The sequence below is a fragment of the Oryctolagus cuniculus genome, chromosome 15 (genome assembly GCF_964237555.1).
Source record: "Oryctolagus cuniculus chromosome 15, mOryCun1.1, whole genome shotgun sequence".
Lineage (NCBI taxonomy): Eukaryota > Metazoa > Chordata > Mammalia > Lagomorpha > Leporidae > Oryctolagus > Oryctolagus cuniculus.
Window position 1 is genome coordinate 68,732,324 of NC_091446.1, and position 60,948 is coordinate 68,793,271.

General features: G+C 51.2%; 1 protein-coding gene and 1 long non-coding RNA gene across 2 annotated transcripts; both read right to left on the bottom strand.

The window, feature by feature from the left end:
- Positions 1-12,025: 12,025 nt before the first annotated feature.
- On the bottom strand, positions 12,026-37,314 carry LOC138845388 (uncharacterized). Its single transcript, XR_011382452.1, has 2 exons — positions 35,613-37,314; positions 12,026-16,250 (listed from the first exon to the last, which is right to left on the bottom strand). It is a non-coding gene; the product is annotated as an uncharacterized lncRNA (long non-coding RNA).
- A 19,857-nt stretch (positions 37,315-57,171) lies between these two features.
- On the bottom strand, positions 57,172-59,755 carry LOC108178468 (coiled-coil-helix-coiled-coil-helix domain-containing protein 5). Its single transcript, XM_051823774.2, has one exon. It carries the CDS (start codon positions 58,398-58,400, stop codon positions 58,182-58,184), a length of 219 nt encoding a protein of 72 aa, XP_051679734.2. The 5' UTR covers positions 58,401-59,755; the 3' UTR covers positions 57,172-58,181.
- Between the last annotated feature and the right edge of the window lie 1,193 nt (positions 59,756-60,948).

Genomic DNA, 60,948 nt, shown 5'->3' on the forward strand with positions numbered 1-60,948 from the left:
AGTTAACACAAAGGCAGAAGGAGAGAGGGAGAGAGGGAGAGAAGGAGAGAGGGAGAGGAGAGAGGGAGAGAAGGAGAGAGGGAGAGAAGGAGAGAGGGAGAGAAGGAGAGAGGGAGAAGGAGAGAGGGAGAGAGAGAGAGAGAGAGAGAAGAGAGAGAAATCTTCCATCCACTGAATGAGGTCCTCAAATGACCACAATGACAGGGGCTAGGCTGGGCTAAAGCCAGGATCCTGGAACTCATCAAAAGCCTGGCAATCCAAGCACTCGGGCCATCTTCCACCGCCTTCCCAGCCACATAAGCAAAGAACTGGGTCATCAGAAGTGGAGCAGCCAGGACTTGAACTGGCACTCACATGGGATGCTGGTGTTACAGGCAGTACCTTAACCCACTGTGCCATACCACAGGCGCCCGTCCATGAGTATTGATGCATCATTGTATCTGGAAGGCTATTTGCCAATGTATTTGTGATTGATTGCTATTTGCCAATGTATTTGTGATTGACCGCTGGATGGGGGTTTCAAGTTACTTTTATTTAGTTCTCTGCACTTTTCTATGTTGAATTTTTTTAAAAGATTTATTTACTGATCGGTTGGTTGGTTGGTTGATCAATTTTAAAGGCAGAGCAACAGAGAGAGAAACAGATATCTTCCATTCACTGGTCCTCTCTCCAGGACAGGGACAGGGACTCCATCTGCATCTCCCACAGGGGCGGCAGGGACTCAGGTATATGGGTCATCATCTACTGTCTCCTGGTGCATTAGCAGGATCAGAAGCAGAGTACCCAGGACTCAGACCAGCACCCCAATATGGAAAGGGGGTGTCCTGGGCTGCAGACACAGCACCTGCCCCTTGAATTTTTTTTTACAATAAACAAATCCATTCTTAGAAAAATATTGCAGATATTCTCATACGTGAAAAAAGAGGCAAACTGGAAAAAAAAATGAGAGACTTCAGAGCCAACAGATTTGAGTTTAAACTGCGCTCTGCAGCGTGATTCGGGCATCTCTGTCCCTGTGAGCCTCACTGCCCTTGGCTGTGGGAGGAGGACAGCTCGGGGATCTCCAGGACCTCCACGCACGGCTTCTCACGAGAAGTCATAGGCATTCTTGACTTCACTGTGCTAAGCCGTGTCTTTCTCTCTGGCTGCTTCTACCACCTTCTCTCTCTCACTGTCAGTTCAGCCATCCTCTGGGTGCCTGCGGTGGGGCTTTCTCTGCGCTCATTCTGCGTGGAGCGTACTGAGTTTCTCATATGTGTGTATTTATCCGTTTTGTCCCATTTGGAAATTTTTATTATTTCTTCAATTATTTGTGTCCTCACTGTCTACCGTCTTTCTAGTACGCCATTATATGTAGGTGGGATTAGTCTGTATTGTCCTACAGGAAAGTGAGTTGCCGCTCATTTTTTTTTCAAGCTTTTTTACTCTGTATGCTTTTGTTTGGATAGTTTATATTCCCTACCTTAAAATCCTGGGGCAGGCATCGTGGTGCAGCGAGTTAAGCTGCCGCCTACAATGCCAGGATCCCAAATGGGTGCTGATTAGAGTCAGGCTGCTCCACTTCTGGTCCTGCTCCCTGCTAATGCACCTGAAAAAGCAGCAGAAGATGGTCCGAGCCCTTGGGCCCCTGCACCTACATGGGAGACCCAGATGGAGCCCCAGGCTCCTGGTCTCAGCCTGGCCAGCCCCAGTGTTGTTGCCATTTGGGGAGTGAACCAGGCGATGGAAGATTCTCTCTCTCCCTCTCCTGCCCCACCCCGTCTCCTCTCCCTCTCCCTCTCCTCTCTCCCTCTCTCTCTCTCTCTCTCTCTCTCTCTCTGTAGCTTTGCCTTCCAAATAAACCAATCTTCTAGCCACTGATCCCTCCATCTGTAGCACCCCGTCTGCCACTGCACACAGCATGTGCCCACTAAGTGCAGGCTCTTGTTTTCACTTCTCTTGGGTCAGGGAGAATGCAGATGGGAAAACACTACAAAGAGAAGAAAAATTTTAATTGCGGGAGGGGTGGATGCACAGCCATGTCTCCGAACACTGCAAGCACAGTAGGTGGTCCCCAGGCCTAGGTCTGAGCAGGTGAGATATTTAATAGTGATTCCTGATTGGCTCTAAGGGCCCTTCCGGGGCTGTCACAGACCCTGGGCCTGGATTCTCCCTTTGTCGCTCCTGATACCTGCAGCTGACTCTGCAAAGCAGGTGGCCTCCCTGCGAGGTGGGGGGCGATGGCTCATTTGCAGAAGAGGCTGGGCGATCATGAGTCACGTCCAGCTAGGGCTGTCTGCCTCTCAAGGCTGAGTGACTGCCAAAGGTGATCCTTGGGACGTGGGTCCTTTAGAGCATCTGACCGTGGTCCCACCAGTCCCCGCTCCCCTCTCCCAGCCAGCTAGCCCTTCTGTCCCCTCCTAGTTCCCTGCCCAGAGCAGCCCTGACCAGCTCTCCCCCGACCACTGCACTGGGTGAAGGCTTCGGCGAAGCCTGGACCACGCCCCATCACTGACAAAGCACTGAAGACCAGAGAGGAGAGCAACTCCCCCAGGTGTGGAGCCCAGGATAGCACTCGGCCCTCACCACCCCCTTGCAGTAGCAACGCGCTCTTCAGTGCGTAGACAGCCGACAAAGGCTCACACACAGGTCCGGGGCAGGGTTCCCCGGGGGCAAAGCCCAGGGTGCGGAAGCCAGCACAGCAAACATCGGGAAGGGGCAGCTCTTATTACTGCGGCTGCGGCTGCTTCTCCCCAGTCCGTGGTGGGGAGCAGAGCCTTCATCTCGCAGGAGTTGAAACTCTGGGGCGTGGCTTACTGCAAAGCGCTTTTGCAAAACCCTGCAATAAACACAGAGCCCAGCAAGGCCCAGACTTCCCACCGAACACCTCCTGCAGGAGGTGCCCCCCACCTTCCTCTGGTCAGGGACACGGACCCTCAGAGGATGAAGTGCCTGCCTGCTGGTGGCCACTGGCCATCTCTGCCATTGAGGCCCTGGGCCGTCCTCAGAATTCCAGCAACAGACGAGCCTGCAGGCCCTGGATCGGACAGCAGGAGAGAGAGTAATGCAGTCCCATTGTGGCCCAAAGACGTGCGCCCGGGGAACCTGTACCTTCACTTCCTCCAGCCAGAGAGGCTGGTGGAACCCCCGACTCGGGGAGGCAGGTGGCGCATCCCACCAGTACAGCCTGCCCCACCGCGCCTGGGAAAACCGTCCCGTTTCACCCATCGTCCTGGGCTGGTTGCTGTGGGTCAGGAAACAGAAAGGCTCCTATGGGGAGCTAAGGGTCTGCCCAAGCTGAACCACCTTGGTGGGGAGCAAGGAGAAAACCCACAGCCCAGCCCACCCTGCTGGCACCTCCAGGTGCTCCCCAGCCTCTGGAGACACACTTGGAAGGGCCCCTCAGGGTCGGAGCTACCGGAGCAGCTCACAAAGGCAGGCTCTTGCCCAAGCAGAGCACGGCACCACGTCCCCTGCCTCTGATGCACAGCTTTGCCCCTGCGCTCCCCTGTACCCGAGCAGAACCCCAGGGTGTGGCATCACTGGGGTGGGCCCAGGTGAATACAGCACTCCCGAGATGGAGGATTTTCACCAGCTCCTTAGTGCTGCCGTGCAGGTCACCACCTTGCTCAGAAATGCCCTGATGCCCAGCCCAGGGTGGCCCAGCTCTGAGTCCTGCAGGGCTGGCACCTTCGTGGCCACCCTGGAGCCCCAGAAAGCAGGAACAATGAACCATAGGTATCCTTTGGGGCAGAACACACGAGCATCCACACCCTGGGCTCTGGTCTTGCCACGCTCTTGGCCTCTCTCCTTGCCCCTTGCCACACAGACAATGCCAATCCCCGCGGCAGGGAATACCTGGAGCTGCCAAACCCATTCCGACAGCTGCAGAGCCTGGTCAGGCCTGCAGACTGGCGCCACCTCCTGGTGCAGAGCAGGACTGACGGGCTCCATTCCTCGCTCTCCTCCCGCCCAGATCTGTACCTGGGCAGGCGGGGTTCCCAGGGCAGCGGCCGGGCTCCCTGTCTGGGTGCAGCGGGTGAGGGGGACAATGACTTCAAGCAGAATGCCCAGGACACAGAGCTCATGGTCTAGGTAGGGAAACGAGTCGGGTCAGGGGGCCATGGTGTGAACAAGGCAGCCTACGGACAAAGCTGCAGCCAGCAAGGCTGGGCACGCAGGGAGTGGCGAGCCAGAGGCAGACAGGAGCCCCGGGGCTTGCTTCCCCAGGAAACATCGTCCCCCTGCCCAATCCAGGCTCAGCTTCCCCAGAAGATGCCTCTAGGGCAAGGGCCAGGTGTAAGGGCTTCAGGACTGGACAGAGCTGGGTCTGAACCACGCTGCCTCCCCAAGGTGTGTCCCTCCAGCTGGCTAACGGTGCTCCTCCGAGGTACGCTTCCTTAGCCTGGGAGACAGGGGTGCGAACGCTTGCTTGCCCGGGTGGTGACCATGAGACGGAATCGTGAATGCTCTATGGAGCATCTGACACAGTGACCGGCTAGAATCTACTCCTAAAGGCAACCCACTCATGACAGGCAACCGAGGCCCTAGGGTGCGCTATTTAGAGGCATGAATGAGAAGACTCCTACAGGAACATCTCCTGAATCCCTATTCTCTTGCATTCTTTAAAAAAAGAAAACAGATTTGATTTATTTAAAAGGCAGAGTTAGAAAGAGAGAGGGAGGGAGAGAGAGATCTTCCATCTGCTTGTTTGTTCCCTAAATGGCCTAACAGCTAGGGCTGAACGAGGGAGAAGCCAGAAGCTTCATCCAAGTTTCTCCTGTGGGTGCAGGGACCCAAGCACTTGGGCCATCCTCTGCTGCCTCCCCAGGTGCATTAGCAGGGAGCTGGATCAGAAGTGGCGCAGCCGGGACTCCAGCCAGTGCTCCTATGGCATGTGACCCCGGGAGCAGGGAAAGGAGTGGAATGGGCCACCAGCTGAAGGGGCGTGGCCGGGGGGGCCCCCCAGCCTGGCTGGTTTAGCAGCAATTCTAACTCTTTAGAATTTAACTCTCTCTGGTCTGGAGCTGCAGAGACAGCAAGGAACGAACCTGTACCAACTGCTTGCCTCAGTCGCGTCCTGCCCCGCGTGGGAATGAGCTCACACACGCCTTGCACCAGCACTGCCAGCGATGCTGTTCTTCTCTCTCCAGCTCAGGGTCGTGGGGTCCCAGCTCCGTCTCCCGGCTTGCAAGAAGCAAGGCTGAGGCTGAAGGCTCCAGAGCCTCTGCTCCCCGCCTGTAGGAGACAACTGTCTCTCTGATACACCCCTTTCTCAGACGAGAAAACCGATGCTCAACAGGGTGACCTTTCGCAAGGTCACACCGCTGGTCCCGGGCAGAGCTAGAATCATCGCGACTATGTGCTGTGATTTTTTTTTCTTTTTTGGTCACTTGAGCTTTTTCTGTAATTCACCTTGAGACCCAGAGAGCCAAAGCCAGCAGGAATTGCAGGAGGTGGAGCCAAGGCCCTGGGGCAGCCAGGATCAGGAAGAAGAGCCAGAGAAGGCAGAAGGCACAGAAGTCACGAAGCTGCAGGGGGCCGCTGGCCTGGCCTCCCAACAGCCCGCACGGCCCAGCCCTGAGCTCGGTCCTCCTGTCCACAGCCCGCAGCCGCAGCCGAGACGCAGGAGAACAGGCGCATCTCCCCTCCCAGGTGCACGTAAACCTCACAGCCCCTCCGAGCGCCACCGCAGACACTTCCCCCGTCTGCCCTTACAACAGCCCCCTTTCCAACACATCTTCACGCCAGCTACAGGCACCCCCCAGCCCCGCCCATCCTCCCCCACCACCTACTCCCCCGAAATGCCTCTTCCCGCCCCCTCCTCCTCCGCGCACCACCCGAGCCGATGCTTCTGGGAAGGCAGATGGCACTGGCTCAGAGCTGACCCCAGCCCCGGGAGGCACTGCGGCTGAGTCGGCGGGGTCTGCGCGGAAGCATCTGGCCCCCGTCATCTAGGAGGGACCGCCGTCGCCAGACAGCTCACAGCCCAACAGGCCGCGCTCCACGCAGGCCGCCCCACGCAGCTGTTAGTCACGGGTGCGTTCAAGTTAGCTACGGAGAGGAGGAAGGGTCTCCTCTAGAGACGGGGAAATGGACTGCAGGCGGGCACGAGGCCTGCCGGGCGCCACCTGCTGGTCAGCACGGAGCATCTCACCCTGGCCGGGTTTCCTAAGCTCGGGGTCCACGCTCCGGTGAGAGGGGCCCTCCGTGGGTCATTTGTTGCCTCCCACATTCTGAGTGGCTGGGTTGGAAAGGGCCCCTTGGCCCAGCGGCCCAGATCCTCCCCACCGGCCTCACTGGGCCTCCTTGGTTCTAAGCATCAGAATTGGATTCGACAAGGAAAACAAATTCATTTGGAGAATGAGAAGCTCAAAGCAGTCGAAGAAAAGCCAAAGACTTGGGTCCCTGATCGGACAGGCGCCAGGATCTCAGAAGCTAGAACCCTTGCCAGGCAGGCTTGGGGGCCCTGTGGAGGATTGCTTCCAGTGTTGTAGTTGAATCAAGAGCCGCTTTTGAAGGACGCTGAGACCACTGCACCCTCTGAGCCTCCCCTCCCACCCCGCCCCGGGAGGGTTGGGGGTGCTCAGTCGCAGGTTGCAGAGCTGATTATAAGGACTCCAGGATTTTGCATTTTTTAATTAAATTTGTATAGTTATTTTTATTTATTTGAAAGGCAGACAGACAGACACAGAGACAGGGATGTTTTATCCCAAATGCCCACAGCAGCCAGGCTGGGCCAGGCCCAGGCTCCAGACTCCAGGAAACTCTGAGTGTCCCAAGTGAGTGGCAGGAATTGGACCACTTGAGTCATCACCTGTCACCTCCCAGGAAGCTGGAATCAGGGGTGGACCCGGGCCCTTTGCTATGGGATGCAGGTGCCTCCAGCGGTATCTGTAACCAGTATGCCAAACACTCACCCCCAGAAGTTTACATTTTTCTAAAGATTTATTTATGTATTTGAAAGGCTTTTGCTACACCTGCAGGGCCCCCAGTCTTGTGTTGTACATCATAGGTGTGCAAGGGAAGAGGCCTCATCTCAGCCTCTGAGAAGCCGCCATGAGTCGGCCGAAGTGCTGCTTTAGGGGGAGCTGGAGGAGAGCTCAGGGGTCCCAGAGTAGCCACTCCGAAGGTCATCATCACTACTCCACATCTGGGATCTGACTAGGAGCCTCGTGGACCTGCTGCCTCAGCAGAGCCCGTGCTTCGGGCAGAGCGCACAGGCTGAGCAGCCTGCCCATCCGATCTTGGGCCACCGCAGTTGTCGCAGATGGAGGTTCCCCGGCCACTCCCAAACAGTCAGCTCCAAGCCGGGAGTGGGGAGAAGAGCCGAGGCTTCAGACCCCCAGCTGGAAGGAGCCTCAGTGCTGTGATCCCATTTAACAGGAGGCCCGGGGCCCCGAGAGGGGAAGGGATGGCCCGAGGTCCCACAGTGGAGAAGTGACAGACAGGATCCCGAACCAGGGCGTCTCCTGCCACAAACGCTTGTGCCCTGCCCATGACACCACCCAGAAGCAGCTGTGGGCAAGGCAAGGGATAGAGAGAGAAGAAGGGATTCACTCTGCTTAGGGAGTAGCCCACTCGGGAGATGCTCACGGAGAAGAGTTAGAAAATGCACTCCGTAGGCCATTACTCGGTGGGTGCACCTTGAGCAGTGCATCCAGAGAACAAATCCTTTGCTGCCTAGAATGGAAGAGTCTAAGAGTGAACATTCTTCAGTGTAGCTGGGCAACAGAGACAGCAGGCGGTCTAGCTCAAAGCCCGGAAAGCTTTTGTTTTCCAACTCACATGCCAAGGGCGTGAGTTACTTCTGGGGGAGACAGGGCACTGGGAGCCACATGCATTCAAGTGATCTGTGGGTCAGGCGGCCCCTCACCCACTGCTGGGGAGCAGAGGTAGCCCGTTAGCCAGGCTAGGTGCCGACAGAGCTCTGCAGGGGGCGGGAGGGGGGACCATGTCTTTCCAAACCCCAGCTGCGCCACATGTGTGCAGAGGAAGCAGAGGCAGTACATGCAGAGGTGTGCAACCAGCGAAGATTGGCTTGCACCTGCCTGTTCAGCAACAAACCATTTGGAGGGGGCCAGCACTGTGGCATAGTGGGCAAAACCACCACCTGCAGCACCGGCATCCCATATGGGCACTGGCTCAAGTCCCGGCTGCTCCACTTCCGATCCAGCTCTCTGCTGTGGCCTGGGAAAGCAGTAGAAGATGGCCCAAGTCCTTGGGCCCCTGCACCCGCATGGGAGACCCGGAGGAAGCTCCTGGCTCCTGATTTCAGATTAGCACAGCTCCAGCCGTTGCAGCCATTGGGGGAGTGAAACAGCAGATGGAAGATCTCTCTCTCTCTCTCTCTCTCTCTGCCTCTCTGTAACTCTGCCTTTCAAATAAATAAATAAACTTTTTTTCTTTAAAAAAAAAAAAAAGAGGCTGAACGAACTTTGATAATTTACATTGAACTTGACAACACCAATAAATAATTTTTTCATAGAATGAGTGAAAATATGGACAATATGATTTTTTAAAATAGAAGCTGGATATAAAACTGTAATGCATTAGAATTGTTAAACACACAGATGAAAAGACTGACACGCATTAGCAAAAGGACCACCACATGAGCAAGAACTCATCCTTGGTAGGTCTAAGCTATGTACTTCCTCCTTTCTGTTTTTCTATTTTAGTTTTCACAATTCTGTTCAATGAAAATGTGTAAATTTTCTAAATAGAAAAATCAATGTCTCCTTAATGGAAAAACCTTTCTTCTAAATCTTTTTTTTAAGATTTATTTATTTATTTATTTGAAAGTCAGAGTTATATATAGAGAGAGGAGAGGCAGAGAGAGAGAGAGAGGTCTTCATCTGCTGGTTCATTTCCCCAATTGGCCGCAGGGGCTGGAGCTGCACCAATCCGAAGCTAGGAGTCAGGAGCCAAGAGCTTCCTCCGGGTCTTACCACGCTGCTACAGGGGCCCAAGGACTTGGGCCATCTTCTACTGCTTTCCCAGGCCATAGCAAAGAGCTGCTTAGGAAGTGGAGCAGCCAGATCTCGAACCAGTGCCCATATGGGATGCAGGTACTGTAGGCGGCGGCTTTACCCACTATGCCACAGCACTGGCCCCTAAAATTCTTCATTAATACTTAATGGCAGCAGGCACCATGGCTCACTAGGCTAATCCTCCACCTGCAGCGCCGGCACCCCGGGTTCTAGTCCTGGTTGGGGCGCCAGATTTTGTCCCGGTTGCTCCTCTTCCAGTCCAGCTCTCTGCTGTGGCCCAGGAGTGCAGAGGAGGATGGCCCAGGTCCTTGGGCCCTGCACCCACATGGGAGACCAGGAGGAAGCACCTGGCTCCTGGCTTCGGATCGGCGCAGCACACTGTGCCAGCCGTAGCAGCCATATGGGGGGTGAACCAACAGAAAAAAGAAGACCTTTCTCTCTGTCTCTCTCTCTTTGTCTAACTCTGCCTGTCAACAAAAATAAAATAAAAAATAAAAAAATACTTAATGGCAGACACAATAATTCAAAGTAAATTCTTATTGAAAACAGCTTAAAATTTTTTGGACAAAAGGTATCTCAGTGCTCAAAAGATAATAAAAGAAAAGAAATTATCTGGCCAGACTTCTAGAGACTTATGGAACCCAGAGAGGTTAGTGAGGTACTTCCTGCAGGCTGAGCTGTACTTCTGGGGCTTTGAATGGATTCTGAGGAGTATGGGGACAATGTTAGAGTCTAGGACCCCTCAAATATGGCCCCCAATATGTGACCTGACCTTGGGCCATGACCCCAAAAGGCTGCACACTAGAAATAAGAATAACCAGAAATAAACCAGCCCTCACATGAAAATCTAGCTTTGAATTATCTGGATGACTGAGAAAATAACAAGACCTGAACCTGGATTAAGGTCATCCTGGACCGGTGGGACTCTGGGTCAGCTAGCGCATCTCGTGCGAAAGCACCAGAAAAAAATCCACTTTCATACAAAGATGAGGAGCATACCTCCTGGCCCTTAGATCATTTTTTCCCCAATACAATGTCTGACATACAGCTAAAGATAACCAGGCACTCTTGAAGATAAGACTCTATGAATGAGAATAAGCAGAAACAACAGAGAAATAGTCCAGAGGGACTTCAAATAATGGAATTGTCAGCTGAGGTTATAAAATAGATAGGTTTACTATGTTCAAGGAGATAAAAGCCAGCCTACACTGTTGGGATGGAAAACCAGAAGCTATAAAAAGTGATGTGACTTATACAAGAGGGAACAAATGGTATTTTTAGAACTGAAAAATACAATAACGATAAAAACCAAAATGTTAATGGATGTTTCTATGCTATCTCCCTCTTTACTTCTAAAAAAATCTTTACCAAAATCTAAATTTACATACAATAAAATCAACCTACAAGTATTTAAAGTGCATCGTGTGACAAGTTACACTTATGCAACTACCACCATCATACAGAGATACAACATGTCCATCATCCCAAGATACTTCAACTGAAGGTTGAATGGAAGGTTACAAAGGCTGGAGAGAACCTGTGAACCACAACACAGGTCAGGGAAACTATCCAGGGAATAGTCGAGAAGGCAGGAAACACAGAAGCAAAGCTAAGTGCTGCGTTTCAGGTATCTGCATATATAATGTTGAATGGAAATGAAGTGGGCAATGGCTATACCAATTTTTAATCCAGGCGGAGACAGAGATGCTAAGTGGAGACTGGTATCGTGTGCAAATAGGGACAGAGTTTACTCGGCAGTGAGGGAATAAATGTACATGCACACGTGAGGGTGGAACACCCAACCCGAGTGGGCCAAAGAGTTGTCCGTGAAGCAGAGAGAAGAAAAGCTGAAAGCGGTGCCTGTGATGGGGACGGTCCGTCCGGGCTCTGCAGCGGAGGGCGCACAGGAGAGCAGTACACCCGGGAACGTCCCCCGCTGGAGAGGAAACCGAGCCGAGGGAGAGCTCTCGACCACCTCGCACCTAGGGGGTGGTAGCCCAATTGGATATGCAAATGGGGTGGGGTCTTAGCACGTGCACTGGTCCCAGGTACATCTTGGGCAGGTGGGCTGTTAAAGAGACAGCAACATTGCCCAGGGATACCCGAGTCCCAGCTCGCCTGAGCTTTAACCAACTGGTTCCACCTTCAGAGGGGCACAAGGAGGGCCCGAGGCTCAGTCTGCATGCACAAAGGGGTACTTGCACCACAGAAGAGAAATTCTAAAATGATGAGTCTGGCAGCTTCCATAGACTACACCATGCTCAGTCTTTCTCAAGGAAAAGAAAGAAAGAGGGGGAGACAGAGGGAAAGATTTGCTCTCCGATTTTTGGAATATTAGCAGCTGGCTCTGTGGTGCCAGACTCCACCCTCCCTTGAAATGTAAAAGAATTATCTCAGGAAGGAAGAAGGAAAACCCTTATTCCAGAATACCAGGGATTGATTTGAGAGGGGGCAGGGAGAGTCAGGAGAAGCTAACCTGATTAGCCCCTGAATGGGACAGATGGCTCCAGCCCCTCCACACTTTACCTCCCTTAACCTCGGGACTCAGGCAAGGTTTGTTCAGCAAACCCTAACTGTGCGGAGCCCTGAGAACGTTTCCTTCTGACCGGTATATGCAGGAGAGACCGGGAAGAGACCTCACACAACCATTGTGCTGGCGTCCCAGAAGAAAGACAACAAAAGAGACACTGTCAATGCAGGCAGATGTGAAGAAATAGTGACTGAGAATTTTCCAGAACTAATAAAAGATGCCAATCCTCCTGTCCCAGAAGCTAAATACACCCCGGGTAGAAATCCACATCTAGATACATCATAGTGAAATTGCAAAGAAAAAAAAAAAAAGACAAGGAGAAAACCTTTAGAGAAGTTTTCAGAGACCAGTTAGACTATTAGAATTTGCAAAAGAAACAATGGAGGCCAAAATGAAATCCGAAATTGGGGCGCCATACGATATCACCGTATGCTTACTAATAAATTCCCAATATTAATAAGCCCGTGTGGGTTCTTGCTTAATCAGAGAATTCTGAATACCGGCATAAATAAACGAGGCAGCATGGCACATTTGTAAGCTTTTATTCAGTGAGAGAGATGCATAGGAGAGTAGGAGAGTGAAGGCTTTATCTAAGGGAGAGAAATCCGGGTTCATACCGAGTGCCAGGAACCAGCCACGTGGAGGAGCATCTAGACCAGGAAGCACTGCCAGGAAGCACGGGGCTGTGTCCCAAAGGCGTGGAGGCGCAGGGGCAACAAACCCCACACTGGCAAAAGGCCAAAGAAAGAAGGGGCGGGCACACTGTGTTCCAGCCTTTTAATCCACTTTCAAAGGGGAGTGGTTAATTAGCCTGAGTGGCCGGTGAGTGCACAGGTGTGGCCAGGTGTGGCATGAGGTCACACAGGGGCGTGGTAAAGGCGCGGTCTTCCAGCTTACAAACCTAATCAATTTAACCTGTATACCTGCCTGCATCAGAAAGACAGTGGAATAACGTCCCTGATGTACTGAAAAAATAACTGCTGACATATAATTTTGTCCCTCAATATCCAAAAAAGCCGTTAACAATAAATATGAACCAAAGACGTAGTCAACAGGCAAGACTTGAAAATTCACCATTGGTATACCAGTACTGATTATGTATGTAGTGTGGAGCTTAGGAAATCTAAGCAGCTACTGATCGAATTAAACAATGCCGTCGTTTTCTTTCCTTTCTTGAAAATGCTTAAGCTGCCAGACAATGAGCTGTCCAGTACCCAGGCTTTGCCTCGGAAACAAAATCAGGTTGGAGAACAGGAAAGAGAAACAAAAGCACACTCCTTGCGAGGGGTGTGCCTCTGTCTCTGAACTGTGCTTAAGGAAGGTGGGGGGGGGGGGGTGCCTTCTAATACAAGGGAGGCATATTCATGCATTTTCTGGAAAGCAGGGGGAGACTCTAGCGTGCTAATGTATCACAGTGAGTGTACAATGAGCTGTAGGCCAACCTCTGTCAGCCTCGGCCTGCTGAACCAGTACCAACCTGTTCCAGTACACTGTACACTGTGGGTCGTATTATCACAAAAACTGAGGACTGCCAGCAACTGTGCCACAGCCCCTTCTGCCACACCCAAGTTCCACCCTCTTCCCTGCGTGCCCAGTGCCACTGGCTAGAAGTATCCAACGTGGCAGCAGGCTCGGCGCTCCCATCATGCACCTGACACCCTGACACCCCTGAGGTCTCCGGTCAAGCTCCATCCCAAACTGCACCTCCCTTGGGTGTTCAGTGACGCCTTCCTCTGAAAGGATGGCTAGCTTTTCTAGAAAAATCCTTTTTTTTTTTTTTTTGAAAGGACTTCTAGCTTTTCTAGAAAGCTACAGTAACCAGCCAGTGTTGCAGACCAGTGAGATCCTTGTGCACAAGCCCATTGCTCAGCTCCACCTGTGCTACAAACATTCCCTGAGCCAGGAACCAGACAGGGTGGCACAGTGAGGGGCACCTCAGGCATTCTGTCAGCACAGGGATAATGGATTTGGCAGCAGTACTGTGGGCAGAGAAAGCAAACCCATACCCAGAGTGAGTGGCTCTCCAGTGAGACCAAAATCCTGCCCCTTGCACGGTGGAGGAGGCTGGCTGGTCCCCGCCCCGGGAGTGACGCCACGCCCAGGGCTCAGTGTTGGTCTCCGCTGTCTGTCGGCAGGCTGGCCATGCGGTGGGGGTTGATGGCAGACCGGGGCTAGGAAGAGGGGAGTTGGTGTTGCTGGGCCTTTGCATGGTCTCATCAAGGCCGCCTTGCCCACCTAGGCCGTGAGCCCTGGGGTCAGGACAGAGGTGGCTGGGGAAAAGACACTGGGCAACCCAGAGGACGGAGCGCCTTGTCTCCTTGATTATTAAAATCTCCCTTTGCGGCAGTTACTGGAGGGGAGCCCGCACACGAGATGCCGACACCTCCTTCACTCCTGCAGCCTGCAGAGAGGTCTAGCCACGTGCCTCTTCCAGAATCATCTTCCTGCACGCCTGGAAGGACGGGCTCAGAGGCGCAAGCAGCCAGAATGGGAGAACGGACCCTCCCGGCTCTTAGGAGCCACCTGCTGTCCACCCAGAGCTTCCTATTTCTTTTTTTTCTTTTTTTCTTTTTTTCTTTTTTTTTTTTTTTTTTTGACAGGCAGAGTGGACAGTGAGAGAGAGAGAGAGAGAGAGAGAGAAAGGTCTTCCTTTTGCCGTTGGTTCACCCTCCAATGGCCGCCGCGGCCAGCGTGCTGCGGCCGGCGCACCGCACTGATCCGATGGCAGGAGCCAGGAGCCAGGTGCTTTTCCTGGTCTCCCATGGGGTGCAGGGCCCAAGCACCTTGGGCCATCCTCCACTGCACTCCCTGGCCACAGCAGAGAGCTGGCCTGGAAGAGGGGCAACCGGGACAGAATCCAGCGCCCCAACCGGGACTAGAACCCGGTGTGCCGGCGCCGCTAGGCGGAGGATTAGCCTAGTGAGCCGCGGCGCCAGCCCAGAGCTTCCTATTTCTGGCCCTCTCTGGCAGAGTCGGTTTCTGCAATTTGCAGCTAATGTCACTAATTGACACAAAAAAAAAAAAAAAAAAAAAAAAAAAAAAAGGCAGGCTCCTTAGGAGGTAGTGTCAGGGGCAGGCACACATCTGTACGCAAACTCCAGGCTCTCACTCTCCTAAAACTTCATGTCTTTGACTAACCGCTATCGGGTTGCCTGTGCTGTCAATTCCCACCCAGTAATAACAGCGCTGACCTCATGAAGCTGTTGGGAAGGTTAGGTAAGTCAAGGCAAGGAAGGTGTCTTCAGCAGGGCCTGGCCCACAAGAGCACTCAGTAATGTCACCTGCTGGGGCCAGTGCCATGGCTCAGCAGGCTAAGCCTCCCACATCCCGTATGGGTGCAGGTTTGAGCTCTGGCTGCTCCACTTCCGATCCAGCTCTCTGCTAACAGTCTGGGAAAGCAGTTGGAAGATGACCCAAGTGCTTGGGCCCCAGCACCCATGTGGGAGACCCAGCAGAAGCTCTTGGCTCCTGGCTTCAGATCAGCCCAGCTCTGGCCGTTGCGGCCTTTTGGGGAGTGACCCAGTGGATGGAAGATCTCTCCCTCTCTCTGCCTCTCAAATAAATAAAATCTTAAAAAAAAAAAAAAAAAAAAAAAAAAGTTGTCTGCTACTAATCCTCCCCAAAGCATCCAGCCCTCAGAGCTCTGGGGACAGAGTACAGGCAATGACTTGGCTGAGCACAGAGGGCTGGACAGAGGCAGGAGCTTAAAAGAAAATGAGCTTCTCCAGGCAGGCCCATGTGCTGAGCGCCGAGCCCACGGGAAGGGCCCTCCGGCTCTGGCGTGCCCATCCTCGCATGAGGGAGGGCGTCTCCTTGCTGGAGTCCGGACCAGCTTCTTCAATCCCAGCGTCAGGAGTCTGATTGCAGGCATGGGGGCAGGGCAGCAGCCTTCCAGCTCTGGGGTGGGGGTAGAGGTAGAGGTGGGCAAGATCCCCCACCCCCACCCGCCGCCCCATGTGAGAGAGCATCCTGGCCAACCCCTACCAGGCAGGGACCTCAGCTCAGGGAAGTGGCCCTTCTGAAATCCCAGGCCCAGGCCGAAGACCTTACTCAGAGTCCAAGGGCACGCGGCTCACCAGGGAGACAGGTCTTGTGCGCATGCTTTCCAAGCTTCTTGCTGGAACTCACACCCCTCGATTCGCCACCAACCTCTCCATGCTTACAGAGGAGCCCACGGAGCCCAGGCTTCCACCTGCTCACAGCGCTCCCTCTGCGACACAGAGGGGGAGAGGAAGCGGCTCTCCTGGGCGACAGCTGAGAGGTCCCTGGGTGACGAGGCCTCCCCTTGGAAGGGAAGGTGCCCATTCGGGTCAGAAACAGCACCGGGAAAGCCGCCGAGGAGCAGGCTGTCAGGCTGAGCCGTCTTTCTGGAGAAAGATTTCCCAACTATAAAGTCCAGGTGTCCTGTTTGAGCATCTCTCTCAAAGGATGGCATCCAAGTTCTTTGCAAAACAGCAATAGCTCACGGCAGAGAAACCGTGTGGGGGAAGGAAAGACAAGGCGCTCTGGACCTGGGCGCTGGGCGGCGTGGCCAGGGAGAGTGACCCAGAGGCTCGCCGGGCTGCGTCAGGACGTGGTCGGGCTCACCCCACCACGGGGCGCCAGGGGCTAGCGGCGGGAGTCGGGTTCTGACTGTCATCCTCCGTCACTTAGGGAGCCTCACTCCGTGTCAACCTCCTGAGCCTTGGTTTCCTTGCTCATCAGCTAGAGAGAAAATTCCTTGCCCTGTTTTGCAGGATTTTCCTGATGCACTAAAAAGAAAAAAAGAAATGAAAACATTTTATAAACCAGAAAAGGCTGTTTTAAAACAAAGCATTGTCGGGGCAGGCGGTCGGTACAGTGGTGAAGCCACCAACCGGGACACTTGTATCTGGTGTCAGAATACCTGGGTCTGAATCTCAGCTCCCCTCTCCATCTCTGCTTCCTGCTAATGCGCACCCCTGGAGGCAGCAGGTGTCGGCTCAGGTAAGTTCCTGCCACTCACGCTGGAGACCTGGATTGAGTCGCTGGGTCCTGGCTTTGGCCTGGCCTAGCAAGGGCTGTTGTGGGCGCTTGGGGAGTGAACCAGCTGAGTGTGTGTCTGTCTCTCTCTCCCTCTCTATGTCACTCTGTCTTCCAAATAAATTGAAAAATAATAATTTAAAACAAAGTATTGCTACTACCATAGTTTTTTTTTTTTTCAGCTCTCTAGGAATCTACAATCCAGTTGCAAAAATAAAATACATGAACCTATCAATTAAAATACATGAGTGAAAGTAACAAATCATGGCAATCTGCACTCAGCACAAAATAATGTTGTCAGAATCATCTCCTTATTCAGTAAGTTTCCTGAAAAGAAAACAGATACAGAACGAAGCACATAGGGGAAATTTCACGAAAGTGGTAGTAAGAACTGAAATAGGGCCTCTACAGGACTGAATGCAAAAAATGACAAAATGCTGATGGAAAACCTGAGTGATGTAAATAAATTCAGAGACATAGCATCTTCACCAGTTAGAACACTTACCACAGCGTTGATATACACGCTCATTGCGATTCCTATTCAAATCACAGCAAAATAGTTTGCAGATGTAGACAAGATTATTCTAAAATTTATACGGAAAGCAAAAAAACTAGAAAAGTGAAAACAGCTTTTGAAAACGAAGAATGGAGTAGGAGGAATCACTCTTCCCAGATTTAAGCCTTGTTAACACCCAGCTACAGTGATGAGGACTGTGTCGTGTTGATGGAGTGAGACGCACACACAACAGTGGAAGAGAGGACCCATCAACAGCACCCACGCAAACACAGCCAGATGGGCTTTTTTTTTTTTAAGGTACAAAAGGAAGCCAACATGGGAAGGGTGGGCCTCTCACCAATGGTACCTGAGCAAGAAGACACCTGGAGCCAAAACGTGAACTCTAACCTAAACCCCGCACTGCCTGTGAACGTAAACTCAGAACGGGTCATAAATTTAAAGAGAAAACTTCCAGGAAAGGGGCTGGCACTGTGGTGTAGTGGGCTAAGCCTCTGCCTGTGGGGCCGGCATCCTGTATTTCGTGTCCTGGCTGCTCCTCTTCTGATCCAGCTCTCTGTTAATGGCCTGGGAAAGCAGTAGATGGCCCAAGTGGTTGGGCCCCTGCACCCATGTGGGAGACCCAGAAGAAGCTCCAGGCTTCAGATCAGCCCAGCTCTAGCCTTTGCAGCTATCTAGGGTGTGAACCAGTGGATGGAAGACCTCTCTGTTTCTTCCTCTGTCTGTAACTTTACCTCTCAAGTAAATAAATAAAATCTTTTAAAAAAGAACTTTGAGGAGTAGATCCTCAGGACCTAGAATTTGATGAAACATTCTTAGACATGACACTACAACCACTATTCATAAAAGGCAAAAATGATGTCATATTTAATCAAAATTAAAAATTTATCAATATTTTAAAAACTATATTTTATGAACTTTTATTTGACAGTTAGAGTTATAGACAGTGAGAGAGAGAGAGACAGAGAGAAAGGTCTTCCTTCCGTTAGTTCATCCCCCAAATGGCTGCTACGGCCAGCACTGCACCGATCCGAAGCCAGGAGCCAGGTGCTTCTTCCTGGTCTCCCATGCGGGTGCAGGGGCCCAAGGACCTGGACCATCCTCCACTGCCTTCCCAGGCCACAGCAGAGAGCTGGACAGGAAGAGGAGCAATTGGGACAGAATCCGGGGCCCATATGGGGTGCCGGCACTACAGGTGGAGGATTAAGCAAGTGAGCCACGGCACTGGCCCCCATTTTATGAACATTTAAAAAGGCCCTGCTGTGGAGACAAAAAGATAAGCTACACAGCAGCAGGGAAGAATTTCAAATCACAAATCTGACACAGGGCCCATATGTGGACTGTATGGAGAACTCTCAGACTCTAACACAGCCGACCACAGGGAAACACAAACCAAGGCCATAATGAGCTATGGGAGAAAAACCAATCTGAAATACTAGAAATGATTAATTCAATTTGTCAAATAAAAAACACACTGGAAAGACCTAACAACAGACTTGCTGAGGCAGAAGAAAGAATATTTGAGCTAGAACACAAATGTTTGGAAGTATCTCAGTCAGACAAAAAAAAAAAAAAAGGAAGCATTAGAAAAACTGAAAAGTGTTCAAGATTATGGAATACTGGCCGGCGCCACGGCTCACTAGGCTAATCCTCCGCCTGCGGCACCAGCACCCCGGGTTCTAGTCCCAGTTGGGGCGTTGGTTCTGTCCTGGTTGCTCCTCTTCCAGTCCAGCTCTCTGCTGTGGTCCGGGAAGGCAGTGGAGGATGGCCCAGGTCCTTGGGCCCTGCACCCACTTGGGAGACCAGGAGGAAGCACCTGGCTCCTGGCTTCGGATCAGCGCAGCACACCGCACCAGCCATAGCAGCCATTTTGGGGGTGAACCAACAGAAAAAGGAAGACCTTTCTCTCTGTCTCTCTCTCTCTCTCACTGTCTAACTCTGCCTGTCAAAAAAAAATTTTTTTTTGGAGTACTATCAAACGACCTAACAAACAGGTCTGAGGAGTTTCTGAAGGTGTGGAAAGAAGGAATGGATTAGAAGGGCTATTCAGTGAAATAATAGCAGAAAACTTTCCTAATTTGGAGGAAGAAAGGGACATCCAAGTACAGGAAGTATATAGAACTTCAAATAGACATGACCAGAAAAGATCTTCACCATGACACATTGTAGTCAACCTTTCAACAGTACAACACAAAGGAAGGATTCTAAAGTATACACGAGAGAAATGCCAGATTACCTTTGGAGATCTCCAATTAGATTGACAGCTGATTTCTCATCAGAAATCCTACAGGCTAGGAGAGAATAGAGAAACATAGTCCAAGTCCTAAAACAAAAAAACCTGTCAACCCAGAATACTGTATCCAGCAAAGCTCTCATTTATAAATGAAGGTGAATTAAAGACCTTCCAAAACAAACAGAAATTGAGAGAATTTGTCACCACTTGTCCAGCCTTACAAATGATACTGAGGGATATACTACACACAGAAACAGAAAGATAGTCATCATTATGAAGGGCTATGAAGAAAGAAAACTTCCTAGTAAAATAACAAAGGAAATCCAAAAGCAAACAAAAGGAATATTTATGGAAAACTAAAAGGACCAAGTATTACTTATTAATAATAACCTTGAGTATAAATGGCCTAAAATCTCCAATGAAAAGATACAGATTGGTTGAATGTATTTTAAAAAAAGACCCTGGAGCCAGCATGGAGGTGTAGTGGGTGAAGCTGCCAGCTGTGAAGCCAGCATCCTATGTGGGCAATGGTTTGTGTACCGGCTGCTCCATTTCTTCTTCTTCTTTCTTCTTCTTTCTTCTTCTTTCCTCTTCCTCTTCCTCCTCCTCCTCTTCTTCCTCTTCTTCCTCTTCCTCTTCTTCCTCTTCCTCTTCTTCTTCTTTCCTCTTCCTCTTCCTCCTCCTCTTCTTCTTCTTCCTCTTCTTCCTCTTTCTCCTCTTCCTCTTCCTCTTCCTCCTCTTCTTCCTCTTCCTCCTCCTCCTCTTCTTCTTCTTCCTCTTCTTCCTCCTCTTTTTCCTCTTCCTCTTCTTCCTCTTCCTCTTCTTCCTCCTCCTCCTCTTCCTCCTCCTCTTCCTCTTCCTCTTCCTCCTCCTCTTCCTCTTCTTCCTCTTCTTCTTCTTCTTCTTCTACTTCCCCTCCTTCCCCTCCTTCTCCTCCTCCTTCCCCTCCTTCTTCTTCTCCTCCTCCTTCTTCTCCTCCTCCTTCTTCTTTTTTTTTTTGACAGGCAGAGTGGACAGTGAGAGAGAGAGACAGAGAAAGGTCTTCCTTTTCCGTTGGTTCACCCCACAATGGCCGCTGCGGCTGGCACACCATGCTGATCCGAAGCCAGGAGCCAGGTGCTTCCTCCTGGTCTCCCATGCGGGTGCAGCTGATGGATACAGGATACAGGAGCTAGGAGCCAGGTGCTTCCTCCTGGTCTCCCATGCGGGTGCAACTGATGGGATACAGCAAAAGCAATGTTGAGAGGGAAGTCTACAGCAAGCACTTGGGCCATCCTCCACTGCACTCCCGGGCCACAGCAGAGAGCTGGACTAGAAGAGGAGCAACAAGGACAGAATCCGGCGCCCCAACAGGGACTAGAACCTGGGGTGCCGGCACCGCAGGTGGAGGATTAGCCTATTGAGCCATGGCACCAGCCCAAGGCTGCTCCACTTCTGATGCATCTCCCTCTAGTGTGCCTTGGGAAGCAGTGGAAGATGGACCAATGGCTTGGGCCCCTGCACCCATGTGGGAGACCTGAAGGAAGCTCCTAGCTCCTGGCCTTGGTCTGGCCCTGCCCTGGCCATTGTGGACATTTGAGGAATGAACCAGCAGATGGAGGATATCACTCTCTCTCTGTCTTTCCTTCTCTCTCTCTGTAATTCTTGCCTTTCAAATAAATAAAAATAAAATCTTAAAAAATAAAAAAAACAAGACTCATCTATTTGCTGCCTACAAGAAGCACACCTAACCAACAAAGATACACACAGACTAAAAGTGAAAGGATGGAAAAATATATTCCACACTAACAGAAACCAAAAAAGAGCAAGACTAGCCATTCTGATATCAGACAAAATAGACTTTAACACAAAAAGACAAAGAAGAGCATTATGTAAGGATTAAGGGATCAATTCAACAGGAAGATGTGAGATATAGTAAATATATATGCACCCAATGCCAGGGTGCCTGACTATTTCAAACAAACATTAATGGATCTAAAGGGAGACACAGACTCCAATACAATAATAATGGGGGATTGAACATGCTACTTTCATCAATAGACAGATCAACTACACAAAAATTCAACAAACAACAGAGCTAATTTATACTATGGATCAAATGGTCCTCATTGAAACTACAGAACATTTCATCCAACAGATGCAGAATACGCCCTCCTTTTTTCAGTGTATGGAACTTTCTCCAGGATAGCCCATGTGACGGGCCATAAAGCAAGTCTCAACAAATTTAAAAAAAAAATTGAAATCATACCATGTATCTTTTCTGACCACCATGAAATGAATCTGGAAATTAACAACTTAAGAAACTCTGAAAAAATGCAAACACATGGAGACTGAACAACATGCTCCTGAATAAAAAGGGGTTAGAAGAAATCAAAAGGGAAATAAACAACTTCCCATAAGTGAAAGATGATGACAACACATCATATCAAACCTGATGGGATACAGCAAAAGCAGTGTTGAGAGGGAAGTTCACAGCAATTAGTGCCTACCTCAAGAAATTGGAAAGGCATCAAATGAAATCATATCATCAAAATGTCCAAACTACCCAAAGCGATTCACAGATTCAATGTGATCCCAATCAAAATACCAACGACATTCTTCTCAGATCTAGAAAAAAACATATGCTAAAATTCATATGGAAACACAAGAGACCACAAATAGCTAAAGCAATCTTAAACAACAAAAACAAAGTTGAAACATCATAATACCAGACTTCAAGACACATTACAGGGCAGTGGTAATCACAACAGCCTGGTACTGGCACAAAAATAGACATCTAGACCAAAGGAACAGAATAGAAATCCCAGAAATTAATCCATACATCTACAACCAACTAATCTTTGACATACGAGCTTAAAACCAATCCCTGGGGCCGGCACCGTGGCTCACTAGGCTAATCCTCCGCCTGCGGCGCCGGCACACCAGGTTCTAGTCCCAGCTGGGGTGCCAGATTTTGTCCCAGTTGCCCCTCTTCCAGGCCAGCTCTCTGCTGTGGCCCAGGAAGGCAGTGGAGGATGGCCCAGGTCCTTGGGCCCTGCACCGCATGGGAGACCAGGAGAACACCTGGCTCCTGCCTTCGGATCAGCACAGTGTGCTGGCCGCGGCGCCCATTGGAGGATGAACCAACTGCAAAGGAAGACTTTTCTTTCTGTCTCTGTCTCTCTCACTGTCCACTCTGCCTGTAAAAAAAATCCCTGGAGAAAGGGCAGTCTCTTATACAAATTGTGCTGGGAAAACTGGATCTCTGCACGTGGAAGTGTGAGATGAAACCTTCACCTTATACCTTATATAAGAATCAACTCTGAATGGATCAAGGATCTGAACCTATAACCTGATACCATCAAATTACTAGAGGAAAACGTCAGGGAAACTCTGCAAGACATTGGCATAGACAAAGACTTCATGAAAAAGACCCCAGAAGCAGAGGCAATAAAAGTAAAAATAGACAAATGGGATTACATCAAACTAAGAAGCTTCTGCACTGCAAAGGGAACACTCAATGAAGTGAAGAAGCAATTAACAGAATGGGAGAAAATATCTGCAAACTATGCAATGGATAAAGGATTAATAGCCAGAATCTATAAAGAGCTCAAGAAATTCATAGACAAAGCAAACACTTCATTTAAGAAATGGGCAGAGGACTTGAACAGGTATTTTTCAAATTTTTCTAAGGATAAGATTCAAATGGCCAACAGCTGCATGAAGAAACGCCCATGATCACTAGCTCTCAGGGAAATGCAAATAAAGAGCACAATGAGGTTTTGCCTCACTCCAGTTAGAATGGCTAACATCCAAAAATCAATAAAAATAATCAATTAAAAAAACAGTACATGCGAGGAGGATGTGAGGGGGAAATGTATCCTCATACACGGTTGGTGAGAATGCAAACTAGTACAACATGATGGAAGACAGATGGAGATTCCTCGGAAATCTGAAAATAGATCTACTATATAACCCAGCCATCTCATTCCTGGGAATTAACCCAAATGAAATGAAATCAGCATATGAAAGAGTTGTCTGTACCCCCATGTTTGTTGCAGCTGAATTCACAATAGCAAAAATACAGAATTAACCAAGATATCCATCAACTGATGGCTGGATTTAAAAACATGAGATACACACACACACACACACAAACAAACACACTATGGAATATTACTCAGCCATAAAAAAGAATAAAATCCTGTGTTTTGCAACAAAATGGATGCAGCTGGAAACCATTAGGCTTAGTGAAATACACTAGTTCCAGAAAGATAAATAATATGTTTTCCCTGATTTGCAGTAATTAATATACAGAGCACAAAAAAAATGTTCATGAGTGAAATTGACATTTTGAGATTTGATTATTGTTAACAGCCCTTGCCTATACCCTTGAGGAACAGTGGCTTTTCTATTTACTACTTGCTGAATTCTTTATTTTAATGAGGGTTGTTAGTAATGATAAAATAAACTAAAAGTATGTCATTCTAAAATTAAAAAAAAATAAGAACGAAGGAGGAGGGAGGGTAGAGCAAAGGCAGGAGGGAGAACAGGGTGGAAGAATCATATGCTCTTAGATCTGTATAGATCAAACTCATAAAACTTGTTCACCTTATATAAATTTAAAAAATTAAAATTAAAAAATGGAATAAAAAGCAGTTTTGGAAAGTGGCACATTAGCAGCCAAAACCATAAACTATTTAGGAATAAATGCAAATATATGCAACTACACATTGAAAACCTAAAAAAGTTTCCTGGAATTTAAGAAGATTTAAATAGACATGCCACATTACAAAGGCATTTTATTATGCTCATGGAAGAGTAGAATTAAAAAGATAACTATTTTGTCAAAAAAACAATTTGGAATCTACACCATAGGTTTCTCACTGTACATACATTTTTCATGAACTTTTTGAAGACACTTTGTACTATCAATTTTCTCTGAATTTATCTCTAGAAATTGACGACTCCAAAAATTTTATGGAACTGCCAAGAACCTAGAATAGGATTTTTAAGACTGATTACAGTAATCAACTGTGTGTGGGATTGGCTAAGTGCTGGTTGCCACACAGATTGATAGGGTCGAGTCCAGAAACAGCCCCCATGCACACATGGTTGGCTAAGCCCCTACAAAGGTGTCAAGATGGGCACAGGTGTGCAGCCTACAGTTGAGACGCCAGTGAACACGACTGTAGTCTGTACCAGAGTACCTGGCTGGCTTCCTGCCTGCACCTTGCGATTCTGGCTTCCCACCAGTGCAGACCCTGCGAGGCAACAGGCGATGGCTCCAATGGTTGTGTCCCTGCCACCTTGTGAGTGAGCCAGCCTGAGTCTTGGCTCCTGGCTTCAGTCTCAGACCAGCCCTGATCATCATAAGCATTTAATGAGTGAACCAGTGGATGAGAGTGCTCGCTCTCACTCTCTCTCAAGCAAATTAAAACAATTTCTTAAAAAATTTTAAGATGCCGAGCCGGCGCCGTGGCTCAATAGGCTAATCCTCCACCTTGCGGCGCCGGCACACCGGGTTCTAGTCCCGGTCGGGGCGCCAGATTCTGTCCCGGTTGCCCCTCTTCCAGGCCAGCTCTCTGCTATGGCCAGGGAGTGCAGTGGAGGATGGCCCAGGTGCTTGGGCCCTGCACCCCATGGGAGACCAGGAAAAGCACCTGGATCCTGGCTCCTGCCATCGGATCAGCGCGGTGCGCCGGCTGCAGCGGCGGCCATTGGAGGGTGAACCAACGGCAAAGGAAGACCTTTCTCTCTGTCTCTCTCTCTCTCACTGTCCACTCTGCCTATCAAAAAAAAAAATTTTTAAGATGCCATAATAGAGGCTGTGACACAGTGGATTAAGTGGTCACTTGGGACTCCCTCGTACAGTGTTGGAATGCCGGTTCATGTCCTCACTACGCCCCCTTCTGTCCAGCTCCCTGCTACTGCACCGAGGAGCTGCAGATGATGGCTCAAGTACTCGAGCAGCTGCTCCCATGAGAGACCTCGATGGTGTTCCTAGTTCCTGGCTTCAGCCCCAGACCAGTCCCAGTCATTGTGGGCCTTTGAGGAGTGAACTGGTGGATAGGAGTGTACATCTCTCTCTGTTGCTCAAGTAAATATTTCTTAAAAGATTTATTTATTTGAAAGGCAGAGTTACAGAGAAGCAGAGGCAGAGGCAGAGAGAGAGAGAGAAGTCCTCCACCTGCTGGTTCACTCCCCAAATGACCACAATGGTCGGAGCTGTGCTAATCTGAAGCCAGGAGCCAGGAGCTTCTTCTGGGTCTCCCACGTGGATGCAGGGACCCAAGCACTTGGGCCATCTTCCAGTGCTTTCCCGGGCCATAGCAGAGAGCTGGATCGAAAAATGAGCAGCCGGAACTTGAACCGGCACCATATGGGATGCCAGCACTGCAGGTGGCAGCTTTACCCACTATGCCACAGCGCCGGCCCCCTCAAGTAAATTTTTAAAAATTATAAAGATGCCAAGATAGGGGCTGGCATTATCATACAATCATACAATCATACGTGAGACTCCCACATCCCATACTAGAATCCTAACTTAAGTCCTGGCTGCTCTGCTTCTGATCCAGCTCCCGGCTGACGCACCTGGGAAGCGGCAGATGATGGCTCAAGAGCGTGAGTTCATGCCACTCCCCGGGACGAAATTCTGACTCCCAGCTTTGCCCTGACCCAGCCTGGGCTCTTGTGGTCATTTGGGAAATGAACCAGCAAACGGAAGATGCGTATGTACGTGCGTGCCTCTTCCTCTCTGCCACTCTGCATTTCAAATAAATAAATTAATTTTTCAAAAAAAAAAAAGGATGTCAAGATAGTTCAGTAGGAGAAAGGAGAGTCTTTTCAATGGATGTTGCTGGAATAAACACTGTGTGGGAAATCAGATACTTATATTGACAAAAAGAAGGAAAAAAAATCTGAAGCCTTACCTTCCACAAAATTTTACTTGAGATGGTTTGCAGAATATTTGTAACAATTTTACTCACAAAAGCCAAAAACTGGCAACAACTCAAACCACAATGAGTGAACAAACAAACAGTTTATCCAAATGATGGAATATCACTCAGCAAATACAAGAACCCACGAGTCCCCAGAACACTGCATGGAGCAAAAGAAGCCAAACACAAGAGGATGCACTGTTCAGTTCCGTTCGTGTGGGGTTCCAGAAGCTGCGGAAAAGCTCATTTGCTCTAAAAAGCAGGTCGGCTCGCCCAGGACCTGGGGGGTGGCCGCTGGCAGTGGACTGCAGGCGCAGAGAGACGACCTTGACCTGGCTGGAGGGGAGACTACAAAAGTGTGCACACGTTCATCAGCGCCCTTCCAGCTGCCCATTTCAAACGGGCACACTTTAAAATTTGTATGCAAAAATGTACCTCAATAAGCGCAGTAAGATTTTCTGCTCACCCATGCAGCCTTGTCTCCTGTACTGTGGTCCTCAAAAGTCCAGGGCACTAATTAATGCCAGGAAGGCTCCCTTAAGAACCCCTGCGGTGTGTCATAGGAAGAGGGTCCTAGGACGCTGCATTGGAAACAGGATTCTAGACGGTTCTGAGCACACTTAGCTCTGGGTGGAGTTGGCGGGAGCTTTTTTATTTTTATTTATTACTTATTTATTTTGCCTAGGTTGGCATTCGGCCCTCTCTGATCATCTAGCAGGGGCTGGCGGCGACCTGAGCGGGGTCCATGGCTGATAGTCTGGCGTGCAAGACCACAAGCAGGGAGCGATGAGGGAGGCTGAGCACAGAGGATCTCGGCCACAGAAAAGGTCTGGAGCAGCAAAGGAAGGCAGAACCGTGTTTCCGGCAGCTGCAAGAGGGAAAACGTCAGTAGAGAAGTGACAGGGAACAGCAGAGGGCACAGCGACTCCGCAAGCCAGCAGAGAGAGGGCAACAGCGCGCGCAAGCAGCGCCTGCCTCGCCTCGGCTCCTCAGCCGGGAGGACGCCACCCTGCCGAGAGACAAGGCAAACGGAGTGGCCGTGACGTACCGCCCACCGTAACTCCCCAGGGAGACCTGGGTAGGGACCCCACTGCAACCTGCAGCTCCACATACGAGGTGCTGACTGTAGCCCACCCTCCCCGGGACCTGGGGAAGAACCTGCCTGCATGAGGCTGCTCTAGACCCTCACCCGCAAGTGCGCAATCCTCAGGGAAACCTGTGCTCACCCCTGTAACGGAGGCAAGGTCCCCTCAACACGCCCCGTGCTGGGACTAGGGCCTTTGGCGCTTTAAGCCGGGGCTTCAATCACAAACCACCCGGCAGGACCTGGGCAAGGTCCCAACTACATCACACAGTTGAAGAAAACACTCAGGGGCTATACGTCAGGTTCACCCAGAACCACAACCGAAGTGACAACCCAACCGATACTTAACATTCGGCAGGAGCTATCACGCCAGATGTGCCAGCGTCAACAAACGGAACAGGAAGGGAAGAACAAGAAAGCAGGACAGCTGCAAGAGAACACTGTAGTTCTCCAGAAACAGATCCCAAGCTGAATGAAATCTACGAAACGGCTGAAAACGAATTCAGAATAACGATCGTAATGAGTCTCAGTGTGCTGCCAGAGAATGCAGAGAGTCTGAGGAAATTAGGAAACCAATGTATGATGTGAATGAAAGGCCAGCAAAGAAGTACAAATCATTAAAAAGAACCAATCAGGGCTGGCGCCACAGCTCACTAGGCTAATCCTCCACCTTGCGGCGCCGGCACACCGGGTTCTAGTTCTGGTCAGGGCTCTGGATTCTGTCCCGGTTGCCCCTCTTCCAGGCCAGCTCTCTGCTGTGGCCAGGGAGTGCAGTGGAGGATGGCCCAAGTGCTTGGGCCCTGCACCCCATGGGAGAACAGGAGAAGCACCTGGCTCCTGCCTTCGGATCAGCACGGTGCGCCGGCCTCAGCGGCCATTGTGGGGTGAGCCAATGGAAAAGGAAGTCCTTTCTCTCTGTCTCTCTCTCTCACTGTCCACTCTGCTTGTCAAAAAAAAAAAAAAAAAAAAAAAAAAAGAATCAATCAGAAATGTTGAAGTTGAAAACTTCAATCTATGAAATAAAAATAGAATTGAAGATTAAATAACATAATAGACAAAGAAGAAAGAACTTCTGATCTTGAAGACAAGACTTTTGAAGTAACCCTGCCAGACAAGAAATAAAGAGAAAAGAGTTTAAAAGAATTAAAGGGGCCAAGGCCGGTGCCGTGGCTCACTTGGTTAATCCTCCGCCTGCGGCGCTGGCATCTCATATGGGTGCCGGGTTCTAGTCCTGTTTGCTCCTCTTCCAGTCCAGCTCTCTGCTGTGGCCCGGGAGTGCAGTGGAAGATGGCCCAAGTGCTTGGGCCCTGCACCCGCATGGGAGACCAGGAGGAAGCACCTGGCTCCTGGCTTCGGATCGGCACAGCATGCCAGCCGTAGCGGCCATTTGGGGAGTGAACCAACGGAAGGAAGACCCTCTCTCTCTCTCTGTCTGTCTGTCTCTCTCTGTCTAGAACTCTACCTGTCAAATAAATTTTTTTTTTAATTTTAAAAAAAGAATTAAGGGGGCCAGTGCTGTGGTATAGCTGGTAAAGCCACTGCCTGCAGTGCTGGCATCCCATATGGGTGCCAGTTCGAATTCCGGCTGCTCCACTTCCGATCCAGCTCTCTGCTATGACCTGGGAAAGCAGTGGAGGATGGCTCAAGTCCTTGGGCCCTGCACCCACATGGGAAGACCTGGAAGAAGCTCCTGGCTCCTGACTTTGGATCAGCCCAGCTCTGGTCGTTGAGGCTGTTTGGAGAGTGAACCAGGGGATGGAAGATCTCCTTCTCTTCATCTCTACCTCTCTCTCTGTAACTCTTTCAAATAAATAAAAATAAATCTTAAAAAAAAAAAAAGAATTTGGGCTGGTGCTGTGGCGCAGCAGGTTAAAGCCCTGGCCTGAAGCGCTGGCATCCCATATGGGCGCCAGTTGGAGTCCTGGCTGCTCCACTTCCCATCCAGCTCTCTGCTATGGCCTGGGAAAGCAGTAGAAGATGGCCCAAGTTCTTGGGCCCCTGCACCTGCATGGGAGACCCAGAGGAAGCTCCTGGCTCCCGGCTTCAGATTGGCCCAGCTCCACCTGTTGCAGCCATTTGGGGAGTAAACTGGCAGATGGAAGACCTTTCTCTCTCTCTCAAATAAGTAAAATATTTTTTAAAAATACATTTCAAATGATTTAATGATGCATTTCAAAGACTTAGAAAACCAAGAATGAATCAAATCCAAAATTAGCAGGAGGCAGCAAGTAAGAAATAAATTAAATTGAAATTTTTAAAAAATACAGATGCTGAACAAAATAAAAAGGGTAATTTTAGAAAACATAAATAATCCTATAGCCAGACTTTTAAAAAAAACTCAAATAAATAAAACTAGAGATGAAAAAGGAGATGTCACGATTGACAACACAAAAATACAAAGGACCACAAGGAGCTATGCACAACTGTACACTAACAAATATGAAAATGAATAAATTGCAGGATACTAACATCCTATGAAGAGCGAATCAAGAAGACACAGAAGGCCGGCGCCACGGCTCACTAAGCTAATCCTCCACTTAGCAGCGCCGGCACTCCGGGTTCTAGTCCCGGTAGGGGCAACGGATTCTGTCCCGGTTGCCCCTCTTCCAGGCCAGCTGTTTGCTGTGTCTCAGGAGTGCAGTGGAGGATGGCCCAAGGGCTTGGGCCCTGCACCCGCATAGGAGACCAGGAGAAGCACCTGGCTCCTGGCTTCGGATCAGCGCAGTGAGCTGGCCACAGTGGCCATTGGAGGGTGAACCAACGGCAAAGGAAGACCTTTCTCTCTGTCTCTCTCTCTCTCACTGTCCACTCTGCCTGTCAAAGAAAGAAAGAAAGAGAGAGAGAGAAAAAAGAAAAGAAAAAGAAGACATAGAAAATCTAAACAGACCAATAACGAGTAATGAGATTGAAGCAGGATTTAAGTCTCACAACAAAGAAAAGTCCAGGACCCTATGACTTTACTGAATTCTACTAAACATTTAAAGGAAAACTGACTCCAATGCTTCTCCAAGTATTCCAAAACACTGGAAAGGATGGAACTCTACCAGACACTTTTTATGAAGCCAGCATTACCCTGATACCAAAGCCAAAACAACAACGAAAAACCACTACAGACCAATATCCTTGATGAACACAGATTCAAAAATTTGCAACACATTAGCAAACTCAATGCAACACTACATCAAAAAGATCATACATCACCATCAAATTGGATTTATCCCAAGGGTGCAAGGACGGCTCAACATTCACAAATCCATAAATGCAATAAATCACATCAGTGGAATGAAGAATAAAAGCTATGAAATCATCTCAATAGATGCAGAAAAAGCATTTGTTAAAATGATTCAATGTCTGTTCATGAACAGATTAGATACAGGAAACGGAAAAAACTTTTCTCCTCAGTTTGGGAATAAGACAAGAATGTCTAATGACTATGGCACAGCGGGTAAAGCTGCCACCTGCAACACCAGTATCCCATTATAGGAGCCAGTTTGAGTCCCGGCTGCTTACTTCTGATCCAGCTCCCTGATAATGTGTCTGGGAAGGCAGCAGAGGATGGCCCAGATGCTTGGACCCCTGCCACCCACTTGGGGAGATCCAAAAGAAGCTCCTGGCTCCTGGCGTTAGCCTGGCCCAGCCTTGGCTGTTGCATCCATTTAGGGGAGTGAACCAGTGGATGGAAGATCTCTGTCTCTGTCTATGTCTCTCTGTCTCTCTCTCTTTCAAATAAATAAATAAATCTTTTGAAAAATATCATTTTCATCACTCTTATTCAATATAGTACCAGAAGTATTAGCAAGAACAATTAGAGAGGAGAAAGAAAGAGCATCAAAGCTGGAAAAGAGAAAACCAAAATAGCCATGGTTTCAGATGACATGATGATGGGAGAACCTACACACTCCACCAAAAAGCTGTTACAAGTAATTAGCCAATTCAGTGAATTTACAAGGTGCAAAATCAATATATAACACATAGGAACATTTTATACACAAATGATGACTTTGTAGAAAATCAAAAAATAAAAATTCCAGCAGATGGAAGGCCTCTCTCTCTGTCTCTACCTCTCTCTGTAACTCTTTCAAATAAATAAATCTTTTTAAAAAGCATATTAAAAAAGCTATAGTAATTTTTTGTGTTTTTTTTAAGATTTATTTTCTTTATTTGAAAGATAGAAAAAGGTAGAGAGAGAGAGAGAGAGAGAGGTCTTTCATCACTGCTTCACATCCCAGATGGCCACAATGGCCAAAGCTGAGCTGATCTTAAGCCAGGAGCCAGGGGCTTCTGGGTCTCCCACATGTGCACAGGGGCCCAAAGACCCAGGCCATCCACTGCTGCTTTCCCAGGTACATTAGCAGGGAGCTAGATAAGAAATGGAGCAGCTAGGACTCAAACCAGCGTCCATATAGGATGCTAGCACCGCAGGTGGCAGCTGTACCTACTACACCACAGTGCCAGCCCCTAAGAGTTAATTTTTTTAAACGTTATTTATTTATTTGAAAGAGTTGCTGGCACCGTGGCTCAACAGGCTAATCCTCCGCCTTGTGGCGCCGGCACACCGGGTTCTAGTCCCGGTTGGGGCGCTGGATTCTGTCCCGGTTGCCCCTCTTCCAGGCCAGCTCTCTGCTGTGGCCCGGGAGTGCAGTGGAGGATGGCCCAAGTGTTTGGGCCCTGCACCCCATAGGAGACCAGGAGAAGCACCTGGCTCCTGCTCCAATGGCCGGCGAGGAGGGTGAACCAACAGTAAAGGAAGACCTTTCTCTCTCTCACACACACTATCCACTCTGTCTGTTAAAAAAAGAGAGAGAGAGAGAGAGAGGGAAAGAAAGAGAGAGAGAGATCTTCCAGCCACTGGTTCCCTCCCCAGATGACTGCAACTACCAGCACTGGGCTTCTTCCAGGTCTCCCACGTACCAAACACTTGAGACATCTTCTATTATTTTTCCCAGGCCATCAGCAGGGAGCTGGATTACAAGTGGAGTAATCAGGACTTGAACCAGCACCCATATGGGATGCCAGCATCACAGGCAATGACCTTACCTGCTATACCACAAAGCCAGCCCCAGCTATAGTAATTAAAATAGCATGGTGTAGGCACAAAAATTTGACATATAGATCAATGAAACAGAATAGAGAGCGCAGACATTAATCCACACACATACAGCAGACTGATTTTTGACAAAGGTGCCAAGAACATACATTGGAGAAAGGCTTGTGGGCAAAGCTGGACATATGTATGTTGAAGGATTAGATGCCTACTGGGGCTGGTGCTGTGGCGTAGCAGTTAAAGCCACCGCCTGCAGTGCCGGCATCCCATATGGGCACCGGTTCAATTCCTGGATGCTCCACTTCCGATCCAGCTCTCTGCTATGGCCTGGGAAAGCAGTAGAAGATGGCCCAAGTCCTTGGGCCCCTGAACCCACGAGGGAGACCTAGGAGAAGCTCCTGGCTCCTGGCTTCAGATCTGCACAGCTCCAGCTGTTGTGGCCAACTGGGGAGTGAACCCGCAAATGGAAGACCTTTCTCTCTCTGTGTAACTCTGACTCAAATAAATAAAATCATAAAAAAAGAGAATTAGGTGCCTACTTCTCATCATATCCAAAAATCAACTCAACATGGGCCAAAGACTTAACTGTAAGATCTGAAAATATGAAATATCTGGAAGAAAAAATAGGAGACACATTTCATGACCATGGTGTAGGCAATGATATCTTGGATAGGACCCCAGAAACACAGGCAACAAAAGCAAAACTGTACAAATGTTATTCTGTTTTTTATTTATTTAAAAGTCAGATTTACAAAAAGAGAGAGAGAGGGACAGACAGAAAGAGAACTTCCATCCACTGGTTTACTCCCCAAATGGGTGCAACAACCAAGGCTGGGACAGGACAAAGCCAGGAGCTTCATCCGAGTCTCCTACGAGGGAATAAGGACCCAAGGACTTGGGCCATCCTCCACTGCTTTCCCAGGCACATTAGCAGGGAGCTGGATCAAAAGTGGAGCAACCAGGACTCGAACTGGTGTCCATGTGGGATGCCAGCATCGTAGATGGTGGCTTAACCTGCTGCACCGCAGCACCGGCCCCTATAAATGGAATCCCATCAAAATCAGAAGCTTCTACACAAGCAGAGGAAACACCACTAAAGCGAAAGACACCCGACAAAAGAGAAAATATTTGCAAGCCACTTATCCAACAAAGGAATAATATCCAGAATATATCAGGAACTCAAAAAAGCCAGCAAAAACAGCCAACCCTGTTAAGAAATGGGGAAAGGACCTGAATAGACAGTTCTTAAAAGAAGAAATGCAAATGGCTGACATGTACATGAAAGAATGCTCAATATCACTAGCCACTGGGGAAATGCAAATCAAAACTACAATGAGAAATCACCTCTCCCATGTGAGAATGGCTGTTATCAAAAAGACAGAGTAACAAATGCTGGCAAGCATGTAGAAAAGACGGCAATCTTACACACTGTTGGCGGGGATGTAAATTTGAGCAACCACTGTGGAAAACAGTATGGGGATTCCTTTAAAAAATGAAAACCTAGGGGCCGGAGTACTACATTAAGCATCTGCCTTCAGCATCAGCATCCCATATGGATGCCAGTTCGAATTCCAGCTACTCTACTTCCAATCCAACTCCCAGTTTATGTGCCTTGGAAAGCAGGGGAGGATGGCCCAAGTCCTTGAATCCCCACACCCTCATGGGAGACCTGGAAGAAGCTCCTGGCTCCTGGTTTCAGATTGGCCCACCTCCCGCCATTGCAGCCATTTAGGGAGTGAACCAGTGGATTGAAGACCTCTCTATCTCTCCCTCTGTCTCTAACTCTGTCTTTCAAATACATAAGTAAATTTTTAAAAAATAAAGGAAGGAAGGAAGAAAGAAAAAGAAAGAACTGACATTTAAAAAAACTAGAAATAGAACTGCCATATGATCCAGCTATCTCACTACTGGGTATGCACCCAAAAACCATGAATTCTAGGCCGGTGCAGCGGCTCACTAGGCTAATCCTCTGCCTTGTGGCGCCGGCACACCGGGTTCTAGTCCCAGTCGGGGCGATGGATTCTGTCCCGGTTGCCCCTCTTCCAGGCCAGCTCTCTGCTGTGGCCAGGGAGTGCAGTGGAGGATGGCCCAAGTGCTTGGGCCCTGCACCCCATGGGAGACCAGGAGAAGCACCTGGCTCCTGCCTTCGGATCAGCACTGTGCGCCGGCTGTGGCGGCCATTGGAGGGTGAACCAACGGCAAAGGAAGACCTTTCTGTCTCTCTCTCTCTCTCACTGTCCACTCTGCCTGTCAAAAAATAAAAAAATAAATAAAATAATAAAAATAAAAACCATGAATTCTTGTATCAAAAAGATTCGTGCTGCACCATGTTTGTAGCAGCTCTATGCACAATAGGCAAAATACAAATCTACCAAGGCATCCACCATCAGATGGATAAAGAAGATGTGGTATATATACACGATGGAATGCTATTCAGCCATAAGAAAGAGGGAAATCCTGTCATTACAGCAAAATAGATGGAACAGTTGAGTGAAATAAGCCAGATTCAGAAAGACAAACTTAAATGTTCTTTCTCATTCGTGGGAGCTAAAAAAGAAGAATTGAAGCTGAAAGCAGGATGTTGATTCCTGGAGGCTGGGAGAGGAGGAATGGACAGAAGGAGCTTAAAAAAGAAGGGAGGGAAGTTGGGAGTGGTTCATTAATGGTGACAAATGTTTCATATCAATATAGAAGTCAGCAATAGCGGAAGCTGAGTTTGGAGTACGTGGGAACTCTGTGCCACTTCACAATTTTTATTTTGTAAATTTAAAAATTATTCTGAAATAAAACAACTCTTAAAACAGAAAACCATCTATCTGGGTTTTAGTCCCAGGAGAAATGACTCAGATGGAGCCACGCCCCTTATCTGTGATGGGCAGTTAAACGGTCACTTCCTGTGCCACCAACTGAAAGTTCTTGAACAACTGTTAGTGGCAGTTGGTGGGCGTAGCCCCTCCCACATTGCCAGGGCAACCAGGTGCCGGCACGAGTGGACCACAGGGAGTAAGAGCTCCAGAGAGTCCTCTGTGCTGATCACTTTCCTGCGTCAGGAAGCGGCGTGGAGACAGGGAGAAAGGATGAGGGCAGGGGACCCTGACGGGGGTCTCATCCAGGCAGCGGCCTCCCAAGGCTGCGGGGTCACAGGGAGGCCTGGCAGGGCCGACAGGGAAGAAAGGCTCTGCCCTCATTGGGTGCCCCCAACCCCGGGGGTCTCCCATGAAGGGTAAATAACATCTTTAAACCAGCTTCAACTGGTGTAAATCAAGGGGCCAAGCTCGTGAACACAAATTGGAGGAAAGCAACGTCAAGGCGTGTACCTGCATAGAGTTACGCTCCGAAGGCTGGAGACGCCGCACAGCTTGCAGCTTGGGCGTCCTGGCCGCTGCACAGAGAAGGGAACAGTCGCGTGCCACTCCTTGGCAGGTGGAGGGAGGTACAAGGTCCAGTGTTTTAGGAGCAGAGAGTACTTCCTGATTCTTGAAGAGGGCAATAAGCCTCAACCCCTCCTTCCATTTCTTTATACCTGAAACAGGTGCGAAGGGAATTTTTGCCCAGAGCGATGATGGGTGAGGGCTACCGAGTCAAGGAAACCGAAGAAAAGACTCACCCAAAAGGAAGCCCAAGGGTGACCTGGAGCTAGTGAAGTTTGACTTCAGGACTCTACACTCACAGGGGCCTCCCCTGAAGTCCTCTCTCTTCCTCTCTTCATCTGGAGCAGGCTGCATAGATTCAGCCTTTTGCTCTGGTGAAGTTACGGGCACACACAGGGCTTGAAAAACCAAAGCAAAAGCAGTCATTGCTGTCCCTAAAAGGACTGCCTGCTGGAAAGTCAGGCTGGGAGGCACTCCGGTTTCTTTTCCTGCTGATGTAGCCCTTTTTTCCTTTAAAAACCCTCCCAAACAAAGACGGGGCCCTCACTCCTTCCTCCGCTGTGCCGGTTGGTTAAACGGGGTCCCTGTCGTGACTTGCACTCCCAAATAAACGTTGCTTTTGCAGTTCGGTATAATCAACTCTGGGGGTCTCTGCGGGAATCTAACAATCTGGGCACAACAATCCAAGTTGCTGGGGAAGCCAGGAAAGAGCCAGGTGGCAGGAGGGCGTGGGGAATGAGCCAGGCACCAGGAAGAGGCTCAGCGCCCCGCCCCAACCCCCATTAACTGTCAGTGCTGAGATCTGGTGGCAGCACACATGGGATGCTTGCTGGCGTGTGGGGAGACTGCAGGTAGAACACCAGGCCCCAGGCTCATCTCTTCTTCAACCTCCCATGGCATTTTCCTTTAGGCTGCCTGTGTTACCCATTCCCTTCACAGGCCATCTGTACTGAGCCCTCCCAACAACTTGTGCCTTGATGCCAAGCACAAACCTTTCTCTTCCTCTGTATCCAGAAGCTCCTAAGTCTTGCATAAATTGCAGGCTCAACAGACAGTGGGGGAATCAGATTCCCCCGAAAAGTAAAGCAGGAACCTCGACTGAGTTCTGAGCAAGCTTCCAGTACTCTTGGGTAACAAGACAGGGGCAGCACCCAGTCCTCCAGATCAGTACCACCCTGAGAGTTACAGATGATCAGTAGCAGGGCTAAGGGCTAGCTGTACGTGGGACTAAAGTTCTTAACTTTAAAGAGATCATCTTTAAGGAAACCAACACAAATTAGAACCATGAAATAAGGCCTCAGGCCTAGGCCCGCGGGGCCTTGAGGTTAAGTGGTCATTGCAAATGGCTGGCAGAGGTGTCAGATAAGACTGAACCCTGGCCAGGCTTTGATGAAAGGCAGGGTTCAGAAAGGCCAAATGAAAAGGGTCGTTGTGGCAGGATGAGCAAAGAGACTCAAGAATGCAAACCAGTCCACAAGGCATGGGCAGGAAGAGGAGGGTTAGCGAATGAGCTCAGTCAGATTGGAGAGGCCTTGAGCCCAGGCCAGAGTGTCTGTTACACTCGCTGGTCCCAGGCGCCCTGGGTCTTTTGAAATATAGTTCAGTGACTTGAACGACAAACGGTTTTAGGAAGATTAGTCTTGTCTCATTGCACAAGGCGGCGAAAACAGGAGGCGTTTGTAATGAAGTCCAGGCTTGGCTGAGAAGGGTCCAGAATGCACATGAGCTGTCACCAAAACCCAGGTGGCAGCTTATGCAAAGGAAAAAGGAAATGATGGGCCGGCTGCTGGCTCTGGCAGGTGAGGGACAAGGGAAAGGAGCCCAAGGCAGCCGAGTGGCAGAGAAGACAGGGGCCGCTAGGAGCAAGGAAGGCTGACGAGGAGGCGGCAATGGGAGGACTCGGGGAGAAGTGTGGGTGTTGACAAGGTCATATCCCGCGACACCCAGAATCGTCCATTTACTCGTTCGTTCAACACTTATTTGTTGGTAACCTCTGGCGCATCAGCCACTGTCAGTGCCAAGAGGGACCAAACGATTAACTTCACACACAGCAGACCAACTCCATGCAAGTAAAGAGTTCAACAATCTGCACACAAAAAAACCAACACAGCAACAAAGAAAGAACTGCTCTTCAACAGCTGAGATACGGGCTGTTCAAAGTCATTGCGTTTTGAAGTCCATTTTTTTTTTCAGACTGATACATCTTTTGTGACCACTTAGACATGATTATAATACAACTTGTTGCAAACAGAGGTCCTGCATGGGGGGTTAGTGCTCAGTGATTCCTGGTGTTAATTTAACAAAACTCTTATGTGTGATGTCAGTGATCACCCAAGGCCCTGGACATGAGCTGCCAAGGCTGTGGAAGCCTGTCGAGTCCACAAACTCCTTCTGTATTTAGACAGGGCCTTAAGCAAAGTGTAGCTCTCTCCTCCCTTCAGAGAAAGGTACCACTCTCTTTAATGGCCCCTTCTTTCCCTGGGGTCTCACCGAAAATGGATGTTAGTGGGGACTGGGACTGGGAATGGGAGAGGGAGGGGGATGAGGGGTGGGAGGGCAGGGACGGTGGGAAGAATCACTATATTCCCAAAGTTGTACTTGCGAAGTGCATGAAGTTTGTATTCCTTAAATAAAATTTTTCTTTGGGGGGGGGGGGGCGGGAAAAAGAAAGTGATTACAGTGCGAACTATGTTAGTCAAGTTAGAAAATTTCCATAGCAATTTGTAGCAAATGATAGGAAAGACATGTGCATTTACATCTGGTTTTAAAGTGATTGATAGTTATATTCATGGCTGTTTATAAAAGGTGGAAACAGAGTTATATTCATGGCTGTTTATAAAAGGTGGAAACATACGCATGTTGCAGATTTTATACTTAAGGGGAAAAAAAAGGGAGGTCAAGAGGAAGTGGCTACTCCCTTAGAAAGCACCTCAGGAGGGAAGAAGTCAGACTAAAGTAGTAGAGTGAGGTGGACCTGCGGGGGTGAGGACCAGCCGCCGTTGGGGGCTTTACCCGCCCCGTCTGTTGCCTGCTGTTTTCTAGAGCAGTTGACTCAACCTGACACATCACCTGTGTTTCCCTTGCTCATCCCCGTGCTCCACATGTGTCCCGCCCTAAATGGTAAGCTTGTCGCTAGAGAACAGCATCCGCTGTGTCACCCGGGATCCTTGAGTAAAATGAGCAGTACAGGTGGTGCATGTGGAATGGAGGGGACAGTTCAAGGCGGGGAGAAAGTACTGGACTCTGGAGGAGCTGAGCCTGACCAGGCCTGAACCCTGCTGGCTTGAGGAGTTCCCACGAGAGGAGCGAAAGGCGAGGGTAGGCCGGGGAAAAACAGCCCAAGCCCATTTGCTAAAAAGCAATGTGATCCTTGGAGAAGCCGTCTCAGCCCATGAGACCTCACTCTCAGGAGGAGGAAGCTGCCTTCCTCATGATGGCCATGTGCCCTGACCCCCCGGGAAGTGCACCTACCTGCCTCACCAAGCATGGGGAGGAAGGATCAAGAGCAGTGGGCGGGCCGGCGCCACGGCTCATTAGGCTAATCCTCCACCTGCAGCACCGGCACACACGGGGTTCTAGTCCCAGTTGGGGTGCCAGATTCTGTCCCGGTTGCCCCTCTTCCAGGCCAGCTCTCTGCTGTGGCCCGGGAGTGCAGTGGAGGATGGCCCAAGTGCTTGGGCCCTGCACCCCATGGGAGACCAGGAGAAGCACCTGGCTCCTGGCTTCGGATCAGCGCAGTGCGCTGGCCGCAGTGGCCATTGTCGGGGTGAACCAACGGAAGGAATACCTTTGTCTCTGTCTCTCTCTCTCACTGTCCACTCTGTCAAAAAAAAGAGAAAAAAGAGAAAAAAGAGCAGTGGGCGGGCAGAAAGAGGGCCACGGGCAGCAACGCCAAGATGTTCGAGGGAAACTCCCGCCCCTGCCTGCACTCTGTCCCAGCTTGAAGACGTCTCCCTGGCGACAGCTGAAGAGCAGAGTGACTTCATATATGGGCTTTTTTTTTTTTAACTTCTACCACCGAAGTGTGTTTAGCTTCCTTGCTTCACACTGTCCCTTCCTGAATTTGTGTGTGGAATGCATACATTTCTAAATGTAATTGAACATTCATTTTGGGTATGCCAGAGCCAAACAGCCACTACCACAGGCAATCTGAAATCCACAGGATTTGATTTTCCTCTTAATAAATTGATGTCAGGCCGTGGGCCCCACGCTTTTGAGAAAGAAAACAATTCGCTGCATGCCCTCCAAACATAGCTTAGAGATGGTCGTAACCCCACAGACGCACGCCGGAGCTAAGCTATCATTACTTTCTGTGTCTTCTTGGCTGCCGTTTGTGCCTTAAGGAGTTTTCTTTACCTACCTCAAGTAAAGTGAAGACAGGAAGGATCAGAATGAAGGAAGCAGTAGCAATCCAACTAGTTTTGCTACTTATTCCCTCTTGGCCACCAAGATACAAATGATATTGAGGTTGTGAGTAGGGTAAGGGTTTGTAGTCATTTCTGCAAATGGCCATACCCCATATTAATGGACAGATGACCCCCTGGGCAAGAAGAGCTGGTTGTTTGCTGATCAGCGGAATGGGACTCCAAGTGCCAAGCACTTAATCAGCTCACAGGCATCCAGGCCAAGGTAAGGGGCCAGGTCCCCAGGAGTTTTGCCTGCCAACTGCCTCTGCCCACTATCAACAAAGCTAAGCTGCTTGTCCTGCCCCTGCCCCTGGAAAATGTCTTACACCAAAGAATCTACCTTCCCTGCCATGGCTGGGCACTTGTCCCCCGCACTTTGGAACAGAAGGGACTGTGGCTATGATGTTGGGACCACTTTTTTTAAACTGATTACGAAATATCTCAACCACCGAAATATTTTGCGAATGAATGCCCACATGCCTTCTATATAGCTCTGGAAAGTCTTCCTGTCTTAATGCCTTGGTTCAGAAAAGTCAAACATGACTAATGTTTAGGCGACTTCTCTGTCCTGGTGACAGGTCATGGCAGACATGTTGCTAGAGAGCTCTCTGCAGCAACAGAAAGGGTGGGGAGTGTTGGTGCAACACAATGTTTTTTCAATGCTTGGCTGAGCTTGCAAGAAAGCAAGGGAGATTCCCCCCCCCAGGAGCCAGAACACCGTGAAAAGCGGGTGGCCTGCAGGTGGGAGGTGTGGTGGGCGGGGCTCTGATTTGAGAAGCGAGGGCTTTGAATACTCATACTAAGACAGGAGACAAAAGCCTTTGGCCTTGCCAGGGGTATTGGAACAAAGACACCCCTCACAAAGACAAGACGGGGGCTCTCACGGGTGGACTAGGAAGACAAGGGGATTTACCTACCCTCTCCTGGGGTCCAGGCAGGAAAAGCTCCCCAGATAAGTCTCACCCGAGGTCTAGGACTAAAGGATTTTGGAGTTTAAATATATATCACCCTCATATTTGGCGAGCACAAAAAAAAAGGTTTTAAATCTTATATATCCCTAGGAGATGTGGCCTAAGCAAACGAAGCATCTACAGGACCTTCCCCAAAGCTGGGCTCCACGGCAGTCCCCAAAAGAAAACCCGACTAAAGATGAGCTCACGGCCCAGGAGGTAACACCCTCAACCACACAGTCCACCTTTCCACACACTCTCCAGTGACAAAGTTCCCCTGCCCGGTGGTACCGACAACTCCTGTCACGCGGCAGGCAGAAGCAGCAACCTAAGAACGTATCTCTCTCCCATATCCTTCTCTTCCTTGAGAGTAACCTCTCCGTTCTTCACCATTTCCACACCTCGTTTTACACGTCAAGTTCACTACAAGGGGCACTGTAAAGAACAGACCGAGGCTGTTTGTACCCTTGAGTGTGCGGCCCAGAGAAGGATGCTCCCAAGAAGAGCCCGCGACCCAGCTCCCGTCCGCCGCCGCGAGGCTCCGGGCATGGTCTCCTGGCCTGCGCTCTTTGGACTTCACTGTTTTGCCTTCTCTTTCTTGCAACCAGTGTGGGCAACACGGAGGCGGCCCCCGCTTCTGTGATAATACACCAAGGACGTTTGAGAGAGAGCGTCTCACGAGCCGGTTTGCTTCTAAAACCATGACTAATTCCCAAGACAGATGACGCTTGAGTGTACACTTGGCTGATGAGCAGGTCTGGGGAAAGGCGGGGAGGGTGGTGTCAGGATTATTTCTCCTCCACTCGTGAGGTCGGCAGGGGGAAGCTACAAGTAATCCAACAGGACCAGTGAGGATCCCGTAGATCACCCAGAAGCAGCAAGCCCAAAGGGTGGCTGGCGGGCAGACAGCAGCATAAACGGGGCGGGGGTGGGGGGCTCGCTCAGCATCTCACTGGGGATTGCCTACTGGATGAAGAGCACACTCCACACTCTGGGCTGATGTCTGTGTGTGAAAGTGGCAGCCGGCTCCCCGGGCCTCGCGGCCAGCAAGCAGGGTGCTGCCGGCCTCCCAAGGGTGGGGCCCATGTCTGATTCAGTACCCTTGTATTGGGAGCCACGCAGAAGAGACGGTGGCATGCCGTCAGCACTCCGCCAGCAAGCCACGTGGCCGCTGCAGAATCTGGGCAACCCAGCAGAGTCAGGCCAGAGGCCGCAGAGTGACCCGGGGTCCCCCAACATCCGTGGCTCTGCAAGCCCATGTTGAAGGCGCGGGCGGTGAGGAGGGAAGTGAGGGAGTGCAGTGTTGCAGGCAGCTCTGAAGCCACGTGGGGCTGGCAGGCCCCTGGGAGGCCCTGGACTGAGCTCACACGGATAGCAGCCACCCTTCTCGTGGCTCACATATTCCTATCCCTCTTCTTGGCTACAACGTACCCGCTATTGTACAAGACCAACCACATGGAGCACACGGCTTCTCCCCCGTGGCCCACCCTGCTAAGGTGTCTGGTTGGTTGCATTGATGGTCTTTGTTGTGACTAAGCTACTTGATGGCACAAGCCAAGAGAGGCACGAGGAAGAACATAACTTCCTGGAGCTGACGTGTGGGTAGGCGGGGCCAGCTTGTGTCCAGCTGGGCCTCCTCGTGCTCGAAACGCCGGTGACAGAGAGGCGACCCTGGTTGGGGTCCTGCTGCCTTCATCTTTGCATCCCTAAGACCCCCCCCCCCGGAAGTCCTCAGCTTTCTGCTCTTGGGCTTGGCCCCTCCCAACCCAACAGCAGAGCAACGCCCACTTAAATTGCAGGCAGAGTGGCACTTTCAAGTTCTAAAGCGGACAAACTTGACCGTCAGCTCAAAGGTGGCGTGCGCTTTTCTGAGACTCGAAGCATGGGCTTCCAGGGGAAAAGGCCACAATGCTATGTTCAACCATCAGTTATCCGGCTTTGTCCCTCCCCATGCCCTATAGGCTGCCAATCTTAACAGCTGGGCTCCTCCCTCACAGACCCATGCCCTGCAGGTCCCGGACTGCCCACCTGCGCTGGTCCTCCCCGACCCCAAGCTCCCCAGGTCTGCCTCAAACTATTCCCACCTGTCCCCTCACTGCCCAGAGAGTACCAGCTCCCACGTGAAGGCATCTGCTGAGTGGCCCAGGCAGACCAAAGTGGTTTTCTGTCACCTCCATTGGCGTTCCCTCTTCATGGTCTTTGTCCTTTGAGGGTCCTTAGAGTGACTTTAAACACACACCCACGCGTGCACACACAAGCTAAAGAGGCCAAGCTCTAACGGACGACCTCTCCCAGCGCGTCAAAGCAATGCAAACCTGTCTGGAAGAGGTGTGCCAGGGGACTTCAAATGGTTTGTGGAAAAATGGAATTAGGCTGAAAATGAAAACCACGCATTGAGTCAACAGAAGCTGCAGTAAATTCAAGCACTTCTGTGAGCGATGATACCGGGCATTGAGTCCATCCCTAAAGAACTGAGGGTTCTGGGAATTCAAGGACATGAGTGCAATCTTTTTTTTTTTTTTTTTTTTTTGACATTATTAACTGAAGTAAAAATGGGAGCCCTTAAAAAATGTCTTGGGATGCAGTCAGAAGGAGCCAAATGGCAACTGTAAGGTGGATGCCTAATTTCCTTTGGAAACCCTGCAGAGCCCCCCTTGGTTTGATGAGCGGGATGAGCAGAAGCAGTGCCATGGTAGAGAAGGACTCTCTGGTGAAGCTTCCCCCAGGGCGTGTGGCTGCCCGCCCGACCTCCAGCTCACTTTCTCAAAACTCTCTCCTAATGAGCAGATGCTATCCTTCTCTGGGCCTACAGAGAGTCAACAAGCAAAATGCCCCCAGCTGCCCGAAAAGCTGTTGCCACGACCTCTGCTCTGGGCTGGCCCGCCCATGTCATCTCCCGTCCGAGTTCTTCAAAGCAATGCTCGGGCACGCAGCTCCCTCTTGTCCGAATGTCCACTGGCACTTTTGCTTCTATAGCGGAGCAGGGCGCAAGGGTGATGGCGCACAACTTTGCTCCGCTTCAATTTTTCGGTCCCAGTTGCGGAAGGAAACTCAACGTCGGAGCAGTCGAGGGTGCCGGCTCTTATTTCTGCGGTTAAATGCTGGCCCACTGCCATTAGGGCAGGAACAGAATTCATTTCTGTCCTCGCAAACCAGCGTGTATGTGTGGTCTGCTGCCGGGGGCTTCGTCTTTAGCATCGTCTCCTCCCTTCTCAAAATGAGTTATCCATTTGTAAAATGTTGACTTTTTTCTTTTTTTGCTAAAGCATCAACGATGTCGCCATTCTCCCACCCCAACTTCGCCACACAATGGATACAATGGATGCTCTTGCTTCAATGTGGGCAGAATTCATGTTGCTCTGATAGGGGAATTTTTCAAACTGATATCTTATCCCATCCAACTGTCAGGAAATCCCTTTTCCCTGCCGAAAAATAGAGCATTTTACTCCATTTCTTTCCTGAGCGCCAGCCCAGGGATCTGACCTCAGAACACCGTACGCCCCATCCTAGAACCAAGCCGAGACTCACTACCGCAGGGCGGCATCTAAGCTCCCTTTCTGCTTTGTCGGGGTGACGTGCACGGGATCAGTGCTCCGAGCCCTGTGAGCCAGCAGCTCACGCCTGCTGAAGTGCACGGGCACACCCCTCTTATCGGGAATCCCACCCCGGTGCTCCACGCAGAACACCTGCCAAAGGTGAGCCAGGAGGGGGTCCATGAACTGGAGGCGTGTTGAGATCTTGGGTTTTCTTGTCTTCAAAGATACTCAATTAAATATGCAGTTTTTCAGCTGCCCAACGGATGGCTGACAGTATTCTGACAAAGACAATCCACAGAGAAGCCCTTTCGTCCTGCCCTGCCCTGCCTGCCGGCACCCGTGACACTGGCAAGGAGAGAGCCCCTCCCCCCACCCTGCCCAGGAGCTTCCACTGCATCTTCTTTTTGAAAGCTTGCCCTGCGGGCACAGCCTCAGCCCAACAGCACTGAGAAAACCCCGGGATTCATCCCCCCATTAGCACCTTGGTCCTCAGGTTCTTGAGCCATGGGTAGTATACTTGGAACCACCAGGGTGGGGTCGGGTGCGGGGAGCCAGAAGTGAGACAGATGCACCCTGGCCCCAGCGGCGGTAGCCGTGCAGAAGGGCCCTGCTGGACGGAGGAGGCCTGGGGGCCACAGCCACCTGCACGGGCAGGGCTCCCCCCCACCACGCCCCGCCCCGCCAAGGGCTGAGACCTCCAGCACACAGCAGGGTGTGTGGCCGCTGTCCCTTGGGACCATGCGCCTGCAGGACAGGGAGCATGTCTTATTCACCTTTGTTCGCCTGTGGCTGGTGCGGGAAGTGACTCTGTGAATGGAAGCCAAGGACGGCACCCACAGGGGCTGGTGGGGGCAGCAGGGCTGGGACACGTGCCAGGTCTCCACTGTCCACTAGGATTGGATGGAATCTCCAGCTATAGACGATGCAGCTATAGGCGACAAGTTGCTCTCCGGCCCGCCAGCCCAGTACTAAACCAGAATATCCCAGGGGACCCAAGGGAACGGGGCTTCTGAGGGTCACTACGCAGAGCCGGCCTCTCACTGGCCTTCCTCTTACCTGAGTTGTGGCCACAGGCCAAGGCCTGTTTCCAACCCGTTGTCTCTGGGCAGCCTCCCTGAGCTCCCCCAGGTCCCCAAGAGGAGCGGCCTCCCTCTGACCAGGAGGAGACTGGCGTCCACGCAACCCCTCGTGCGCGCAGGACAGGACGCGTGCGGGGACACAAGATTAAAAGCCAAGGCCTGCTGCGGAGCCTTTGCCATCTTTCTTGGTGCGTGTTGTGTTCGCAGCTAATCCCGAAGCTTCGGTAGCTTAGGGTCATCCCGTGCTCCTCTTCCTCAGGTCCCAGCACAGGCTTGGGCAAAATCAGCCTGCAAAGCCCCCACTGCCTGAGCCAGGACCCCCGCAGCCCCACTGGCCCAGCCTTGGGTTCAGTTCTTGGGCCTATGCCGAAGCCGCCTGTGCAGGGCGCCCCCCACCCCACCCCTGTTTTCAGGAGTGCAGTCTTTAATTTTCTCCTTTTCTCCAAGTCATGTCTCTTGGCAGAGGGACAAGGGAAGGGGTAAAAGGCAGACCCCCTAGCTTCAAATCCCAGCTGTGCCACTTTCTTAAAAAGGCGTATGACCCAGGAGCGAATGTGGGATTCTTTGTTTATTGAAGTAGGAGAAGCAGCAGGTCCTTTTCCAAATCACTCTGGGGACACAAGAAAGCCGTGTCAAGCGTCTGGCACGTGACAGTCTCTGAGAAGACAAAATGAGCGTTGTCATGAGCGTGCCCTTGGCTCTGGGTGCTGGCTCACTGCTGCTGCCCTGCCCACCATGCCCCACAAGGACACCCTCCTGCCAGCAGCCCAGGCTGCCCCCGCGACCATGGTCTCCCTCAGTGATTGCTCAGTCTGTTGGGTTCAGCACGTCTGTGCCTATAATTGTCCTCTCCAGTCCTTGCTGGAAACCACACACACACACACACACACACACACACACACGCGCGCGCGCGCATGCGCGCTCAATAATAGTGTGTTAATGACTAAGAATCAGAAACGTCCCGAGGACCTGGAAGGGTCTCTTCGCAGAGCCACGCACATGGCTTGCTAGCAGCTATTTTTTAACTGTGGTTGGCATTTTTTTTTCTTTTCCTTTTCTTGACTGTTTGATTGCCAGGCCAAAGACTTTTCTATACCGATGGGGTATTGCTAAATATTCTCAACTATAAAATGAGTGAGAAATTTTCCTTTCAGTTAAAATAATTGTATGGAAAATTTCAACGCACCTGAGTCTGCTAACCGTCGCAGAGGTAAGGTGTGAGGCGTTCTGAGACTGGTACAAGGGGGAGTGGAGTGTGCCCCAACTGTGGAGAAAGATCTGGTAGCCCTGGGCGCTCAGTGGCTGTGACCTGCAGGCTTGGCCCAGAAGCAGCAAGGTTGGCAAAGCAGATGGCAGAGGTGGACACTTGAAGAGGCACAAAAAGGCCATCAGACAGGCTTAAGATGTGGAATGGAAACGTAGAAAAAAAAAAAAAAAGACAATTCTTCCTTTCTGAAAAAATATCATAGGCACATACCAATTTTAATCACAGCTCCTTTATAATACTTCTATTTGAGAATCAGAGTGAGCTCCCAGCCTCTGGTTCACTCTCCAAATGCCCACAAGAGCCAGGGCTAGGTCAAACCAAAGGCAGGAGCCGGGAGCTCAAAGCTGATCTCCCACGTGGGTGCAGGAACCCAATTACTTGAGCCATCGCTGCGGCCTCCCAGGGTCTGCATTAGCCGGAAGCTGGGGTCAGGAGCCGTAGCCAGGTACTCTGATATTGGCAGGTGTCCTAACTTGGCACCAGCACCTTAACTGAGCTCTTTTTGTGGTTTGAATCCTATCAATAAAAGCATTTTTTTTTTACTAACGTGAAAGAAGGTCAACACAAAGTGAAAATTTTAAATTCAGATAATGTTTAAAGGTATATTTAAAATGTTTAGTATCTGAGAGACAGAGCCCCCATCCACTTTTTCACTCCTCAAATGTTGCAGCAGCAAAGGAGACCAAACTGGGAGCTGGGAATTCAATCCAGGTCTCTGACATGGGTGGCGGGAACCCAGCTACGAAGGCCACCACCACTGCCCTCTGGGGTTCACATTAGCAGGAAGCTGGAGTTGGGAGTCAAAGCTGGGAATGGAACTCAGGTCCTCCAATGTGGGATGCAGGCAATCTTAACTGGTGGCTTAACCATGAGGCCACGCTTCTGTCCCCTCTCAGAGCCCTAAACTGTAGGCCATTCAACTGGCATATATACCTTGCACCATTTTTATGGTTTTTTGTTGGAAAAGTCCACCACTGTTAGGGGAATAATTGGATGACTAATTATTGGAACGGTAGGCAGCAATGAAAAAGCAAGCCCTCTCTGAACCCCAGGTCCTGTGGCCCATACCGCATCCAGGTCTGCCATGCAGGGAGAGCAGCCGGAAGCAAGGCCACTCACGACCAACCACAGGCAGAAGGCAGAGTCTGGTTGCCACAGCAGAGGAGGGGTAGAAATGGTGAAAGAAAAACCCACTGCCAAGAAACACACACCCACACACACGTGGACGGACCTGCCGAAGATTAAGGGCGACCAGAGGCAGAGAGAAATGCACTAACACTCCCGACACGGGCTAGCAGTAAGTCACAAGCAGTAGCACAGCCTCCCACTGACGGAGAAGCAGGAGCACGGCAAGGCCCCTTCTCCACGGCTCAGCCACACCAAGGCTCCGAAAGCTAATGCTGCAGCCAGAATGCTGACAAAAAAACCCTCCGGCACCCCTGCCCCCAGTGGCTCCACAGGCCCCACTCAGACCAATGAACAACCGGTTAGAGGAATTTGACATCCGCTACACCGAGGTAATGCTATCCCCCAAAGAAAGAGAACCTAGCCAGCCCATCCTTGACTCACTATATGGGGAAGCTAACAGAGGTTTGCCCATTTCTGGACATGAACACGGTTTACCTCACTGTCTCCTGGCCTTCTGAAGTGATGTCCAGCACCAAATAAAAAATTGCAATACACGCAGAAAACAAAGCAAGCTTTTTGTGGAACGATGAGGCACTCAACAGACCCGGACTCAGAGATGACTCCCATCCTGGAACTATCAGTCAAGGACTTTGTAGTCAAGTGTGATTAACATGTCAAATGACCCCAGTGAAGAGGTAGACAGCAGGCATGAACAGAGAGGGAATTTCAGAAAGCTGAGTTAGGGAAACTAGGAAATGCTAGAAGCATGACATCAGAGAGGAGGAATTGCTGGGACAGACTCATCAGCAAAGCACACAGCTGAGCCTGAAAGATAGGTTAACAAACATGGCCAAAGTGGAAACACAAAGAAAGGGGAAAAAAAGTGAACAAATAATAAAATCCAGAAATAAACATCCGAGAGCTGGTGGAATAATGTCAAAACAGTCTAGCATAATTGGAATTCCAAACGGCAAAGAGAGGAAACAGAAGAAATAGTTGAAGAGCTAACGGCCCCAAATTTACCAAAATTAAAGGCAGCAAATCCCCATGTGGGAGAGCCTGGTTCAAGCCCCAGCCCCTCTGCACTCCAGCCCAACTTCCCACTAATGTACCTGGGAGGCAGCACACACTGGCCCGAGTACTTGGGTTCCCCGCCACCCACGCGGGAAACTCAGCTGGCGTTACTGACTTCCGGCTTCGGCTTTACCTAGCTTCGGCTGTTGTGGGCATTCAGGGACTGAACCTGCAAATGGAAGATGGATCTCAAGCTCTCCCTCTCTCTCCCCTTTGCCTTTAAATGAATAAATAAATCTTTAAGAAAAATTATCAGCCGGCGCCGCGGCTCACTAGGCTAATCCTCCGCCTGCGGCGCCGGCACACCGGGTTCTAGTCCCAGCTGGGGTGCCAGATTCTGTCCCGGTTGCCCCTCTTCCAGGCCAGCTCTCTGCTGTGGCCAGGGAGTGCAGTGGAGGATGGCCCAAGTGCTTGGGCCCTGTACTCCATGGGAGACCAGGAGAGGTACCTGGCTCCTGCCATTGGATCAGCGCACCGGCCGCGGCAGCCATTGGAGGGTGAACCAACGGCAAAGGAAGACCTTTCTCTCTGTCTCTCTCACTGTCCACTTTGCCTGTCAAAAAAAAAAACATTAAAAAAAAAAAAAGAAAAATTATCAAAAGAAAAAAAAGCCATCTCGGAATCCTGTAACAATGGAAAACATTTTTCGAAAAGCTAAACATAGAGTCCTCACATGACCAGCCGTTCTATTCTTAGATAATGAAAATAATGGAAAACACATATCCCAATAAACACCTGTGCAGCAGCACTACTCATGATAGCAAAGAGGCAGCAACAAGCCAAATGTCCACTCGTAGAGAACGGCTAAATAATGTGTCATATGCACACAATGAAATATTACTCAGTCATTAAAAAAAAACTGAGTATTATAGTTGGCACAAAGTGCATGAACCTCAAAAACATTAAAGAATCCAGATGCAAAATGATTTGCATTGTGTAATTCTGTTTATTAGTGCTCTCCAGAATACATTCATCAGCAGAGAGAGAAAGCAGGTTGGTGATGGCTAGGGGCTGGGGTGAGTGGAATGGGCGGGGACAGCTTGGGGTGGTGAAAATGTTCCGGAAGTAGATAGAGACGACGGCCGTACACATCGTGAAGGGACAAAATGCCATGGAATTGTGACTCTAGAACGGTCAATTTTACGTTATGTAAATTTCACCTGAGCTGAAAAAAAGAGAAGACGTGGGAAAAAAAATCACAGACAAAAAATAGCAATTCTAAGTCTTAATTCTCCGCTTTCAAATAGCTGTGTCTAGACACTCAAGCTGTCGAACACGGAGCACTTTGAAGACATAGGCACGCCATTATTAGACAGACGGGCGCTCAGAGTCAGCGTCGTGAATAGCGCCAAGCGTCAACATGAAAACCCCAGCAAGCCTAACAATAACATAAAATATTTGTTTTTAAATGAAGGTGACTTTTCTGCACCACCAAAAGGGGAGAGGAGCCATGGGCAGCAGCACCAGCTCCAGGGTAGGAAGGCATGAAAATTCTCCGGGCAGGAGGAGGCTGATTCCAGGTGGAAACTTGGATCTACACAGAGAGTCAGAAAGGGAGAGGAGGAGGGGAAGCCCGCAGAAAGCTGAGCCAACAGCCAAGACTCACTGCCCCGGCTGCTGACCAGGCCCCAGCCAGCCCCCGCGAGCCCAAACCCCCAAGCTCCACAGTGCTCCCACTTCTGACTGCCTCCTTCGGAGACGGGGCCAAGAGCCCAGGGAGGCGAGGTTCTCTCTTACTGCAGTGAGTTCACATAAACTTAGTTTTTGCCTCATTTGAGCCATGAAAAGGAGCCCAGGTGCATGTGGACAGACGGCGGCGTGCGCCACCCGAGTGGAGACAGGCCTGGGCGGCCCCTGAGTGTGTGGAAGGCTCTGGACAACCGGGCAAGCTTCTCCCTTCCTGGAGATGTTTCAATTCTTCCTCTGTGCTCTCTGAACACAAGCAAGCCTGAGCTGTCGTGTCTCTGATTTAAAAGTCCAATTCCAAAAGAATTAGGATTTGAGGTACTGGCCACATGGTTGCTAAGTCCCGAGGGATGTACTTGTCTCAAATTGTGTCACAGGGGTCGGGGGGGGTCGGGGGGGACTCTCTGCTCATCAGGATCACCTGAGCAGAGAAGCGGTCTTATACTAGTTACACAGTTTGGCCTAGCCCAGCGGGCCTACTAGAGCGCTAGCAACAGGGCCCAGGGGAGGGCCGGCCTTGCTCCAACACTCGGGAGCCGAGCACCAGAGTCTGGAAGAGGGCCCAGCCCCAGTCGGGGTGCAGCGCTGCAGGCAGACCCTAAGCTCCCTGCTCCGGCGGCACCCAGACCCAACTCTACCTCTGCTCCATGACCTCATTGTCATTACTGGAGCTGCCGTCAGCCTTGCCACGTGTTCCTCTAGGAATTCCACACCGTTCGGGCTCCGGCATACTGGACTCCTCTGCTGTGACTGTTCCCATAGAAGAGTCCCCCGGGGTGGGTCTTGAAGCCCTGTCTTTACCGATGGGCACCCTGGGACCCACGACCCCGGGGGCGATTCTGTGCAGGCCCCGGAGGCACTGGCAGGATGCGCCCAGCACAGATTCCCCAGCATTTTAGGGGACTTCCATCGCCAGAGCAGTAGCTGACCATGCCACCCAAGAGAGCACCCATGCTGACCGAAGACCCTCCACACGGGTCACCCGGGCAGCAGCTGCCAGCCCCCCAGTCCCTCCAGCAGGGAGCTTCTGGTACCAATGCTCCAGGGATGCTTTATGACTGCTGACGCTGCTACTTTCTAGCGGCTTCATTAAGATGAAGCTGGGACCTTGGAAGTCCTTTCAGTAGTGGATCAACCTAGACCGAGTTCTCAGCCTCCTGCTGCCGGTGGGGCCTGGCTTCATGGACTCCACTGCATTCCCAGGAGCCCCTCAAGGAGAGAACTTAAAACCTCCCTCGGCCTCTGTTTGTGCCCCAGGAAGGCGAGAGCAGGGAGAAGGGGCTGCCCGCCCCAGAGCGAGCCAGGGAGGAGCAGCTGGCCCCAGAGGCACGCTGTGAGTGCCCCAGGGCGAGTGCAGCTGCAACCTGAAAATTGTGCCAGGAATGGCACTGGGGGTGGGGGTGGGGGTGGGGGTGGGAGGCGACCCCAGGGACCTGTGGCTCCGATGAGTCATGGGCTGGCCACACCGGGGCCCGGGGTCCCATAACTGGTTGTTCTGTTGGCCCAACCAGTGGCAGGGAGGAAGTCCCCCATGCTGAGCAAAAGGGCACCCCGCCAGAATGCTCAGGCTAGGTCCTGCTGGCCCTTCTGATACCTGCAGGCCATGCTGTGTCCCTGATCAGCTCTGGGGCTGTCCTCAGCACTTGGGGTCAGGATGAGCCGACCAGAGCCCCCCGCAGCAGCTCGGGGGACTTCCTCCGAGAGAACATATGACCTGCTTCATGAGTTTGGGCTGGTGTTGTGTTTTATGTGATTTCAGTTCAAACCTACTATCGATCTTCTGTGTTCCAGATGAGTACACAGGTTTGGTGTGTCTCCTGGGGAGCCCCCTGGTCCCCTGGAGTTGTCCAAGCAGGAGGTGGCTCAGTCTTATTTCTTACTAGGGGTTTAAAAAAAAAAAAAAAAGAATGAAGGCCCCTGGTGTCCCTGGTAAGAGAGGGAAAAAGACAACAAAGCGTTTTGGTGCCCTTGCCTCTGCTGCTTCCACGCAGGGCCGGTGCCCACCACTGTTACTGAACAGCAAAACTGCATTCCTGCCCACAGGTAGGATGGTGTTCTTGATGGTTCAGATCTCCACTGAGCTTGGGGCGGCACCGCAACCCTTCGCCTGGCCGAACACTACAAGGGAAATCTTTCTTCTTAATGGCCTTCGGCCAAAGGGCCCAAAGCCCGAGAACCCCACCCAAGAAGGGTGTCTCTTGACCCAGGACAGATGCGTATGGACTCACGCGACCTCCATGAGCTTGGAGTTTTGTCCCAAGACCTCTGACCTATACGCAGGGCAAGGCTGCCCCCTCATCTCCCATAGACACAACCAAGAGGGGCTTTTCTGGAGACCCCTGCCGCAAGCACAGGTCCTGACCTGGGCTCCCACCTGCACACACAGGTAGCAGAATGCTTGAAAACCGCAGCTTTGTTGCTAAAACTTCTGAAAGACACATCGCCACCGGGCAGCCTTCCTACACTGCATCTCCAGCAGTTTAATCATTTTAAATTTTTAAATCATTTAAAATTTTGTCTTAAAAAAAAAGATTTTTTTAGGGAGCCCACGTCTCCCAAAGTCAGCCATACGCACTTTGGAAGCGGGCCACCCTCACTCCCCTAGCAGCTCCTAGGAGGTGCAGGGGGAGGGGGTGGCAGAGAGCACCGCCCAGGGCCTCTTGTGAGATGACATTTGAAGTATTCTTGTCATTGTCCTAATGGAAGAGACACCTCCCTCAGTGTTCAGGAGGCCGATCAGGCCACACCTGCTAGTGAGTGGGGTCCCAGGGTAGTCCACGTACACGCCTGCCCTGGCCAACGCCAGCCCTGCCACCTCGTTGGGGGTGGCCCTGGCAAGGCCGTTCATCTCAGGCCTCCAGACACCCGTGAGCCCTGGCAGCACAGAAACTGCCTCCCCAGAGTACACAGAGGCGGGAAAGGCAGCTGTTCCTGCCCCAGGCTCCCGCCCCGCCCAGCCCAGCCCCTGACCCAAAGGCCCAGGACGCGCGCTGAAACTGACCAAGTTCAAGGGTAGGCTCCAGGTCTGGGTGGGTCCTAGCCTCTCTGTGCTTATGCTCTGTGTCTTTTGGGGTCCAGCACACCTGTCTGTGCCTCCTGTCTCCCCCCACCCACCCACCCAGCCCTGGGCCCCGCCCGATCCCCTCTCAGCTGACCTGGCAGCCATAGCAGGAGCACAGCGAAGGGCGGCCCGGCACTGCGGCTGGTTAGCTGGACGACATTGGGCGAGTTTGACTCTCTGGGCTTCAGCTGTGCCGTCTGTGAAAGGGCACAGCAGTAGCTCCCATTGCTGGGCTGGCCTGAAGTTACGCTACGTTAATAAGAAGGAAGTGCCCACTAGCACTGGACATGGGGACCCTCGGTTGTCCATGCCAGTGCCAAACAACCCGTTGAGAAACTGGTGGTACGTCTATAGAAGCCAGGGGGTTGGCTTCCTAAGGCTCTCGCCTCCTTGACAGGTGTTCTGTGTCCAGGGCGCTATTGGTGGGAGAGAAAGAGGCTGGGACTAAGCAGAGGTTTCTCAAGGGCCCCAGACACACATTTTCTGTCTACTTATTCCTAATTTGGAAGGCTGGAGCCTGCCGGTCTCCAGTTTGCTTCCTGTTAAGCCCTGACACTTCAGGGTCCAGCTTAATCCTCACCGGTGTCTGAGTTAGCTGTGGATCTTTGTGGATCTCTGTGGATCCACAGAACCTAAATTCAGGGGCTGCAAATTAGAATCCCTTGGTGGGCTGGGGCCACCACCCCCCACGGTGCGGGGTGGGATGGGGGGGACGTCCCAGCTGACTGACGTCACAATGCAACAATCACGAGGCTCTGTTCACGGGTGGGCGGGGTTTCCAGAGGCCCCGCCTTTCTAGAGCACTCAAACTCAGAACTCAAGAGTAGGAGATGAGCCCTAGTGTTTTAAGGAAATCCCCCCCACCGCTCCCTCTTAAAGCAAATCGCCAGGAAAACGACGTTAGAGAAGCGGGAAAAGGAGGGCGACAGCAGCCGCAGGTGGGAGAGCAGCTGCTCTGAAGCCCCCCCCCCCCACCGGGTTCCGGGGCCTGCGGGGCGGGGAGGGTCGCCGCAGCAGGTGCCTGCCTGCCTGCGCGTAATTTACATTCTGCACGTGTGCGCCGTTTCCCGGCAACAAAGGACTCAGGAGAGCAGCAATGGGGTTAGCACGGCAGTCCTAGTCACCACGGGGCAGCACAAAACGCTGCTGTGTGCACAGCTCCTCCTGGCCGGCCTCCCTCGGTGTGCAGCCTGCTCTGCCTGCTGGCTCCTTCTTCCTCCATCCCTCGGACGCTTCCCTGGCTGGCGGATAGCCACACTCACCTGTGTGAGCCTCACGCCTCGTTCCCTTATGCATCCTTTTAAAGAGTGAAACGATCCTGGACATAATGGTTTTTGTGTATCTTCCCATAGGGTAATCGCATTGCGCCTTCTCCATCCTATGAAACGTTCCCCAGAACCTACTGATGATAAACAGCCGCACGGTGTCTCGTGCTGGGGCAGAAACTACATTCAAAACTCTTTCCTTCTAGTACCACATTGCCTGTCCTCAGTGGCCCCAAGAGCCTCTTATGAGGGAAGGGTCTTCAAAAAGTTCATGGAAAACGTGTATTAATGACAGAAGTAGGAAAGGGTATCAATTTTTTGCACCCAAGATGAACGTAAGTTTTAATTTCATTTCCCACGTGCATTTTAAAATCCCCACACATTCCCTTCTCAAAGGCAACAGAACATCCCTCTCCTTGGCAACACTATATTGCCTTCCTAACTTTTGGAGTTTTTAGAATTCTGCTTCCCTGAGATCTGCAGCCCAGAGTCACCGCACCTGTGCCTCGTGTCGTGTCACGACGTGACAAGAATGAAAAAACGCAACGCTACGCACGTTGCCTTCCAGGTGAGAAACGGGGGAGAGGAACTCATGTCTGATTTAGCTGGCATCTGCATAAAACAGCAGCAGGAACACAGGAACGGATAAAAATGTGTTATCCTTCTGGGATAAGGGGTGAAACGAGACAGATGAGTGTTGCGGTGGATTTGTTCTGAGAGGACAGACCACGGGAGTCTAGTGAAAGCCTGCAGACTGTTGCTACAGCAGCTTATATAGCCAAGACAGCCAATCCAGTCAAGGGGTGGTCTATGCCCTAACCAATCACACCCTGTTGCCAGTTTCCGAAGCCATCCAATCACAGCCTGTTGCCAGGCAGTTTTTGTTGCCAGCGGCCATCTTGGCATGGCCTTCTCATTCCACCACAGACAAGGTATCTCAATGTACACATTTTTATATCTTGACCTGCTTTGGAACCAAAAAAAAAAAAAAAAAAAAAATTCCCAGGAAAATCTGATGACGGAGTCGGTGCAGAGTCTGTCACAGGGGCTGTTTCCAGCGCACCCTGAAATCCTGGAATCTTTTCACTGCTGCTGTGTGACAGGCACTGCCCTTTCGTGCAGTAGGGAAGCCAGACCCCCACCTGGCCCCAGAGGAGGGGAGGCCACAGCTAGGTACTCCCTGCCGGCGCCACGCACCATCTGTCGGTGCGGCCTCTGTCTTCCGCTCACCCCCTCCAGATGGGATGAGTTGCAGCACCCTACTGTCCCCTGCCCGCTCCACCGGCTCCACCCTGGGAGCCGCAGCTGTGGCTGTCCTTCCTGGGGCTTGCGACCCAGCCCACGAGGACGTATGTTTCACATTTGGCAAAGTGGGTGCCGTGGACTACCCTGCCGGGGAACCCCTCGGGGCGAGAATGGAATCTCAGGGGCTGCAAATGTCCTGTCCGCGTGGCAGCCTGAGTGCCCCCGGGATGGCGCTGGCCGAGGTCATCGACACGTGTGGCCACCCTGACTTGCTCAGCGGGGTCCTTCCCTGGGCACTTGAGTGGGCTCACAATGATGTTCACTGGCCCAACCAACAGGTGTCGAGTGAGTTCCTGCTTGTGAAGACACCCCAAAACCAGCCTTCAACAGCCTTGAACCTGGTCAGCACTGGCAGTTCTCTTCTCCGTGGACCTGACGACAGTGCCAAGGAGGCCATTGGGAACACATCTGCAGAGTGACAACCCTCGTTCACAGTCCTCCCCCCATCCTGCTCCCCCTGCCTGCAGAGTGGATACTGCGCCATCTTTTGTGGTACAGGTATTTGGGTTCTTTTTTTCCTGAGTGGCAGAGAGACCAAGGGAGACAGAGAGGCCCCATCCAGTGATTCCCTCCCCTAATGTGTAAACAGCCCCACCTAGGGCCAAAGCCAGGAGACAGGAACTCAATCCAGGGCTCTCCTGTGAGCAGCAGGAATCCAGTCACTTGGGCTGTCACAGCTGCCTCCCGAGTCTCCCAGGAGCCAGAAGCTGGAGTTGGGAGGCAGAGCTGGGGAACTGAACCCAGGTACTTGGATATGGGATGCATGGGGTCAAACTCTCAGGCCATATGTACACCATTAGTGGTCATTCTTGCCCTCTTGTCTAGCATGGAGGTATTCTACAGTTACCCGGCATAGGAAAATCAAACCCGGTGGATCGCACGCCTCTCAGGGTCAGGCACTGACCGACCGACAGCGCGCTGATTGCTGGGGAAACCGGTGGAGAGGGGCCGGAACGAACAAGCCAGGAGGCGATTCTTCCTCAGAACTGGCCCCACCCCTCCCTTTCTAAGGGGCGATTATCTGGGCTGACTGCCGCCTTCCGGGGACATCCACACAACGCGCACTGTGATGGCCACTGTGATGGCGTTGATGGCGTCATTCCTCTGGGTGTGCCTGTGAGGGCTCCTCCAAGTGAGACCGCGGGGATTGAGTGGGACCAGCCGGCCTCCTTGCGGGGCTCCCCTGGGGAGGGGCTCCGGTCTTGGGTGTCAGTGGCTGGCCTCTGACCCCAGGTCTATGCCCACGTCCCCCTAGCTGGCCCCCGGCCGTCTGGGCCTGGAACGGAGGCATCAGGCCCTTGGGACTGGGACTGAGTGGTGCCTCCGGCATTCCAGCATCCCAGGCTCTGCAGCCTGTGGGCGACCTGCCATGGGACCTCTCAGCTACCATGGTCACAGGAGCCAACCCCCTGCCCCACCGGATCAATCGTCTTTTTTTTTTTTTTTCTTTTGTAGTTCTGGCAGCTTTAATAAAGGGTTGTGTGAGTCCCAGTGAACAGATGGAGCACCTTGCCACCTCCCTGGCCATCCCTTGGTGCAGCGCCTGAATCTGAAGACTGGAGGACCAGGGTTTCTCCTCAGTCAGCTCTCCTAAGGCCCCTCAATGCTGAAAGCAAGAATCAAAGCCCAGTATACAGTCTTATTTATTGGGAGTCCTGGCATCCAGGAAAGTCAGGACTCCAATTGGTCACTCTGTAGGACTGGGCACACCGAGGGACCACGCACTCATGTCCAATTTTCCTGGCGTCCAAGGAGTCCTCAGGAGGCGGGAAGCGGCTGTGCCTCCACGGTGGTGGACGACTGTGGCAGCTGCACCTGCTCGGTGCACTGCAGGAAGCGGCGCACGGGCTCTGCGCAGTTGCCCGCAGCTGACTCGTTCTGGCGAAGACACTCCTCAAAGGCCTCGAAGGACTCAGCACGGGCCCGGCGGATCTGGCGGATGATTGGGTGGGTGGACGTGCATCGGGCGATGCTCATCTTAAGGTGGTGACAGTCTCGCTGCCATGACTCAGGCTTGGCCGTCACACACTGGCCGTACTGCTCCAGTTCCCGGCCGCAGCTGCGAGCAGTGACCTCCAGGGCTGCCTGCCTGTGGGACAGGATGGGCTGAGGATAACTCCGGGCAGCTGGCAAGGAAAAGAGTTCTCATCTGGGTTTGAGTTAGGGCTAGGGGTCGTGGGCAAATCCGGGAGTCCGAGAATCATCTCGAGGCAGGTGCCGGCGTGGGATCAGTCAGGGAGCCGCAACCCGCCTCTTCCGGTATCAGGTTGTCATGGCGGCCCAATTGTCTTTCATAAGCGTATCCATACGTCCTATGGATTCTGTGTCTCTATGACCCGTACCATTCAGACACAACTCCAGAACTGGTAGTTTTTAAACAAGCAGGTTCACCACAAATAACGGTCGCTGCAAGCAGCAGCCCCCAGGCCGGGGAGCCTGCAGACGGAAGATTACTTAGGATGCTCTAAAAATACCATTTTTCAAAGGTACGTTGTTGGCTTTTAAGAACAAAAGGAACTATTTAGAATCTCTGTTAAGCTAAGTATTTAATGTATTTCGAACACAAACATGCAAGTTACCAAACCTCAAGAAAAAATGTCAACTTCTAAAATGTAAAAGCTAAATGTATATTATCTTCATTCTAATTACTAGCAGAGACTCAATAAAAAAATATGCTGTTGCTGAAAAAAAAAAAAAAAGCTACCGTCATTTCCGGCAAAGTATCTTGTAGGTTTAAACTTGAAAATGTTGATTTGAGAGGCAGAGAGAAAGAGATGGACACAGATCTCCTACCTGCTGATTTTCTCCCCCAAATTCTAGCAGCCAGGGGAGGGAGTTGAAGCCAGAAAACCCAGTGCAAATTATTGGCTGTAATTCTGGATTTGTAATTTTAGCACTGGCGAGGAGAACCAGCACCGGCACGCACTGCTGCCGGACCCAAGCAGCTTCTGATTGTGCTGCTTCCACACCAAGTTCTGAGGTGGGTACCCCGGATGTGCCTGGGGCCAGCCCCGCCCGTGGGGCCCTCCAGGCTGCAGGTGGGCCCAGCGCCCTGCCATTCCTACGTCTCAGGACCACGGCCACCTCCTTCTCGGCTCCCTGCCCGTCTCTGACTTAAGCCGGGAGACGGCGAAAGAGGCTTAGGAGGTCTGTTTGCTCTGCACAGGCAGCCTCTGTGAGAAGCCACTATCGACAGGTGGTGTAAGAAAGGGACTCAGGCGAGCCACACAGTCCTTGTCCATAAACTGCCCATAGAAGCTCCCCGAAGATCAGCATATAAAAACAACAGACTTAGATGTCTGTTTATAGGAACCACTTAAGTTGCCAGTAAACCCAGTGGTGGTGGTGGGGGGGGGTTCTTTTTTTCTTTCTTTCTTTTTTTTTTGACAGGCAGAGTGGACAGAAAGGTCTTCCTTTTTTGCCATTGGTTCACCCTCCAATGGCTGCCGTGGCCGGGGCGCTGCGGCCGGCACACTGCGCTGATCCGATGGCTGGAGCCAGGTGCTTCTCCTGGTCTCCCATGGGGTGCAGGGCCCAAGCACTTGGGCCATCCTCCACTGCACTCCCTGGCCACAGCAGAGAGCTAGACTGGAAGAGGGGCAACCGGGACAGAATCCGGCACCCCGAACGGGACTAGAACCGGGGGTGCCGGCGCTGCAAGACGGAGGATTAGCCTAGTGAGCCACGGCGCTGGCCCAGTGTGGGGGGTTTTCTGAGCGGGGAGGGGTCAGCCTGGCTGGGCTACAGCCGCCAATGACTGCACTAAATGCTGTTTGCAGAGTTGCCGCCCAAGTCGTCTGCAGGTGTCACTGAAGCCCTGATCGGCTGACAAGGTGGGGAGAGTGCGGGCCGGGTCCCATCAGGGCCACGGGCTTCAGAGCCAACGCTTCCCTGAAAGCAGCCTGGCGCCCCCACTTGGCTTCACAGCCGGACCCCTGGATTCTGGGCTTGCTCAGCCAGCAGGGAATCCCAGAAGCCCATTCCTTAGAGCAAATGCGCATGGCGTGTATTTCCTTTGCTGGCTTCCCGTACAGGCACACACTGGAAGGGAGTTCTACAAAGCAGCAGAAGCTGGCCCAAGTTAAGCCCCTGCCACCCACATGGGAGACCCGGATGGAGTGCCTGGTGTCGGCTTGGCCCAGCCCAGCCTCGGCCATTGTGGTTCCAGGCCCCAGTCAATGAAAAGAAAGTGATGCATAGTAAAGGCATACAAAAAGGTATGAGACTTATCTGTGGGCCAAGAAAGCAGGCTGACACACAACCGTCAGTCAGCTCCTCGGCTGATCCACTTCTAGAACGCAGGGCCTACGGCGGAAGGGTTTCCAGAAACATGAGGGAGCTCGGAGAAGCCACAGCCATCAAACCACCACGCGAGCTGGACAGCAGACAGACCAGTGGCCAATTACTGAACGCACCTGGGAGACCCAAGGCCAAACCCGCAGAGGAAAGGAGCTTTAAATAGAAGGAATCGTGGCAGTGATGGCTCAACTCAGCCAGGAGGCTTGCTCCCTGGGGAGCTGAGAGA

Coding starts and splice junctions, on each gene's coding strand:
- LOC108178468 (XM_051823774.2), bottom strand. CDS start 58,400: ATGAGCATCGCCCGATGCACGTCCACCCACCCAATCATCCGCCAGATC.